At 45.3% G+C, this 70,358-nt stretch overlaps 5 protein-coding genes and 1 pseudogene across 6 annotated transcripts in view; 2 read left to right on the top strand and 4 right to left on the bottom strand.

Annotated features, from left to right (window-relative positions):
• EMB2411 (DNA replication helicase) overlaps nt 1-5,286 on the top strand; it is a 10,996-nt gene extending 5,710 nt beyond the window's left edge. The window contains exons 18-34 of one of the 2 annotated variants that reach the window (XM_048703159.2): nt 1-96; nt 168-398; nt 894-968; nt 1,061-1,182; nt 1,289-1,361; nt 1,449-1,553; nt 1,638-1,805; nt 1,958-2,027; nt 2,122-2,267; nt 2,459-2,536; nt 2,621-2,713; nt 2,838-2,975; nt 3,129-3,168; nt 3,247-3,320; nt 3,866-4,000; nt 4,357-4,476; nt 4,811-5,286. The exon at nt 1-96 is cut by the window's left edge and continues 39 nt beyond it. In XM_048703159.2, coding sequence (XP_048559116.2) covers nt 1-96; nt 168-398; nt 894-968; nt 1,061-1,182; nt 1,289-1,361; nt 1,449-1,553; nt 1,638-1,805; nt 1,958-2,027; nt 2,122-2,267; nt 2,459-2,536; nt 2,621-2,713; nt 2,838-2,975; nt 3,129-3,168; nt 3,247-3,320; nt 3,866-4,000; nt 4,357-4,476; nt 4,811-4,972 — 1,926 coding nt within the window. In that variant the 3' untranslated portion in view covers nt 4,973-5,286. Of the gene's footprint in view, nt 97-167; nt 399-893; nt 969-1,060; nt 1,183-1,288; nt 1,362-1,448; nt 1,554-1,637; nt 1,806-1,957; nt 2,028-2,115; nt 2,268-2,458; nt 2,537-2,620; nt 2,714-2,837; nt 2,976-3,128; nt 3,169-3,246; nt 3,321-3,865; nt 4,001-4,356; nt 4,477-4,810 lie in introns of both variants that reach the window. The other variant, XM_048703158.2, reaches the window with a different exon arrangement.
• A 13,258-nt stretch (nt 5,287-18,544) lies between these two features.
• Nucleotides 18,545-22,255, bottom strand: LOC147986665 (protein FAR1-RELATED SEQUENCE 5-like). The gene is made up of 6 exons (XM_087542106.1): nt 22,229-22,255; nt 21,294-21,441; nt 21,084-21,197; nt 20,917-20,979; nt 20,417-20,533; nt 18,545-20,151 (listed from the first exon to the last, which is right to left on the bottom strand). Exons 1-6 carry the CDS (start codon nt 22,253-22,255, stop codon nt 18,545-18,547), a joined length of 2,076 nt encoding a protein of 691 aa, XP_087398232.1.
• Nucleotides 22,256-22,668: 413 nt separating this feature from the next.
• LOC125537823 (nuclear poly(A) polymerase 4 pseudogene) lies at nt 22,669-24,450 on the top strand (annotated as a pseudogene).
• Nucleotides 24,451-27,680: 3,230 nt separating this feature from the next.
• Nucleotides 27,681-30,785, bottom strand: LOC125534037 (uncharacterized). The gene is made up of 5 exons (XM_048697345.2): nt 30,340-30,785; nt 30,151-30,235; nt 29,521-29,722; nt 28,284-28,355; nt 27,681-28,187 (listed from the first exon to the last, which is right to left on the bottom strand). The coding sequence occupies exons 1-5, from the start codon at nt 30,669-30,671 to the stop codon at nt 27,982-27,984; spliced, it is 897 nt and encodes a 298-aa protein (XP_048553302.2). The 5' UTR covers nt 30,672-30,785; the 3' UTR covers nt 27,681-27,981.
• An 11,015-nt stretch (nt 30,786-41,800) lies between these two features.
• On the bottom strand, nt 41,801-62,515 carry LOC125539655 (putative ABC transporter C family member 15). The gene is made up of 11 exons (XM_048703157.2): nt 62,360-62,515; nt 45,821-48,183; nt 45,534-45,620; nt 44,679-45,344; nt 44,396-44,560; nt 43,930-44,224; nt 43,612-43,826; nt 43,149-43,454; nt 42,630-42,693; nt 42,296-42,535; nt 41,801-42,202 (listed from the first exon to the last, which is right to left on the bottom strand). Exons 1-11 carry the CDS (start codon nt 62,466-62,468, stop codon nt 42,099-42,101), a joined length of 4,614 nt encoding a protein of 1,537 aa, XP_048559114.2. The 5' UTR covers nt 62,469-62,515; the 3' UTR covers nt 41,801-42,098.
• Nucleotides 62,516-66,986: 4,471 nt separating this feature from the next.
• Nucleotides 66,987-68,444, bottom strand: LOC125534036 (peroxidase 1-like). Its single transcript, XM_048697344.2, has 3 exons — nt 68,148-68,444; nt 67,885-68,073; nt 66,987-67,796 (listed from the first exon to the last, which is right to left on the bottom strand). The coding sequence occupies exons 1-3, from the start codon at nt 68,364-68,366 to the stop codon at nt 67,119-67,121; spliced, it is 1,086 nt and encodes a 361-aa protein (XP_048553301.1). The 5' UTR covers nt 68,367-68,444; the 3' UTR covers nt 66,987-67,118.
• Between the last annotated feature and the right edge of the window lie 1,914 nt (nt 68,445-70,358).

Raw genomic sequence — 70,358 nt, 5'->3', positions numbered from 1 at the left:
CTATTTGATAACCTGGTGAATCACTTATCAGTTGCCCATCATAACTTTCTTAAACATTGGGATAGATTGATTGATCTTGAAGCTAGAACTTCTCAGGTAATCTTTAGTTTCTCAAATGTGCTCCAAAACTTGTTTCCCCCCCTTAACTCAATTTATGAAAAATTCAGGTCAAGAAAAAGGAAATTTTACTTCCTCTTCATTACAATTCTGGGAGCAAGAGTTCTGCGCCATCCTTTTACGTCCTTGATATGAAAAATGAACACTCAGTAGATTCATCTGGAAAAAGCAAAAGATACATATATAATTTTGTGCGTGAGAAGATGCAGCCTGAAGCAGCTGGTCATTCAGAACCACAAGCTGAGAGCCTAGATTTCAACCTCAAATGTGGTGATTGTGTGGTAAGCCTTGTACACTTTCTGTATTCAGTAATATTGGTCACTTCAAGTTTAACATGCTCATGGCAACCTGTGCACAGCGCTATGCATACCATCATCTCAAATAATTTTTGTACCATATTTATGTTGACAAGGATTAAATACATGTATATGTTTGTAGAACAAGTTTAGCCAAAGAGCTGTAATCAATAGCAAATACGAATATGCGATACATGTTGGAAACTTATGTAGCTACTAGCTAGTGCAATCATATTAAATAGGTAACTGAAAAGATAAGGTGCTGGATTGGTGGTGTGTCAGGTTCAACTATCGTCTAATTTCATATACTTGAGCATAGCTATAGAGAGGTCATTTCTTGTTTGAAGTTGAACTGCAAAAATGTCTTACATTAATGTACAAAGGTAGTATCAGATTGATGCATGGACATTATAACCTTGTCGGTCGGTTTAATTTGTCCACACACTAAATTCTATCTCGTCTTCTGCTACTTTGCATTAGGTGCTTAGCACTCAATCTGGGAGGATAGCAGTTGCAAATGGATCTATAAGGGACATTAGCCGTTCCCATATAACGGTATTACCAGACCATCACAGACCTTATCTGTCCATTGTTTTTGGTTATATTGATTATAAATTTATAAGTATTTCAAATGGAATGTGTTGTAGGTCTCTTTGTCACGTCGTCTGAGACTTCCAGGTAGTAGCTCCTTGCTAGAGCAAGGAGACCTCCAACGCGAACTTTGGCGGATAGACAAGGATGAGTTTAGCTCTTCATTTGCAACCATGCGGTTGGCTCTTGTTTTTATTTGTTGTTCATGTTTATCACTTTGGATGGGTACTTAAAAAAGTTCTCTTTTCTTATCTAACTGGAGCTTGTATTTAAACTATTGCCAGATTCAACCTTGTCCAACTGTTTTCTCAGAAGCCGCAAAACACTAAACTACGGAAGTTGGTAGTTGATCTTGAGGTCTGTTTGGCACTAGCACTTTTATGTTATAGCATGTTTCCCATATTGTCTTTGTTGTCTGGAATTTCCTAACTCGGATGTTAATAGGCTCCCAGGTTTGATAGTGGAGGATTGTTCAGCCAAGACCCGGCATTATCATACATACAATCACTAACGAGTTTGAACAATGACCAACAGAGATCACTGCATAAAGTAAATCTTTGCTCTTTTAGTTCATGTTTCTTTTTGTGAATATTCAAGATTTCAATAGAAGACTAATGCAGATTTTGTTTTCAGATTCTAGCAGCAAAAGATTATGCTCTTATTCTAGGAATGCCTGGAACAGGCAAAACATATACAATGGTGCATGCTGTGAAGTCCTTATTGATGAGAGGAGAATCTATTTTGCTAACTTCATATACTAATTCAGCTATTGATAATTTGCTTATGAAGTTGAAGGCCGAGGTTTGTGTTCTGAAGCTTCATTAATGTAGCACCATTCGATTGTAAAACCCTCATTTGTTTCAGCGAGCAAACTTTTACATGCTGCCTCAAGTATTTGAGTTTAATGAAGCAAAACACGTACATGCTTTATTCTGATTATTGTCTTTCTGCAGGGTGTAGATTTTATTCGAATCGGGAGGCATGAAGCTGTACACCCTGATGTCAGAGCCAATTGCTTATCAAGTCAGAATATATCATTTGTCAGTGCACATGCATTTTAAATTTTTGAAGAAAACATGCTCTTATTTGTGTGTGTGTGTGTGTGGAACAGCAACAGAGGTACAGTCAGTAGATGCAATCAAAACAAGAATGGAGCAAGTGCAAGTTGTTGGAGTTACTTGTTTGGGAGTATACCATCCCTTACTAGCACATAAGAAGTTCGACACATGTATCATGGATGAAGCTGGACAAATCACATTACCGGTAGGCCCCAATTCAGGATTGCTTGGTAATTTAGTCTCCAAGGAAATACCATAAAAGGAAAAACCACAAAACGATGCTCATCTAACTTCGTAACTGTATATAGTAGCCGGTCAAGCTGATAAACCAGTATATTCTTGTAAAAATGATTACTGAAGAGGTTACATCCTTCTCACACACATCTTACTCGCTAGGTTTCACTGGGACCTCTGATGCTTGCAACGAAGTTTGTGCTAGTAGGAGATCATTATCAACTTCCTCCACTTGTTCAGGTTACTAATCCTTCAGTTTTCCTTTTTACATAATGCTTTTTTATGCCACTCCTTTCATTAACTCTAGCAATTTTGTACATACAGAGCTTTGAAGCTCGAGAGAGTGGGATGGGCATTAGCTTATTTTGGAGGTTGTCAGAGGCACATCCTCAAGCAATTTCAGCACTAAGGTGCCAGGTTAGTCGGTTTGAACTCCTGCTTTTTTCACTATTATCTCTTACTGCCAATGCCACATATTTTCTTTTTAGTTAAGATCTCCTTTGTTCCAGTAAACTCATGTTTGGAAACTACATTCCTGCAGTACCGAATGTCATCTGGTATTATGGAGCTCTCAAATTCATTGATTTATGGCAATAGGTTATGTTGTGGTTCGTTAGAAATCGCAAATGCGAAACTCAAGTTTTCTGGCAAACAACAGGCTCACTTCAAGTTCAAGGAGGTAACACTGCCTTCTGCTTGAAAATTTCAATTCTCAATATGGAAACATCTTGTTATTGAAAGCTTGGATTTGCTTACCTCGGTTTGTCACACTGCCATGTATCATCTTTCTCAACCTCCTTTTAATCGGTGTGCCCTATTCTTTTAATTGCAGATTTTGAATCCCGATAGGGCTGTTATCTTTGCGAACACAGGTTTTTTCAATAAATTCAACTAGTTACATCGTTGTGATACTCTGCCTTCAGTGCTAACTATGTGACCAATTCACACAGATCAAGTACCGGCACTTGAGGCCAAGGAACATAGAACCGTGAACAATCCTACAGAAGCATACATTGTTTCATGGGTATGTCCTGGTCTACGGCGATGGCCATGGGCCATATTTCATGCCTTTCTCTTGTGTTTTAGCAAGTAATCACTGACCTCTATAGCTACCAGTTGAGATGTTGCACATTTGCCATGTATTTGCTTTCAGTTGAGTGCCTGTGTGCGCATGGGCACAACATGTGTTGTGTCATTTTGAATATTTAGTAATACCCAATATCTTGGTCTTGCTTTAATTTATTGTTGTCTTGTCTATGTGCCGCACTGAGAATGAATACGTATGCTTGTATTTATCTAGTTAAGTACATTTTAAGCTAGGTGAATGATCAGATGCAACTGCTCTAGTCCACAAACTTGAACTTTATGCTTAGTGTTGCAAATGGCCCAATAGTCAAGTTCAACATATGAAGAACACCAATGCATTGGGTGAAATCTAACTGTTTTCATGTAACTGTTGGACATATGATGCACTTTGAGCAAGTTATCTTTGCTGCATATCCAGACTGCTGATACAAAGTCATTTTTATTCTCGCATTTTTTTAAAGTGAAAACTTGTCTTTTCTGTAGATAACGAAACAATTGCTAAAGAGAGGTGTAGCTCAAGACGAGATTGGTATAATAACCCCATATAATGCCCAAGTGAATCTCATTCGGCAGCAGGTTGATCCTTTGGTTGAGGTTCATACAATTGACAAATACCAGGTAAAAAAAAAATACTGTTTTGCACGAGCAAGTCATTGACTCCTGTATTCCTTCAGCCGTGATGATCTTTCAATAATCAATTTCATTATGGTGGCTGTGTTATGACTCTTATCTCTCTTTAGTTGTTTCTTATGTGTAACATTTTGAAGTAATCAGTTGCATGCTTACTCTTGGATTTAGTGCTCATGCTCAGTTTCTCACTGGGACAATAGAGCATTACCGTCATCCCGGAAAATGTTACAATTATTGCGTTACAATTGTTTTGTTTTTGCTGATTCATTGGTTTTGGTTGGGACTTTTCTGACAAATCATCAGTACTGTGGTCTTTTAGTGCTGAACAAATCTACTTTTTACAGGGGAGGGATAAAGATTGTATTATCGTATCATTTGTACGATCCAGTGGGAACTCAAGGGCTAGTGGTTCTTCTTTGCTTGGCGATTGGCACAGGATCAATGTTGTCTTGACACGTGCGAAGGTCAGTGGCAGTGAATGTACTCTACTTTCCCATTGGGATCATCATTCTCTTGTACTTAAGTGATTGTCATCGTCAACAATATTACCTGGACTATAATGATCTTGGATTACCATTCGAAGAAACATAATGATCTTGAATAGGCTTTTGTAGAAGTGGCACACCACACAACACAAAGAAAACATGTAGACACCCTGTTTTGACCTATTTAGATGGTTGCTTCTTGCAAAAAAGAGAATGTAACTGTCACCCTGCCGTGGTAAACCCAGCTATCATATTTATACAATTCCGTTTCCGCTATTGTATTTTTGAACTTGTTCTGGTGAACATAATGCAGAAGAAGCTCATCATGGTTGGGTCTGCTGGAACTCTTTCGACGATCCCATTGCTGAGGCTTCTCCTAGAGAAGGTAGCTGAGGGCGGCGGGCAATTAGACCTGACAAATAAGGATGTACAGTCTATTCCAGAGCTCCGGAATTCCCAATTGAATGTGCAATAGTAGGTCGTGCGGTAGATAAACTTTTGAGTTTTGAGGCCAAAGCCGTATATATGCTGTATATATTTGCTTTGGCGTGTAGAAGCCAGACCATGTCACTCTGGTTCCCGTGTAGAAGATGGTAGTAGCAGTAGTTTTTTGTGCATGTAACTGATAAAGTCGTCAAGCGCAGGATGTAAATTTTTAGCAGCAACCTGTCCATTGCGCATTTTGTGTATCCAACTGATGAAATACGTCCAAAGTTTTCTACTCTTCTGAAATGGTTATTCAATATAATTCGGTCTGAGCTGCCGAGCTTGGTGGATCTTGCCTACTTATATTTTAGAGTGAACTTTTTTGTTGCTGTCGCTGTCAACTGCTGAGAGCAAGCTGGGTGAGTCAATCGGCGCAGCAACCGTGTGACAACTAACATCGATAATCTTGTGACTGTCATCGGACCGTAGCTGTTACTAGGATAGCATAGTAACCTAGTAACTACACAAGGATTTTTCTTTTGAACTTGTGCCAAACTTTATTCAAATCAAATAATTGTTACATCACTAACAAGTTCAGCTAGGCTAATCTGTGGATGATCACCCTCCCAAGAAATTGCAGAATTAGAATCATAGGAACTCCTAGCAAGCTTGTGTGCCACCTTGTATCCTTCCCTTGGATAGTGAGGGCACAAGACTAAACCAATACTTCGAGCTAAATGAAAACACTCATTCAGAGTAGCAGAATAAGGACTCAGGATATCAACTTCCCCCTTGCATGCCTGGATAATCTTAAGACAATCAGATTCAAAGACCACATTTGAGCATCCCCACTGGTCCGTGCCATTCTTCAATGCCAAAGCTTCCGCTGCAGCGGCATCAAGCACATGCATAAAGAGAGTTGTTGATCCAGTAAGAGCCTCACCCTAGTGGTTTCGAAGAACCGCTGATGTGGCTCCGCTTCCATCTTCCATGAAGCATGCATCCACGTTCACTTTATAAAGATTTTGAGCAGGTTTAGACCATTTAACATCAGGTACACTGATCGCACTCCTAGAGCCAGCAAAATTGGCCGTTATCGCATGTATGGCGAGTGCTGTTTTGGAAGGAATGGCCACACCTTCGCCCTTCACAACTTCCCTTCTTCGCCACCAAATGTACCAAGCTCCAACCAAGATAGACTCTTGGAAGCCGAGATATTGCAGTGTGGTGGAATTACACCTTTGATCTCTGAGGATATTCTCAAGCATGACACTACCAGACCTGTCTGAAACAAGGGCTTGGGCAATCGTTTCCTGAAGATCCAAAGTTTTCCACACTTCTTTAGCTCGGACACATGTAAACATGAGGTGTCGCAAGTCTTCAGCTCCCCTCTTACAAACATGACCATGGATTCGTGGGATGAGCACCTCTGGATATTGTGAGCACATGCGGAGACGCCATGGTCAGATTTGCTACTGTGATGGTCGAGGTATTTTGACCTCAGTACTTGATAGAACTAACTACCGCAAACACGGAAAGTCTCATGTCACTCTCGGAAGTAAGAGGATGGCTAGGTATGCTCGGATCTCTTGACTGCATGCACTGGAGATGGAAGAACTGCCCAAAAACTCCACAACGACAATATCAGAGCCATGTTAAGAAGTCTACTATCATTTTTGAATCAGTTGCGTCATATGACCATTGGATTTGGCACACTTTATTTGGCATGACCACGTCTCACTATGACATCAATGTGCTGCAGCAGTCTCCATTGTTTGCTAGGTTGACTGGACAAGCTCCTCCGTGCAATTATACTGTCAATGTGCATGAGTACAACATGGGCTATTATCTGATTGACGGTATATATATATCCTCTATTGGCGACCTTCGTCGAAACCATCTCTAAGGCAATTGGTTAGAAAAGATATCACTTTGCCTAAAGACAAGAAGGAGCTAGAAAGGTTGTGGAGAGGGCATTTGAAGTGCTTCAAGCTATTTTGGAGTTGTTCGAGGACCTATAAAAATATGAGAGCCAGAGACCTTGTGGGAAGTGATGCTATGTTGTGTGATCATGCACAACATGACCATGGAGGATGAGGATGAAGATTCTGATGGAGATATGAAATTTGAAAACATGGATGATCCTATCCAACTTCCACATCAAAATCCGGTCACGTTTGAGGAGTTTGTCCAAACGCATTAACAAATTCGACATCGAGCAACTCATGAGCAGCTAAAGAAAGATTTGATTGAACATATGTGTGCGGTTAAAGAAGATAACTAGAACATATGTGTGAGCTGAATTCAAGTTTGATTTTATTTTAAAATTTTAGTTAGATTGTAATATTTAAATATCAACTACTCTCGCATTTCAATATTTTCACTCACCGTAGATTTTTTTGATACGGAAATGTTAACGCCCACACGTATGGGCGTTCACCATCCCGACCACACACAAGCATCTCCGTCGGCAACTTTGTGCACGAATCTTGGAACAAACCGGCCGGTTTTCTACGCCACGTAGGACGAGGCGCGTGTGCGGTGTGCGAGTCAGTTCGCCCGCACGTTGGTTGCCATCCCGCGGTCAGCGGTTGCCACTCGGAGGCGTGCGGTGGAACTGCTATGCACCCGCACGCCATGCTCCGATCGCGGTTGACGTCAAACACGTCGCACACCTCTGCCCCCTCTCCCTCACGGTTCCATTTACTCACCCGCACCGCAGTTACTGGCACAACCCACTCGCATTTCAAACCATTGGAGGAGAAGGCGAGGGGAGAAGGCGACGGCGGAGGCGGAAGAATCGACGGTGTTCGCGGCCGTCGGTGGGGCTCACCGGAACGGAGCGGCTTCGCCGGAGCGCCTGCGGGTTGAAGGTAATGCTCGCTACAACTCTCGCAATCCCTTCCTGCATTTTCCCCCCTTCCCTCCCTGTTCGATTCCTCGATCAAGATTCGTAGAGATTCAGGCGATTCGGCGATGCGTCGGCGTTCCTGCCGGCGCTGAAGTCGTCTGCTAGCCGTTTTTGGTGGCACTGGGCAATTTCGTCGCGGCCACGGCGGCGGCATCGTCGGTGTGGTTATGCCTGTTCGGAGGCACACACTAGTCTTGCCTATGGATTGGACAGGTGTCTCCCGGTTTGTTTGATGCGCATTGGTTCGAATTTGTGTTTGCAGTCAGTTCGTGGGAGAATTTTGAGGGTGAATTTGAAGTCGCGGTAGTTGCCATTGAACCCTAGATCTAGTTAGTTGGGTTTTGAAACTGTAGTATGAGGCGAACTTGATAGTTTCATTAACTATCATGATTGTGTGGCAACTAACTCCCTGAACAAATGTGATAGTTGCCACAAACGTGTTTCCCCTTGCGGCAACAAATTACTGAAATGACTGTGTTAGTTGCCACATATAAGCTTTCGCATGGGGCAACTATTTTTATTGAATGACTGTGATAGTTGCCACACACACGCTCTTCCATGTGGCAACTAAATTTGCTGAATTACTGTGATAGTAGCCACAAACATGCTTTTTCATTGTGGCATCTAATTTTTCTGAATGATTTGTGATAGTTACCACACTGCGATAGTTGCCAAAATCGGTAGTCAATGTAGTTTCAGGAGCCAACTGCACTGGACGACAACTAATGTGCACATCAAGTGTGCCTATTGCCACTTGGATAGTATATTCATGTGGCGAATAGAATGTGAACACACTGTCTGTTGCCATTCTGTAGATAAGACAGTGTGGCAAATTGGCTGCATAATGTGGCAACCAAATTTGCATATCAATTGTGTCAGATGCCATACATATGCTTTGCATGTGGCAAGTTTTTGGCTGACCACATCATGTCTGTTGCCATGCCGCAGTCAGTACAATATGGCAAATTCATTGTACTGTAGGCGCATTTTTTTGTTTTGCCACAACGACTTTGTGATATCTGATCACACTGTGGCAATTTTTCAGGTTCTTGAATTAGATGTGGTTTCATCGATTTGTTGTAGTATGTGTTGCATTTCAGCACGGCAATTTCACCCTAGCACATTTCTGCCGCTGAACAAGTGGCATTTGATTGGTGTATTTTTAGGACAGTGTGTGAGCTGCCACATCTTAGTTTTTCTGATGTGGAGGATTCTGCGACTTTCTATCGTACTATCTTGGGCTAACATGGCAACTTCAACATTTTTTGTTTTCAAGTGCATTTACCATATATACACTTTTTTACTTGATAATGCAACCAACGTGCTTACTTGCCACGTTTATGTTTCCGACAATCATAGGAGGGGTGCGTGTGTGTTCATGTTATTTTTCTGCATTCACTAGTTGACATTTTCTGTTAGGTGACAACTTCTTACCTCTTGCATTTACATTTCCACCATGACAATTTGGTCTGTTCCTATCTCAGCAGAATGGCTCGTGGCGATCATCAAAATGATGATGATGATTTCATGGATCCACCACAGCGTAATCGAGCAACTGGACGGAGAAAAGAGGGTGATGAGGTAAATGTTCACACATCCCCCATTCCTCCTGCTTTATGTTACTGGTTGACACCTCAAGCTTGCAGTCATCTGACACGAACTAAAATTTCATGACATTGCAAAACATGGCAACAACTGATCACTTTTTGCAAAAACATGGCAACAACTGATCACTTTTTGCAAAAACATGGCAACAACTGATCACTTTTTGTCTGTTTTTTGCAGAAGAAGAAACGTATTTGCAACAGAGCCTCCCAAGAACGACTGACTGCGTTGACTGACAAATTCACCGACAATCAGAAGGGGGCTGCTGCTGAGATGGGTATGCAGTCTATGATGGATGTCCGGTGCACGAACCTTGTCAACCCTGTATGCGACTGGCTTGGTGAGATCTACGACCCCGCCTCCAGGGAATTCGTGATTCCGGGACGTGGAAGACTACCGTTGAACGAGGAATCCGTGTTCTGCACTTTGGGTGTGCCTCGTGGACATATGAAAGTCCCGTACGAGGTCAACAATGAGATCGAGGAAGCGCTGTTCCCCCGTTTGTTTCCCGGGTCTGAATCCATGCCAAACACGTCTGCAATGGCAGATTCGCTGCAGGCCATGACGACGCATGGAGATGTTTTCAAGATGAAGCTACTCATGTACCTCATCTCAGCTGTTTTCGCGCCGACCACCTCTCTTCGCCCAAGCAACAAATGCTTCCCCATCCTGGTGAATAATCCATCTTTACTACTTTATTTTCCTTTGATCTTTTTGGCTCCGATGTCATGTGTAAAGCTAGTGACTGCCAGCGTTTTCCGATGTTTTTTTCCATTTGATTTCTGATGCGGCAACCTTTTTTTGTCCTAAAATTTTGTGTGGTGCAGGCGGATCTGGGAAATGTGAAGAACATGAATTGGTGTAAGTTTATTGCCGACTTCCTGCACGATGCATTCTCAAGCAAGATGTACTAAAAGGGTTGTCGACTGCATTTAATGGTATTTTTACCAGTTCTTTCCGTGAACACTGTTTTTTTAACACACTTTTATTCATGCATGGCAACCTGATCATAACAAGATGGCAACCTGATCATATCAAGATGGCAACTGCCATAATGACAATATGGCAACTGGCATAATGACAATATGGCAACTCCCATCATATTAGTATGGCAACTGTCATCATACTATGATGGCAACTGCCATCATAACAACATGGCAACTGCTATCACACTATGATGGCAATTAGCACATGTAGATGGCATCTTCTTCTTTTTCTTCTCTTCTTTCATGCACCTCAACTTGATTATCATGGGAACATATATTATCCTGTTTTCCTCCACACAGTACCCATGATGGCAACTGATATTTATTTCTTTTTAAAATTGTTTTGCATCAGCTCATGTACGTCGACTGTCTTGACCTGTCCACCGTGGATTTCACTGGGACAGGAGGCCCGCCGCCTGCGCACAAGTTTGCTGTTTCTGCATGGACTATCAACGCTGTCAAGGCTGTGCTTGCCGCAGACAAGGCTACTGACACCACATATGGAAAACTACAGGTTAGTTCTGATTTCTTTGCCCACACGGCATGCCTACAAATTGGCATGAGGCAACCGTCTGTGGGTCATAAGAGATGACCACCTTTGTTATCCATGGATGTCTGAGTACTGTATCCATGTCTCATTCCACATGGCAACTCTTTTCATTCGTGCTTAAACTTACATTCTCTCTCTTACGTCCTAGCTTTTTTTTTCTTTTTTTGTTCTTTCCAGCTGATGGCCAAGCATGCTATAGACTACAGCGTGTTTGGGGGGCCTCAAAACTTTGGAAAGTGGATGGATGTGCACTCAGCTCTGTCTTGCCCTGCCGAGGTAATCAAAAGATCTACATCTATGGTTTGCCGTGGAGTATTTTTTGATGTCGTGCAAGTGATTGCAATACGGGTGGTCATTGATGCTTCTTTGTTTCGTGCACAGGCGAGGGCACCTGTTGAGCATCTAATAGGGCAGTTTGCATCTGGAATGACCGGCTTGCTCGGGAAGTTGGTTGAGGGGTGGACGTCCCTCAGTGGCTCTGACAGCGACGCGGTTGCGAGGCAGTTCACTTCATTTGTCCCAGAACGTACACACCGGCCAACCGGTTGCCGTGGCCGGTATGACTACAACAGTTCCCAAGAGCTTGCTGACACACAAGATGAACTAGGTGGAGATGCTGGTCTCAGCAAGGATGACGACGATGTCATGGAGAATGTGCAAGAGGACATCGATGATGATGATCATGCTGAAGTTCGCGCAGGTGGTAACAAGGGCAAGGATGCAACAGATGTCCCCCAACTGGAGAAAGTCAAACAACACACAACTGCGAGAGGCGAGGGGGTTTTGCCATCAAAGAGGGGGAGGGCTCCAGAGGGTGTTGGGCAGGGTTCTGCTGGCAAGAGGTTTAGGACCGACCCCGTAGCTTCTAGGAAGAGGTTCGACTTTTATTTTAGTTTTTTGCTTTGTCTATTTTCTTCGAACAGACTCATCTTTTTTTTGCACTTGTTTTTGTCAAGCGCAGCAACGAGTTTGCTGTCTGACAATTGCCACCTTTTTTTCCTCCATCTCATACGTGCAGCGAGCCGACAGCTGGTGGACGAGCAATTACAAAGAAACAGGTGCCAACGCCAACCCGTGTTTCTGCTCGGTTGAACAAAGGCGCCCCCATTGCCGGTGACACCCCTTCCACCAGGTCATCTCCTCGCACGACGATGACCAACACCGGGGATCCTGTCGTGTTGCCAGACATGAGGAAGGCAGTCAAGAAGTAGGTTTTCTCATCCGCTTTCATTGATATAGCGCTATATTTTCTTGATTTTCCAATGCATCCGTTTAGCTTGTCACATTGTCTTTTGTCATCACCCCCCACGTGGCAACTGCTGTTCTCCAAATGATTTTCCTTCCTTTTTAAGTGTATGGCAACTCCTATTGTTTTTTACATGGCAACTGGAATCTAGGCCAAATGGTAACTTTAATGTACCTAATGGCAACTGCCATCTTTACCGTTGGCTTGTGAGCTCATCCCACACCTAGGTTTGAAATTGCATTCATGGCAGATTAAACATTTTTATCATTCTTCAATTTGGCTAACATGGCAACTGCTGCTGGATGGCAACTGCTAATTATGACACATGGCAACTCACGTTCCCCTTACATGGCAACTACCAGCTTTTCCACTTGTTTTTTATTTTTTTAAGATTTCTACCAAGGCAAACATATTTTTGTTCATTTTTTAATACCTTTTTCATGTGCTTTATTTTTTTTGCAGGGTGAAGAAGACTACTACGCGCGGGGCCAAGCATATCAGTAAGGACCCGCTTGAAAGCCTGCATTCAAAGTTGTCAACAGGGGGCAACTCAGATGTACATGAGGCACCAGGCGACAATACTGCTGCTGCATCGTTGACCGCTCCCACCAACTCTGATGCAAGTGGCCGACCATCTCCGCCGGCTGCAGATGTGCAGGCTAGAACAACAGGCATCCGTACATCGGGGAGTGACGAGTCGGTATCTGCCAGGACAGCTGAAATATTGCCAACTCTTCTGGCAATGAAGGATGCTGCTGTGAGCCATGCCACCCCATCAGCAAGCGTTGAAGTGGACGCTCCCGAGACGAACCTAAGCAAGGAAGATTCCCGCTCATCTGACACTGATTCCAAGCGCGTGCGTGGTGGCACTCCTGTGTCCACGACAGAAGCGGCTGAGGCGGCAGTTCACAAGGATATGCCATCTACAGGTGAGAGTCCTGGCACAACAGCTCCAGCTCCTGTCGGTGCAGATACTGCTAAGGCGGCTGTTTCGCGTGCTGGTCTTCCACCTAGGCGTCGTAGCCCCCGCAAGCAACCAACAGACATACCCAACGCACCGGCTGTAGCTAGGAGCAGGAGAGATGAGTCTGGTTATGTTCCTGCGTCCACACTGTTCCTGCCACCTGCCAAAAGCAATGTGATGGAGAAACCGGAAGACCGGAGCACAACTGATGCAGGTGTCAAGCCGGGCACGAGTGACGCAGGTGAAAAACCGGAGCAGACTGCGCCTTTACCCGCAGTGGAAATCCCCAGCATAAATCTGCGCACTTCCAGGCTCCCAGTCAATGTCGGTGTCCCCTACAGCCCAAACAAGAAGATTGTCATGAAAGCTGCGGCTGATACCGCTGACAACACGCCCCGCCCTGCAAATAAGGCCGATCATTCTGTAGCGGCCGATTCAGATATGTTTGTCGATCTTTCACCCTTGGATTCTACCCCGCAAGTCGTTCGTGGTCCGGCCAGTAGGAATGAGAGGCACCCAGTGGCCTTTACCCCACCGAGCTTCAGCCTTGGCATCAGTCAAGATCAACCGGTGGTGCAAGATCCTATGCCAGTTGCCTTTGCTTTCCCAGGAGGCATGCCCGCAATGATGGCGCAGCCAATGGTCGAGGGCAGGAAGGCTGTCAAGTTCGCAGAGCCGATTGTGCAAGGTACACTTGTCATGTCCTTATGATTTTTCTTGTATACATGTTTGTAGTTTGACTTTTGTCCCAATCATATATTTTGGGGGTTCTCACTTGTGATGGCAACTGACATGTGATGACATGGCAATTGGATTTGATGCACCATGTCACCTATATTTTTTTTGCTGCCATGCTGCATTTGACATTTGGGCAACCACGTGGCAACTGAAGTTGATTCAACATGGCAACTGTAGTTGCTGTCACATGGAAGATACAGTGCATTACACATGGCAACTGGATTTGCCACACCATGTCGCCTGCATTTTTTGTTTCCATGCTGCATTTTTTCATACGACAATCACATGGCAAGTGGAGTTGACACAACATGGCAAATGTAGTTGCTGTGACATGGCAACTACAGTCCAACTAGATGGCAACTACAGTGCAACTACATGGCAATTGTAGTTGCTATGACATGGCCATTGTAGTTGGACCACACATGGCAACTGCCCTACCTTTTCTACCTACATCTCACATCATGCACCCTATCTTCTCACAATCCATCTGTTTTTAATTTTCTAGGTATCCTAACCCACTTTTTTTATCATTGCAGCCACCCCTGAGGAGATTTCACCGTCACTTGACGAAGCTTACCGCATGATTGAGGAGGTAGCATTGCAGAGGAGGTCCTCACGAGGGCAAGGGCAATCAAGTTCCAACGTGCCTGTAGATACGGTATCTGCGGATACCATTAGGAGTGCCACTCCTGGTTCTGTGAGGCAGCAGAGGGTACTTCACCCACCTCCTGCGGAAGACTACGAGCCTGAATTCAGGGCCACTAAGGAACAGACCCAGCTGTACGATATCGTCAAGCGGTTTGGAAATGTGAGGGCCAGCAGCAAGCACATGAAGGAGCTGAAAGCGTAAATGACCACACCCCATAATCTCTCATTTTGCTTTGCTCCTTTTTTACCATTCATCTTCTTAGTACTTTCTATACACGGTCCGCTTACGTTTTTGTTCTTTCATATATTTTTTTACTTAGTAGGCATGATAATTCCATGTCGTATCGTTTTCATACAGCTTATGTTTGGACAGAACCAAAGTCATTCAATGCGGAGCAACGTACGTCGAGCTGGGTGATCTTGCCGAGTCCGTGAGGCCAAATGGTAAAATGTCAACGAATGTAGTTGCATGCGGGATCGACTACATCAACAATCACACCGATGTGTGTGCCGACAAGATAATCATGCATTACAGTGTGACCTGCAAAATATGGGATGGTGACTTCCACCAAAAAATCCCGAGGAAGAATTTTGCTCAACACGGTGAATTCAAGCTCACACTAAAAAAACATGTGAGTACTCCTTCCCTGTCTGCAATGTTTTTTCACATGGTGTGATTTTTTGCCATCATCTGCACTTGTGTTTATGTGGCAGATGTTTTCATGTGGCAACAGCTGCCGTGCACACTGACTTCTTGATTTTTGCATCCCGTGCAAACTATGTGGAAACTTGATAGTAAAATACACGGCACATTTTGTTCATACATGGACGGCAACTTTCTTTCAACTACCCCCACCCATAACCAAACATTCTACGTGATTCTAATTTTTTTGTCCCTCTGCTGTTCTTTATGTGAACTCTGCTTCTCATTTCTTCACTTTTAAATGCAGGTCATGTTCCCCATGTTCCAGGAGCTTGCACCACATGACCTATACGACAAGTGTGGTCACCACTATGCGATCTGTCTTGACTTGAAGAACCAATGTTTTGAGGTGCTTGATTCAATCCGTTCGGAAGCTGATGCAGACTTTACTACGCATGCCGAATTCTTCATTAACAACCTCAAAGAGACATGGAACCGTCACTACGAACATTCAAAGGTCCAGATCAGGCATTTCCCGACTGAGTATGTGGCGACTGCGAAGCAAGGGAACACGTAATTTCTTACTTCCTTCATGTGCCATTTACATCAATCCAACCCCTCTTTTGTTGTCACATCTGAATTGAAGTCTATCTTTGTTATGACTGTCCTTTTTGCGTGTTCACCTGACTCTTTTCCTCGTGCAGGATGGACTGTGGCTTTCGCGGTCCGGAGCACGCGAGTTCGTGGAGGAAGCTGTCAAGAAAGTCATCAAGAAGTACTAGTGATCACGTGGCGTTACACACCGGACGCATACCTTACATTCTGTTGCCGAGGAATGTAAAGTACTATCTCTTTGTTTCTCGTTGAAAACTATGTTTGTGTGCTATGTTATGACTGCAACCCCGCGTAGCCTAACTATGCAGTGGTGGTGTGTGAGCGACATTTGAATAGTTTCTGTAATATATGTGTGGACGTGAACCTATTTTAGGCGTTACAGCAGATATGTTTTTATGTTTATCATTATTATAATGGTTTCATCGTTTCTAGCACCGGTTTGCTGTTTCGAATGCGTCTACGATGTTTTAAAAAAGATGGCAAATGTAGTTCATCAGACATGGGTAGTGAAAGTCATCGTCATTTTTCATTTTGGCTGTTTTGCTTCTTCTTTTTCATCGCTAACTGCACCAGCTAGCATGGGTAGGTTGATCATGTAGCCACAACCTTTGCTGCGGTTTATGCACGTTACGCTTTTTCCAACTTGTTTCCCATACATTTGCACACAACACACTATGTGTCTCTAAACCGCATCGTATTGTCATGGAAATATATGCCATGCAGAGTCATTACAAATACCATGGCATATTTTTAGTACAGCTAACATGGCAGATACAGTACAAACAACATGGCAGATCCAGCATAATTAACATGGCAGATACAGTACAACTAACATGGCAGATCCAGTACAACTAAAATGGCAGATCCAATACAACTAGCATGGCATATTTAGTATAAAATAGCATGTCATATTTAGTATAAAATAGCATGGCATATTTAGTATAAAATAGCATGGCAGACCAACTACACATAACATGGCAGATTAACTACACATAACATGGCAGATTAAGTACCCATAACATGGCAACTGCATTTATCCATTCAATGAATTTTCCTTCCATTTCTGATGCCCCTCAAGAGTCATTCTCCCATTTTTTTAAAAAAAAATTCTCATCATCTAGGGTACAAAACAAAATGTCCACAAGGACCATGTCACATCGCCCCAATTTTTGCTCATGGATTGCCCGCCCCTTTCTTTGTTTTCTTGTATTTTGCTTGGATCTCCAATCCCGACTTGTACCTTATCTCTCTTGGACGACCCTTTGTGATAGAACGGGGTGGGTTCCTGACCTGGGTCTGTGTGCTTGCTGTTCCAGATCCTATCTCTGAGTTTTCAGATGATGGCCCCGTGGATGAAGGCACACTTGATGTGCGGGGGAACCGGTGTAAGGCTTCCTCAGCTTTCCTCTTCTTGATCTCATCAAGCTCTCTTTTCAGTGCCTTCCTGTGTTTTTCTGCGACTCTCACTGTCTCATCACTCTTGCACGCTTCATCAATTAGCTCAGCATAGTTCTTTGTTAGCACAACGTGCCTCACGGCTTCCATGGTTGACTCAGGTCTCTCGTCATGCACAGCCAGAACTACGTGTGTTGTCTGCGGCGCCAACGCGTCGCCAGCGTCCCAAGTCCATCGCCGCCTTATGAAATGGCGGGGCATCCGTGTTACATCGTTCATGTCCATTACTTTTAGTATGTGACAGCACATAATGCCGTCCCGTTCGAACTTGCAGCATTGGCAGTAGTACTCGCCTTCGCCTATCGAGGCTTTGACGAAGTAGTTCCTTCCTTTGTCCGGGTCTTCAGGTTCTAAATCTGACATGCCCAAAATAGAACACACCTTGAACTTATGTTCGTCCACCTGGAAAGCCATGAACATGCTGGCACGCTTTATTTCTTCCTGGAATCTGCAAGTTTTGTGTGTTTTCTGTTAAACTATCGTGCACTCTTTTCTTGTACCACCTTATGTTGTCATGGAAATAGAAATACATTTTGTTTGAAGATGGCAAACATATCTCATTGAACATGGCAAATATAGTACGTTGAACATGGCAAATGCAGTACACTAGACATGGCAAATGCAGTACACTAGACATGGCAACTGCAGTACACTAGACATGGCAACTGTAGTACATTTTCAACTGGACATCGTCATTTTTCCACACCAACATTCCCCAATGGAAGCACATTACATAAAACATGGCAACTGCCCTTTTATTTAAACATGGCATCTACAATTGAGTAAACATGTCAATTGCATTTCAACAAACATGGCAGATGCATTTTATTAAACATGGCAACTGCATTTCGGCATATGTGTCGCCAATATAACATTTTTTCCAGTTGACATTAGCATTTGCATGCCAACATGCCCCAATGGAAGCACAGTGCATTAAATGGCAACTGAACTTCATTCAACAAGGAAAATGCACCCGAGCAAGCATGGCAAAACAGAATTTTCATTGAACATGGCAACATGCAGCCGAGTAAGCATGGCAAACAGTATTTCATTAAACATGGCAACTGCACATCATGGCAACTGCATTGCACTCTATAAGGCACCTACTGACTTGGTGCTTTTTCTGCAAATAAGACTGTAACGCAACTGACTTACTTGTTAAAGATCTTGTTGGTGTATATCTTGCTCATTTGCCTCTTTATCGGTAAATACGTTAGCAATTTTGGCTGCTTTAGTGCCATGGTCTCTTCTTGCTGTAGCTCAGATCCCAGAATTTTTTTGTTGCAAAGCTGTGTACTGCTTGGCAAACTGTAGCAATGAGTTGCCAGGGCTGACGTACCGCTTCAAAACAGCATTGAACCCCTCGCTGCGCTGCGTAGTCTGCAGAAAGGGGAAGAAGCACTGCATGAAGTAGGCCGACACCCAGTACATTCGCTTCTCCCACAGGCTAATAAGAGTCTCGTTGTCTTGGACTTGATGTGTTTCAGTCATGGCCATCCAGCTCCTTTCAAACTCTTCCACCGTCAAGCTGTGGTCCACGAACAGCTCGAATGCCTTGTGCAGCTCTAGACGGTCAGCAAAGAACGGTCCTAGCGTCTCCTCAGCCTTCTTTATAATGTGCCACCTGCAGTGCCTGTGCACTGCCAACGAAAAGACCTCCTCTATGCCTGCACGCATGCTGAAATCTTGGTCTGTTATTATGTTCATCGGAGCAAGTCCATCCATGCACTCCAAGAAGGTCTTGAACAGCCAAACGTACCCATCCGTGTCTTCGTTCCGGACGAGCCCGCAGCTGAACTGCAATGACTGATTATGGTTATTTATTCCTATGAACGGAGCGCATGGCATCTTGTACATATTGGTGAGGTACGTCGCGTCGAATGAAATGCAATCTCGGAAATGTTTGTAGGCTCTCCTTGCAGCACCATCCACCCAATACATGTTCCTGACACGGTCCTCATCGTCCAACCTTATCCTGTAGAAGAAATCTGGATCTTCCTTCGCTTTTTCATCGAAGTAGGCCATTATGGCCTCTATGTCTGCCAACTTGCTCTCTCTACGGTACTTGGCCTGTAGGTTTGTGACGTCAGCTGATATGTACGACATGCTACTCAGAGTCCCCTTTTTGCTATGGATGAGAGATAGTATCTGTACCATTCTTAATGGACCGACGTTACAATCATGTAGCAGCTTTACGAATTGCCTTTCGACGGGGGTGAACCCTCTGTGGGCGGTCAGAAATTTTACCAGGTCGAACTTCTTTATGAGTTGGTGGTTGTGCTCGTCAAAATATTCATTGACCACCCACTGTGCTCCATCTACGTTTAGCTTACACCGGACAGGGCACTCAGTCTTGAGAATGATACCTCTCTTTCGTTCCGGAACGACAGGCGCAACAACTTTCCCCTTCTTGTTCCTCCGTGCCTTGTGGCACCTCATCTCACCTCTGCTGTACTCGTTAGTTTTCTTAATTTTCCTATGGTAGTCGGTGTTGACCGCAAATCCATGGAACTTTGCATATGTCTGGTAGTATTCCTTTGCTTGTTCAAACGATTCAAATCTCTGCCCAATGTACGATGGCTGAGGTACCACGATCTCTGATTGCCCACCATCTTCATCCCCTTGTGCGTCGTCGTCAGTTTCATCATTCACTTCAGTATCAGCGGCAGTTCCATCTACTTGAGTGTTGCCAGTGCTTGTGTTCAAAGGGGTGCTTGTCGGCATTGCTGGAATGATTGCCATTCCCGACTCTGACTCGAAATTGTTTGCGGCATGATTGTCTGCTGGCTGGTGGAACGCGTCTTCCGTGCGCTTAGAGCTCCCCGCCGTAGATGTCCCCGCGCCGCTGTTCAGTGTAGTTATAGGCCCTGTAATAGAAAAAACAGGTACGAGAGTAAGATTTTTGTTTGGATAACATGTGTATCGCAACGGATCACACCATCTTCGAGTGATTTGGCATGACATCATTTCAAACAGCAAGCCGTGAGTCTGCGCATGGACATGTATGGCAGCTGTAGCTGTCCAGTCATGGTAGCTACTGTTCAACAAACATGGCAACTATTTGTTTTGCCTACAAATAACTACAAATAACAAATGTAGCGCTGTTTTTTGTGGTTCAATTTTTTTCCTTACCTTGTTGTGCTGCATTTGACCATCTTGTGTGGTCTGTGACACCATAATGACGTGCTCCACCTGCAATTTGTGAAGCTTGCCACGAGACGTTTGCCGGGTTACCACCAGCGTAATAACCTGTAAGCATAGTAGTGGTTGGTCAATTCATGGCAAATGCAGTTTTGTGCTAGCACGGCAACTGCAGTTGCCCCTGATGTGGCAACTGCAGTTTTACTGGCATGGCAACTGTAGTTGCATCGGTATGGCAACCGTAGTTGTTCCTTCATGGCAACTACAGTTGCCATGGCATGGCAAATGTAGTTGCATTGGCATGGCAACTGCAGTTGTTCCTCCATGGCAACTGCAGGTGTCCAGGGATGGCAACAACAGTTGTCCAAGGATGAGAAGTGTAGTTTTTAATTCATGGCAACTGTAGATGTCCAGTCATGGCAATTGTAGTTGTCAACTATGCTCCTTCTGCTAATTGAGCATCCGCAACTTCACTTTTTTTATGGACTCACCTGTGTATGACGTCGATGGCAGGTACATGGGTGCTGCCTGATGCCACGTGCTGCATGAAGGCTCTGCATTTTCACCCGTGATAACTCGTGAGTCCTTTTTCCAGTTTTTTTGCATGTTCATTTTTCATGTCCACAGCAGTATGTGCTCTTTTTTCGTTTTGCATTACCTTGATTAGCCATACTAGCTAGTTGAAGTTGGCTGCCCGTACATTTGTCAGTGTTAGCGCCTTGTGACTGAACTTGCCACGGGGGCCCCCTATGAGTGTTTTGGTCATAAGAACCTGCGAAAAAATGACAGTGTATGACATAAGTAGAATGTCATCTTCATCGTTGCGAAGATGGCAACTGTTCTCTTCTTTTGTTATCACGCATCATACCTACGCCTGCATACTGTTCTAGTAGTGGCAGCAACGGCCCTGCAGAGATGAGTTGATTGTACTCTGATGCATTCCAAGGGGGCGTTTCTGGCCTTTGAGAAGCCCAAGCATCAACGCCATCTTCGTGATTCATTCTTTCCGTATCTCGCTTCTTTCCGATGTGTTCTCAATCACTAGATGAACAAGAAGGCATCAACAATCCACAAGAATTGTATTCTTCTGCTGCTTGCACATAGAAGATAGGGATGGCAAGCAACAGGTCAAAATAGGTGGCAGCTACTGACAACGAAAGGTGGCAACTGTCGTTATACACAAGTGGCAATTAATTTTTCCCACCCCCTTCATTCCAAAAATTGTCCTTCCTGCCCTTTTTAGGGATTCCTACTCATCCATTTCATACCCAACTACTTGCGTCAATTAAATTATGAACTTAAGTTAATCTCAAACGTAGTACATGGCAGATCTGGTGTATTCTGCCTGGCAACTGCGAATATACACTGAACCATGCAGTGTTCTACCCCTATAGCATGGACCCAGTACAAGATCGGGAGATTTTCAGCCTTAAGGATGAGAAGGATGAGATCGGGAGATTTCACCTGGTTTTAGATGATCGTCTCTGGAGGGCTGGGTTGGGGGGGCTGGGGTGGGGAGGGTTGGGGTGTGGTTTGCGGTGGGAGCGCCCTACGGATCTGCCCTGGTTGCCATGGCAACCAGAGATGGCCGGCGACGGAGGTCGGGGTTCGAGAGATGGGGGACGATGGCGGCAGACGAGAGAGGGGATGGATCGGAGGCCGGGAACGGCTGGGTCGTGCGGGCAGCGGGTCGTCTGGCCCGGACGGGGCAGTGCGGGCGGGGTTGCCACACACCGGACGTGCGGGCCGTGCTTTTGTGCGCGCGGACGTGGTCGTGCGGGCCGGTTCCCGTCCATGTCACACGAGGCGTGCGGGCGGGTTCCCGTCCATGCCTCACGTGTGGCACTTATTCGGACCCTTTTGATATGCTATTATTTTGAGTATGAGTCTGTCTAGGACACATCCAGATGTGACATAGTTATGTCACATCTAAGTTGATTTTCACTTTGTTTGTGGTCTATTTTTTTTGTTTTAATTTTTTGTTCTTGTTGCTTCATTATATATTTGTGGGAGGTTAGATGTGACATTCTTAAAAAATATCTAGATGTGAATTAGACAAACTGTTTGAATATACAAATATTGTGTTCATTTCGAGGGACATTTTAAGGGTCACGTCCTCGACTCAGCGCAGTTCCGAATACGAGTCTGAAATCCGAATTTGGTCCGGACCATACCTTCCACTTTTATTATAAATATATGAGAGCATGTCCTTCACTTTGCAGCACGAGAACAATCGCCCGATCATGACGTTGACGCCGATCTCGCTGGTTGGCCCGACGCCGGCCGACCACGAGAGCTCCAGCCGGTTAGAGAATCTTCTCCGTGAGGCCGGCCTGTACGAGACCTCCGATGAGCTGGCGGCCCGCGAGGAGGTGCTGGGCGATCTCCAAGCCATCGTCGACCGGTGGGTGAAGCGCGTCACCGCTCAGCGAGGGTTTCCCGACGGCATGGCTGAGCAGGCCACCGCCCTTCTGATTCCCTTCGGTTCGTACCGTCTCGGCGTTCACGGCCGCGGCTCCGACATCGACGCCCTCGTCGTCGGCCCCTCCTACATCGACCGCGACCGCGACTTCTTCGCCGTGCTTGGCGGCGTGCTGGCGGAGACGGAGGCCGTGACGGAGCTGCAGCCTGTGCCTCGCGCGCACGTGCCCGTCATCAAGATGAGCTTCCGCGGCGTGCAGGTGGACCTCCTCTACGCCGGCGTGTGCCTGCCCGTGGTGCCCAGGGACCTCGACCTGCGCGACCGCTCCGTTTTCCGCGGCATGGACCTGGCCTCCGCGCGCAGCCTCAACGGCGTGCGCGTCGCCGACGAGCTCCTGCGTCTCGTCCCGGACGCCGGCGCCTTCCGCACGACGCTGCGGTGCATCAAGCACTGGGCCAAGGCGCGGGGCGTCTACTCCAACGTGATGGGGTTCCTGGGCGGCGTGGGCTGGGCGATCCTGGTGGCGCGCGTGTGCCAGCGCTACCCCAACGCCGCGCCGAGCATGCTGGTGCCGCGCTTCTTCAAGATCTTCGCGCAGTGGAAGTGGCCCAACCCGGTGCTGCTGCGGGACATCGAGCACGACGACGGCGGCGAGCTCGCGCTCCGGCTGCCCGTCTGGGACCCGCGGCGGAACCCGCGCGACAAGAGCCACATCATGCCCGTCATCACGCCGGCCTACCCATGCATGAACTCGTGCTACAACGTCTCGCACCCCACCCTGCGGACCATCACGGAGCAGCTCCAGATCGGCAACGGCATCTGCCAGGAGATCCTCAAGGGCGGCGGCGCCGGCGGGTGGGACGCGCTGTTCCAGCCGTTCCAGTTCTTCAAGGCGTACAAGAGCTACCTGCAGGTGGACGTGAAGGTCGCCGGAGGGGAGGCCGACCTCCGGGAGTGGAAGGGGTGGGTGGAGTCGCGGCTGAGGCAGCTGGTGAACAGGGTCGAGATGGCCACGGCAGGCATGCTGCTCTGCCATCCCAACCCGAAAGCCTACGCCGCCAAACCCCATGATCTCCACTGCACGTCAACCTTCTTCGTGGGCTTGTCCAAGCCACAGCAGCAGCAGCAGCCCCAGGTGCCGTTCGACCTACGCGCGACGACGGAGGGGTTCAAGCAGGAGGTGTACACGTACGAGTTCTGGAGGCCCGGGATGGAGCTGGAGGTCTCGCACACCCGGAGGAGGGACCTGCCGTCCTACGTGCTCGAGCAGATCCTCCCGGCTGGGCATCTCAAGAGGAAGCGCGTCGCCGAGAACAACTCTTCTCCTCCGTTGTCGTCTGCTTCCGGCGAGGTCAAGAAGGTGGCGGCGGCCGGCGGAACCGGATCGGCGCCTGAGAGGAAGAGGCAATGCTGTCCCAGCAGCAACATCCTTCCCAGCGCTTCAGTACAGGGCGTTGTGTGAGAGCAGATGAGCATTCAGAGCAATCACAGGAACTAGCCAAGCTTCAGTAATCACAGGAGCTGATGCACATCTTGACCGGCATGATCAAGCCAAGGGAAGCCGAAGTCTTCAAGCATACCAGCATGTCAGGGAGATGGCATGATCCAGTGGGAGACAGAGAGAAGGGCAGACTCTGCGTCCGGCGGAACATCGTGTACAGAGTCAGATATGTGTAGCATAGCTTTGTCAGAGGAACAATTTTGTATGATATACTATGTACTCAAAACTGTTGGCAGCACTACCGAATATAAACATTGTATTGTCGATGTTTATGTTCCTGCTTAACTCCTTCATCGCAAGTCTTCGATGTTAAGTCAGAGCTCCTGCCATGGTTTCACTCTTCTGTAAATTTTATCATAATTATGCTACTATTGAATAAAACATAGAAATAAAGCATATCTTGGCAATGTGATATGTTCGAACAAATATACTAGGTACGGTAGATTTTGGGTAGTAGTAGTTTGGAGTTCAATCTTATGTAGGAGTATTCTTCTTCCTCAACAACTAAATTGTCATCCACTCCTTCGGCACCAATCTTTTTTTTTTAGAAACGATTTGGTACCAATCTTCAAGGTGCAAAGATCAACCTATATATTAAAAGCATGAACGTAACAACCTATCAACAGACTGAATGGAACATAAAAGAAAACGGGGACTTCACGGTTGAGAGACCGCACTAGCCCCCTTGTTCTTCTTGTGTCTGCAATTTCTCCAATAACATCCTTCCCCGAAGGTATTCAAAATTATGAACAGGGTCCCTTTCAGGTGTATGTAGATGAAACTTAATTAAATCACATTAAAAATGACCTTATCCCTGTTTCTTCCCATTTCCATGTTTTTTTTCCTTTGTCACTTGTTGATTTTGTGTTGTTGATGTGTTGTTGTTGTCTAAGTTATCCACCGAGCGTTCCGCCAAAATTGGTAGGATCTTTTGATCTGCATCTTTCTCTGGGGTTGTACCTAGGTTGGGCTTTTCTTCTTTTTGTTGTTGGGTTATGCTGTATCCACAAGTGACAAAAAGAATCCAAACGAAGAATCTAGGCTTTTTAAACCAATTCCAAAATCTAGATTTTCTTATCTTTAAAATATTCATTCTGCATTAAAAAATGTACTATGTGCGTTTTACATATGTTCAACATTTATTCGGACTGTTAATAGTATATTTAAACAACATGTATCCAAAAATGTTCGGTTTGTATATGAAAGATGTTTAACACATGTTAAAAACTCAACACATATTTTAGAAAAGGATAAAAAGGAAAAAAAGATACATAAAAAGGAAAGCCGATGAAATTCAATAGAGAAAAACAAATAATAGAAAAAGGAAAAATAATCACGTAGAACCTTTCAAAACCGGCCAAAACTAGGTGGAAGGTTTCGTGAACCAGTCCTCAGGATCGACCCACTTTCAACGATCTCTGTAGACGAGCATGATTTCATCTCGCAGTAATCGATGCATAACATCGGGGGTTGCTGTCGTCTAAGTTACTTGAGCATCCAACAAATTGGGATGGGCCTTTTGATCTGCAATGTTTTCTAGGACTCTATCTAGGTTGAGCTTTTTCTTATTTTGCTTGTTAGGTTGTAACGTATATACAAGTGACGAAAAGAACCGAGGACAAAAAGTCTAGTTTTTAAACCAGATCCAAAGTCTAGATTTATTTATTTATTGCACATGTGGTGTTTTTTTCAGGGAAAGCCTTCAAATGAAACCCCAGCTTGCAGTCGCGTTGTACCCCTTACAATTTCGTGATATGCATGTTGTGATAAAAAATGCAAGCGCCGCCACAGCTGTATGTGCCGTTGTGCCCCTTTCATTACCATTAGTGTGGTATGTGCACCATGCCATGCGCAATTGCAGGCAGATTATTACAAGTGGAGTTGCATGTTGAGGGGTGGACATGCAACTGGCCCATGCTCTTTTCTTTTTTAAAGAACCATAGAGAAACAAGACATTCCCTCCACAGGTCCAGCTTAGAATGTTGTAGCCCTTGAGATTGCATGGGATGTGTGTAGTTGCATATCTAGTGATGAACATACAACTGACGGACACCCCTCTTACCACTTGTAGTAGCGTGTGTGAGCAGTGAAGTCACTACTGCAATCAAGGACATATATTATGTTGCATGAGCTTTAGCTTTTTTAGCAACTCATGAGCTTTAGCTGATGTTTTTTTTAACACAGCACAGACGTAGACTCTCATACATATGCATATACACTCACCTCAATGAAGGCACGGACACCCTATCCCTATGAGCACCTTCGAGAGACTGAGCCGACACATCATCTTGAGATTGACGAAGTCGCCACATACGCATTCATAGTCGACTGAAACGTCTCCTCCCCTGAACGCACATCGCCGAAAGCCCTGAAATAAATCTAGGAAAATTTGAGCACCAATGTCAAGTCTAGAACTTGAACTTTATTGTGTGGGGATACTACTGTCCTCCTAACCATCTAACCACAGGTTGGTTCACCTTTAGCTGAGATGTTGTTTGGGAGCTATCTTGTTTTCTCATCAAATCCGCCCTTCACCAAAATGAAAAAAATAACCTGCATGAAAGCTTTCTATATTGCAAACAAGAAATATGGTTTAGAGTCTAAGTTTTTTTCCACGACAACACTTTCATGGAGTGGGGGGGGGGGGGGGGGACACGTGGTTCCTTTCGAGGCAAGGTCAAAAGAGGGTTCGACTCCTTCGTAATTGCAACCACGTGGCACCTATGGAAGCAAATGAACGCAAGAGTGTTAAATAGGAATGGCCAAGTTAGATCGGACGCGAGCCTAGTGCAACAAATTTTTTAGGAGATCAAACTTTGGAAGTTGGCGGGAGTAGGTGTCAAGGGATTAGCTAGATTTGTGAGAGAGTGGGCTTTTTACTTTTCGCGGAGTCGGAGGTCCCGTGTAGACGTTCGTCGTCTTGCACGGTCTTTTGTAATCAATATTTCTCTCTTCTATAAAAATAGTACACCTTTGAGTACTCTCGAAAAAAAGTCTAAGTTTTAATCAAATTCCTTTCCGCCTAATCTATCTGGAGAGATAATCCACAAAAATCAAATATGATACAGAAGTATTCGCAATTCCAATAATGGTGAACAAATTAATAAAAAAAGGAAAATGGAATGGTCATGCAATATTTTGATTGAAGATCCAGTTTGGCCTATCCTGAAATATTTCTTCCGATCTCCCAATCACATGGAAAATATTTATTTCGGAATCCAAAGCTATCTATAGGCATGTCAATTTTATTCTCATCCCAATATCAGCGGGATGACATTTAGCTTTCTTGCATTTTAGGTCAACTGTGGACCAGGTTAAATGCTAATTGGAGATAGTACATTGCTATTGTTTAATACAGTACAATTATTTAAATAATCAATTCAGAGGCGACAACCACTCGCAGCCCTACCACAAATCAGCCGCAGCATCCAAACGATGTACACTCCAGCACAAAAATTAGAGAAATACAATGGTCCATACTTATACAAGTTTATTTACACTAGCAATGATGACCAGGCACTATAAATTACATAGGTCATTCGAAAAAGCATACCACCGACAAAATCTAACTAAAGTATCACACAACAACTCTGTTTCTTATCAGAGTGACTGAGGTGAAGCAGGGCTCGCTGCTCAGTAGTAGGAGCAGTAACGCTTCACAAAGCTCCCTTGGTGATGGCCAAAACGGAATCCTCCTCGGAAGGGATGCAGCACATCGGCGTCAAGATAGCACATTTCACATACCCTCTCCACCTTGCTGTCTTCACATCCACATTTCCTCGTCAGACCAGCATGTGGGACATGGAATCGACGGTAGCATGTCTTGCAAACACAGTCCGCTGAAAACGCAGGCCAAACAACAAAGAAAGAGACGATGTAAGAGAGCGATTGGACAGTGCAACTTGATCTGTATATGCATTCAGAGAGAGACATACATTCACCATTACGCCGGGTGCCCCGTCCAAGAGGGATGCCAAGGAAAACGTAGGCTTCAGTAACTGGTTCATCTGAAAATACCATTAAGGAAAATACCATCAATTATCCCTTTCGTAAAATATGTGCATCGTGCCTCTAAGCATGATATAATGCCCAATTCTATGTGCAAAGAGTACACATATAAGGTTAGGCAAAGATGAATAAACAGGCAAGGGAACATCTAAATTACTGGAAACAGTTCAAGAGGGAAGACACACGGTAAACAAAGTTTGATCATTCCCTCTGCTGCTCAACTGATAATGAAATAAGCAATGCAAGATAAGTATGAGACTACAGACTTGAGAACGTAGAATTGCTATAGGAGCTGGAGTGATCAGTCATTAAGTAGGCAATCCAGACTGAAATGACTTAACGAGGTAGAAGAGGGAACCAAAGTGCTATGAATCCTGGTTGGCTGAGGCAAGTAAGGAGACTTAAACTTTCAGTAGGAAGGGTAATACAAAGATCATTTGAATCAAGGAAGAGAATAATATATAGTCTGTTCATTTTTTCACATTGTTGCTTTGAAATATTCAGGTAATTAGTGTGAAGGTCTAAGAGGTAATCTAAGGAAGATGGACCAGATTACAGAAGACAAATATGGAGAACAAAAGGGAGAAACAGAGGAATTTATATTGCTATTATCTGTACTGTCTTATTGCCAAAACAAACCAGATAAATGCATAGAATACATTGGAAGGGGAAACACAGAAGCATGTGTATAGTATTTACAGTAAAATTAGCTGCACAGATAAACTTCTCAAACCATTATAGGCGCACAAAGATTGAAATGAAGTAGAATATATATTTCTGGTAGAAGAATGAGCACATGATGCAATATTTTGAAACAACTGACACACAGAAAATTATGGTCAAAACCAGAAAATAGCAACAACAAAAAAACATAACTACTCACCCTCGTAAAAGCATGGGCCACTCATTCTTACTTCACAATTGAATCATGAACCTCACAAATTTACAAAGTCAAAGGCAATCTAAAGAAATTTCAAACAATTGGTTTCCAGAGGGCTTCCTTTGTAGAGTGGTACATTAATTGTGTCTATTAAGGTGAAATGCTGGGCACTAGCAATAGACCTCTCCAGATGATGAAAACCCAATGGTTCTTTAAAGTACATATGGTGCATGCCATGGCAACAGAGAGGTAAGGGTGCATCAAGCTTGCAAGTAGATACCAACCTAGGGGGATGCATGTGAGAACTTCATCGTCATCACCTCTATCAATGAGCTCAAAAAAGAAGAGAGTTCGCGGAGCAGGCAGGAAGGAGAAGCAGCCAGAGCGCTTCCGACGAGCCACAAAGTTACCATGAGTCCAAAAACCGTAATTGTCAAGCTTGCCGCGTCTGGTCACCTTACCAGGAGCAGGTTCGTACTCATCGCCCTAATCAGCCAAAACAGACCAAAGAAGCATCAATGACTGACTTCACTTAATTACTACAACCTTCTATACGCACATTTATTATAATTATCGCTGCGCGAAATCCGTTAGAAAATGTAATGATATAAAAGTAATTTTCATGACAAACCACCAGGATGTACGATGCAAGGTGCTTAGGCAGTGCTAGTAAGAATAAACCGATTTTTGCTTAAGCACCAGTGCTTTTTCATATTGCAGAGGCGCTTATACAAATAAGTGCCGGTGGTTAAGAAAAAAAGGGTTCCTTTTCATAAGCACCTTGCATTGTTAGGCCGAATATAATTTCCAACTTCCAAGTGTCAGCTTTCTATGCATTACTGATCAATGTTTTCTAAGGTTTGTCAGAAGCTAATTGCAAGTAAACTTTGATCGAGTGAGGAAGAACGTATCACCGGATGGGTGGAGTTGTACAGCTCAAGGCATTGCAGCACGGTCTCGTGATTCAGAGCTTTAATCTCCGACCGTGACATCTTAGGCCTAGCATACATACAACATATAGCAAATATTGAGACGGACGGGGTGGGGGCACGCAGATCAATGAATCGATCGAATCGGAAAAGGAGGGGCCGTCGACTAATTACCTGAAGTCGGGGGGAGGATGGAGAGGAGGCGAACGGAGCAGCAGCCGCAGCCAGTTGCACGCGCGGCGGCGGCCAAGCGCCGCCCTCCTTGACTTTGCTTTCTCATCCTCATCAGCCAGACCAGGCAGCACGAAAGGCCTAGCCATTGGTTTGGGTTCAAGGAGGCGACGAGAGTCCTCCGATGCGGCAGCGGCGGCACTGTAGTTGGTCTTGGTCGCCATGTCGTCGGATTCCTCAGACCGCGCGTCCTTGGCCTTCTTAGCACGCGCACCTGCCTCGTAGCACCCAGGCGGCGCTGGTCCGACTCCGACGAGGTGTCGAGTCTCCTCCATCGCCGCGGCCACTGCGGCTACGAGCCGATCCAGTCACAGTCACGGTTGGGGAGGGGGTCAGCTCCGATTGCTTCTTCCCTAAATCGCCCCGAGCCCCCGACTCTGTCCCTCTATTTCTCCCGGCCATGGGACAAATGTTTTTCCTAGGAAAAAGGTTATTTGCCGAACGTTCTCTGGGGTGGGATCCCAGCGAACGCCCCCAGAGCCGTCTGATCTTGATCCGACGGTGCCAGTTTTTGCCAAAAACTCCCTGCAAATTAAACAAACTGTTATGGCAGTTTTATAAAACGACAATGCTAAAATCCTGTCGACTGGTGGTTTGCTACAGATCCGCACGACCCGCGAGTCGTTGGATCTGGATCGCATGATTACGATTTTTAACGGAAACTAACTGCTCCTCCCCGAAATCATGCTAATTATAACCTGCCCGCCCGCACTTTCCTTTTTTTTCGCAGGTGTTAATAACTATCCAAAAATAGAGCAGGTTGGGCAAGAAAAACTGCCCCCAGAGCCGTCTGATCTTGATCCGACGGTGCCAGTTTTTGCCAAAAACTCCCTGCAAATTAAACAAACTGTTATGGCAGTTTTATAAAACGACAATGCTAAAATCCTGTCGGCTGGTGGTTTGCTACAGATCCGCACGACCCGCGAGTCGTTGGATCTGGATCGCATGATTATGATTTTTAACGGAAACTAACTGCTCCTCCCCGAAATCATGCTAATTATAACCTGCCCGCCCGCACTTTCCTTTTTTTTCGCAGGCGTTAATAACTATCCAAAAATAGAGCAGGTTGGGCAAGAAAAATTGCATGCGGGGGGCTTGAACTCAGAACTTGTAACATGTAGGTAAGGATGACCTTAATCCACTAACCACTCCACATTGTGTATGTACGTGTTAAGTTTGATAAAGCTAAACTATTTCATCATGATATTTAGTACCGCATCTCCTATTAAACATACATTTCCCCTTTTTAATTCCATGAGTTTTCTCTAGTTTATCTTTGTTGTTCCACTTTATGATGGAAATAGGTATCTCCGCCAACACCTGGATGATGGTGTGGATGATTTTGATGATGTGATCAACGATTCTTCTAAAGAATATTCAGTCCGAAAGGTAGGAGATGTTGATGAAGAGAAGGTGGTAGGTCGTCTCTGAAAGCCGATAATTTTTGGGCCACAAACGTGATAATTTACGTACAAACACCGTGATAATTTTAGCCCGAGGCGAAAAAAGCTGTTGAAATATACCAACCGGTAATCTCTATGTAAATAGCCTGGTAATTTATGCACCCGCGGGCCTGATAACTTACATGCAAACATGATGATAACTTCTAAACTAGAAAAAGTTGATGAAATATACCCCAGTAATTCCTTTGTGAATATCATGATTTACACACCGCAAATATGATACCTTTTCCCTGGGGGGGGGGGAGGAGGAGTTTTGACGAGATATAACCTTGATAACTTCTCTGTAAATATGATGATAGTTCACGCATCACTGCCCTAATAACTTACGTACAAACATCGCGGTAAGTTTTGATCGGGGTGAGGGGGGTGTTGAAAACACACAACCCGGTAACTTTCAAGTAAATAGCATGATAATATACACACCACATATCCGATAACTTAATTACAAACTCTGTGATAACTTATGGCTCGGGAGGAAAAGTATTTGAAAACATAACAGGTAAGTTCTGTATAAAGAACATGGTAAAGTATGCACAACAAAGTTGATAACTCACATACAAACACCATGGTAACTTTTTTGACCCCAAAAAATCTTCATCGAACACCGTGATTGATGAAATATCCCCTGGTAACTTTTTATATGAATAACATGGTAATTCAAACATCGCATACCAGATAACTTATGTACCTCAGTACTTACAACTTTGGCATGGGGGAACGGGTTGATGAAATATCCCCTCGGCAACTTTTGTGCAATAGCATGGTAACTCACACACCGCAGACCTGATAACTTATGTGCCTCGGTCCCGATAACTTTAGCGAGGGGCTTGTTTAAAAACATCCCCCTGATAACCTTCGCGTAAATAGTTTGATACCCTACGCATCGTATACGTGATAACTCACGCACAGACACCGCGGTAACTTTAACCTCAGCTAATAAGAAGGTTTTAGAAACCAGGTTATAACCCAGTAATATCTGTGTAAACAACATGGTAATATATGTAGCACATGTGTGATTACTTACGTAGCCTAGTCGTGGTAACTTCTGATCTGAGAAAAAAAGTTGTCGGAACATATCAACATGGTATCTAGTCTCAAAGCTCTCGCCGTGATAGATTTTTTATGTGAAAACGATTTTTCGATCGGACTAACTGTTTGATTTACAAAACATTTTGAAGTTTTGAAATAGAGGGGGGGGGGGGATATAAGATCACATCATCTTTTCTGTCCTCTAATTCATTTGCACGTGGGGAAAAGGTTAAAGGACCATTTTTATGCCCCGATAATTTCTATATAAACAAGATGGTAACTTAGTTATCACATATGTGATAACTTACTCAGCCTGGGCCTGGTAACTTTTGACCCCCAAAAAAATCATCGAAACATATCAACATGGGATCTAGTTTCAAAGGTCTCATCGTCACGAATCTTTTATGTGAAAACGGTTTTTCAATCGAAGCGACGGTTAGAGCTACAAAACATTTTGAATTCTGAATTTAAATGAAATAATTGCTGACATCAGCTATTTCATTTCACATGCATGCATGCATACTCTAATCATCAGAATATAATTGCTTCCTTTGTTTACTCATGCATTGCGCGTTGAATACTGATGCATGTGCATGTGAATAAGAATAGCAGTAGTTGTGCGGATCTGTTGCTAGCGACCAGTCGACTGGTCGTTAGCACAGTCATTTATAAAATGCCACCCCAGCAACACAAACTATCATTCGGAGAGTTCGCGCTTGCCATCCCTGCTGGCGAAAGTTCATCGGGATTGATGTCCGGGCCCTGCTACGCGTCGGTTGGCGGATCTTTTTAATAGATCCGCCGCCCCGCGAGCCGTCCGATTATACAAGGCAAGCCATCCATTTTTCTTCCCTGATTCCTGCAACAATGCTCTTGTTGCAAAACATCTTCTTTAAATTTCTGTAACAAGTGTTATGTTACAAAAATTTCTTCTTAGCTAATTTTCTGCAACAGTCCTCTGTTGCAAAAATTTCTCTTCTCTAATTTTCTGCAATAGGACCTTTATTGCAAAAACTTCTCTTCTCTAATTTCCTGCAACAAGACCCCTGTTGCAAAACTTCTTCTCCTCTATTTTTCTGTAACATGACCTTTGTTGCAAAACCTCCATTGCAAATAGTGTTGGGGAACGTAGTAATTTCAAAAAATTCCTACGCACACGCAAGATCATGATGATGCATAGCAACGAGAGGGGAGAGTGTGATCTACGTACCCTTGTATACCGACAGCGGAAGCGTTAGCACAACGCGGTTGATGTAGTCGTACGTCTTCAGGCCCGACCAATCAAGCACCGAAACTACGACACCTCCGAGTTCTAGCACACGTTCAGCTCGATGACGATCCCCGGACTCCGATCCAGCAAAGTGTCGGGGAAGAGTTCCGGCAGCACGACGGCGTGGTGACGATCTTGATGTACTACCGTCGCAGGGCTTCGCCTAAGCACCGCTACAATATTATCGAGGATTATGGTGGAAGGGGGCACCGCACACGGCTAAGAATATGTTAGCCGCCATATATGCTAGTCGCTTGCCCCAGCTCCACATATTACCTTGCCTTACCTATAAGCTTAAATAGTCTTGATCGCGAGGGTGCGAGATTGCTGAGTCCCCGTGACTCACAGTTTACTTCCAAACCAGATGCAGGGACCGATGACACCGTTCCAGACGATGCGCTTGAGCTCAAGTGGGAGTTCGACGAAGACTCTTGACGTCACGTGGATCAACTTGTGTGTCTAGGGGTGCCCCCTGCCCCGTATATAAAGGAGCAGGGGGAGGTGCGGCCGGCCAGGAGGATGGCGCGCCAGGAGGAGTCCTACTCCCACCGGGAGTAGGATTCCTCCCCCTTTCCTAGTTGGAATAGGATTCGGGAGGGGGAAAGAGGAGAGAGAGAAAGAAGGGGGGGCGCCGCCCCCCTCTCCTTGTCCTATTCGGACTAGGGGGGAGGGGCGCGCGGCCCAGCCCTGGCCACCTCTCCTCTCTTCCATTAAAGCCCACTAAGGCCCATATACCTCCCGGGGGGGGTTCCGATAACCTCCCGGTACTCCGGTAAAATCCCGATTTCACCCGGAACACTTCCGATATCCAAATATAGGCTTCCAATATATCAATCTTTATGTCTCGACCATTTCGAGACTCCTGTCATGTCCGTGATCACATCCGGGACTCCGAACAAACTTTGGTACATCAAAATGCATAAACTCATAATATAATTGTCATCAAAACCTTAAGCGTGCGGACCCTACGGGTTCGAGAACAATGTAGACATGACCGAGACACGTCTCCGGTCAATAGCCAATAGCGGAACCTGGATGCTCATATTGGCTCCCACATATTCTACGAAGATCTTTATCGGTCAGACCGCATAACAACATACGTTGTTCCCTTTGTCATCGGTATGTTACTTGCCCGAGATTCGATCGTCGGTATCTCAATACCTAGTTCAATCTCGTTACCGGCAAGTCTTTTTACTCGTTTCGTAATATATCATCTTGCAACTAACTCATTAGTTGTAATGCTTGCAAGGCTTATGTGATGTGCATTACCGAGAGGGCCCAGAGATACCTCTCCGACAATCGGAGTGACAAATCCTGATCTCGAAATACGCCAACCCAACATGTACCTTTGGAGACACCTGTAGAGCTCCTTTATAATCACCCAGTTACGTTGTGACGTTTGGTAGCACACAAAGTGTTCCTCCCGCAAACGGAAGTTGCATAATCTCATAGTCATAGGAACATGTATAAGTTATGAAGAAAGCAATAGCAACATACTAAACGATCGGGTGCTAAGCTAATGGAATGGGTCATGTCAATCACATCATTCTCCTAATGATGTGATCCCATTAATCAAATGACAACACATGTCTATGGTTAGGAAACATAACCATCTTCGATTAACGAGCTAGTCAAGTAGAGGCATACTAGCTAGTGACGTTTGGTTTGTCTATGTATTCACATAAGTATTATGTTTCCGGATAATACAATTCTAGCATGAATAATAAACATTTATCATGATATAAGGAAATAAAATAATAACATTATTATTGCCTCTAGGGCATATTTCCTTCAAATAGGACCCAGCATCTCCAGCCTCTTCTATTTATTCCTGCAACAAGGCTGTGTCGTCCTCGTCGCCCTCCCTCGTGGTCGGTCTGCAACAGGCCGTTTGTTGCGGTATACCTTTTCGAAACAAGTGTCCAGTTGCAAGAACTGGAGTACGGAGCGCGCATGGTGAGATGAGATCCAAAAAGCGGGATGAAGGAGAGAAGCGGCCTGGTGGCCCATCAAGACGCGTGTAAGAGTAGAACGTGACTGATGCGAGAGGAAAGATCAGCCGGTTGACAACTAGTTTTTTCCCTTTTTTAATACATGTCTAGATTAAATAGAGAGAAAAACAACATACGGGGTACATCCAGATACGAGACAACTGCCCACTTTTGTAGAGAACACCCTAACTAAAACAGAAAAGGCAAAAACAACTCTAGGATATTTTCCGCTACTCCAATTTGTTGCCGTCGAAGCCTGAAGGGGGATGAAGAGCAGGAAGGGGGACGATGTGTCGCCTGTGTAGAACGATAGTAGGCCCAAAGCGATGGCATCGATGGCTTGGAATGAGAGAGAGAGAAAGAGAGAGAGAGAGAGAGAGAGAGAGAATGGATGAAGATGTCTTTGGAGAAGGAGAAAGAGAAGGGCGAGATAGGGTGGAGAAGTAGCAGTTTGGCTGGTGGAGGGAGGGGGCCGCCAATGGGAGAGCTCCTCGGAGAAGTCAGGCGGAGGTGCGGAGCGAGATGGATAAGACTGAGATGGCAATGGGTACCTGTTACCCGACCATCGACGGATAATTACCCTATTATTATGGGATGGGTTTTGGTCATTGATACGCTGCACACGTATCAATAATATTCTCTTGTTCGTACTGCATTTATATCATAATTGTGCAGCTTTGACATATTTTTTATCAATTAATCCAGTGTTAGTTGTTTTTTTTTCATATCTTTTGACTTTTTATAAGAAAGCATCGCTTTCGGGGCAAAATAATTTGAAAAAAAAGCATTAAACTTTCTAATCAGGATGAAGCCAGGGGCCAGAGCCTAGCCGGGAGGCCACCTGTAGGCTCCATGTGGGCCTCGCACGTGGGGCAGGGCTAGCCGTGGTAAGGGGCATGAGCTCCACAAGAGCCGCCTCCACCTCCTTTCGTTCCATGTGTGACGCCCCCGTTTGTGATCGTGCATGATGTGTGTACGCTTACAAACGGGAGGCATCACGCCCTGCCTTTATATTCTCTGAAAACCCCAGAAATATTTATCAAGGATTTTTTGTCGTTACCACCTCTGGTTCCGCGAATACCCAATCTGGAGGCATGTTCATGTACTTTGTCGGAAGGGGGAATCCATTGTCGGAGTTTTCTTCATCATCTTTGTTGTCACCATGACCACGCGTGAGTAGTCCTTGCACTATGAATCCATAATGGTAGCTAGATGCTACTTTCTCTCCCTTGTTTTACAATACAAAGATCACATGAGTCGTCCCACATGATTGTGATCCATCTGGTGTAATTAATGGTGTGTTTGTTGCGGTGTGATGGATAATCACTTTTATGATCTTTTGATTTATCTGGTTTCTTTATTACATGATCTATATACATATTTGTGTTATCCCTCTATTAGTTTTGCATTGCAATGTTTAAATGAATGGTCTTCAATAGATAGTTTTATTTATTTGGGTTTAACCTTGCAATGTTTTGTCAGAAAGAGAAAAGGTTGTGTTACTGACTTACTGTCACTATGGAATAAGGATAAAAGAGATAGTTGCATAGTTGTCTGGGTAATGAGCTGGAGGTAAAGATAATATACTATCTACATTAGACATATTGCTTAATTCAATGCTTTTTTTTACTTAATACTTTGGGATGCATGTTCGATAACGATTTTGGGGTGGAGTATTAGTTATAGATACAGTTGGATCACGACCTATAGATATACAATCATAATGACTATATGCAATCATGTCATGTATAATCATGATTATAAAAACTACAATGCAATCGATACGCAAATGTAATTTGTTCGCCACACACATGTAATTTGTAAACAAATGTCACTAGTGAAATTAAATCAATTCTTTTTTTTCACAACATGAAGTTTATTTAGTTTACTCGTAATTATGAATCCCATCAAGACTATACATTAATACTTGCAAATAGCAAGGCTAGTGAAAGTGAAAACCTCACTGGTTTCGTTGGGGACCAATACAAGTTATGTAATTGTGAGTAGGTCATAGTTTTAAAAATTGGACCAATGATCAAACCGGTTGAAGCAATCGGCTCGGGTTTTTACATGTCGGACCGCATGTTCACTTGTTGATTTTTTGGGTCACGTAAACACATGTCAAATAAGCTAAGTTTCTGACATTTGACAAAAACTCGATGGATGTAAGCTGGTTATTATGCCAAAGTGGTGACCTCGGCTTGTTTCCTTGCCAACCAGAGTTCAATCCCCATAAACACACATTACTTCTGATCATTCGATGTGGTTCAAGCATTCCTATTGGTTCGATAAACATGAACGTCATCCATTTGAGTAAACCTCTGCACTTTGGGGGCAAACAACTTCCTAACTAAGAGGAAGGCTAACCCTAAAAACCTAAATCCTTGAAGCCCCAACCTCCGTTACTAGTTTCCTACAAAGCTCTCTCTCTCTCTCTCTCTCTCTCTCTCTCTCTCAACGCTAACCCTACCCTCCACACGAACGCTCTGCCTTCACTGGACAAGTCCGCCTCCGTTGCCGCTAGCTATTCTTCTAGTGCCCGGACCGGTGACCATCCCTTCTCTGATAATGTGGAACACATATGTCAGAAGCTCCAAAAATTGAATGTGTTGCACGAGCAGCGAGCACCACACTTGTGCTAGTGCAGCTTGTGGGACGGGACAGGGATCCCCGCAAGAATAAATTACTCAATAGGTAGCGGGGACACGGACGAGAATGAGCAGCGGACATAGATGAGTTTCATAGGGACGAGGATGACATGGCAATAACCGATCGGTTTCTGCCTGTTGCCATCTTAAGATGAGACGATGGAGACGAATGGGTGAAGGAAAGCGATTCAGTATGGATAACAGACGAGAAAGAGGGGATGACGCGGTTATTTTACATGTGGGCCCCATGACACAGGGGGTTATCACGACTGATCGATGCCAGCTCCAGATCGGCCGCCTGATTCCAAACTTTTACCATATGATATGCCACTGGATTTGAAAGCTTTGATAGAAAATTATCCTACCCACTTTCACCTTTAGCCGAGCCTCTGCCGAGTACATCCACATTCCAGGTTTTGACATGATCTTCTAGGACTATAGCTCAGATTTTATCGAGCGGTGACTATAGCTCAGCTAGCTACAACATAGGGTCGCCTCAATGGGAGCCCGTAGTGGGTCAGCCCAGTAGAGAGTCGTTGGGATGATTCATTCCCTTGTCTAGTTACTTTCTTCTATTTTCTCTCTCTAAAAAAGTTACTTTGTTCTATTCGTTTTTCTCCTTTTTATTATTTTTAAAAATATTCTAAGTACACATATTTCAAAAGTTAGTTTACTTAAATTTTAAAAATCGTCCACCTCACATTTTAAACATGTTTATGTAGTATAAAATTTTGGTTGGCACATTTTCTGGAAAATATTTGTAGCATTTAAAAAATGTTCATGATTTTTTATAAATGTTCACAGATTTTAAAAATATGACTATTACATTTTTATGAAATTTATATAATGTTTGCATGCTTAAAATAACGTTTTCCACAATTTTACAAAAATGTTCATGACATTTAAAAATTGTTCCTACCGTTTTATAAAAATGTTCTTAATATATAATAAAAGTTTGTACCATTTAAAAAAATGCTGCAACACCTAACAAAATGTTTGCATGTTTTACAAAAATATTCATGAAATTCTTGAAAAATGTTCACAAGTGTGTTTCATGTGTTTTAAAAAAATGTTCAATGTGCATTTTGCAAAATGTTCAACATGTATGTGAAATACGTTTATGTAAATTGGTCAACGTGTATTTGAAAAAGTCGTTATGTGTTTGAAAAATGGAAAAAATGAAAAGGGGGGAAAAGACAACAAAAATGAAGAAAACAGGAAGAAACCAATAAACCCAAAGAAAAACTGAAAATAAAAAGGGCATTGCTACGCGGCCGTTGGCGGATGTTTTGAAAAGATCCGCCGCCTTGCGGGCCGTCCGATTGTATAACGTGAGCCACCTATTACTTTTTTCTATTTTCCTGCAACAAGACACTTGTTGCAAACTCATTCTTGCAACAAGACCCTTGTTGCGAAATTTTTTTCCTGCAACAAGACCCTTGTTGCAAACCTCATTCTTGCAACAAGACCCATGTTGCGAAATTTGTTCTCTTTTTTCCTGCAACAAGACCCTTGTTGCAAACCTCATTTTTGTAACGAAACCCTTGTTGTGAAATTTGTTCTCTTTTTTCCTGCAACAAGACCCTTGTTGCAAACCTCTTTCCTACGAAAAGTCCCCTCTTGCAAAATTGCCTCTTCTCTGTAGTCCTGCAACAAGACCCATGTTGCAATTTCTTCTGCAAGAAAGATGTTGCCAAGAACGTCACCGCATTGTAGACGCCATTGCAACAACGTCGTTGTCGCAGGAACTATTGTTGCTCGTGGTACCGACGTTTGCGGCTGACCTTGAGGAGGCATCAACCATGGCCATCCATGCCGGTGCTCCTCCAGGATGGCGGTGATGTGCCTCGCAGAGGAAAAAGAGAAAGGAGCGGGGAGGAGAAGAGAAGGGGCGTGGGTGGAGGAGCAACGACTTTTGGATTGATGCGTATTCATGGAAGTGATCTGGAGGTAGGAGACGAGGTTGGGAAAGAAGATGTGAATGGATACGTCCATTGGAGATAAAAAGGAAAAGGAGAGCGGTGGTGCAGGCCCACGTGGGCACGTGGCGCACAGGGAAGGCAGTGGATGGATGCTCGAAATCCGTCGGTGGAGGAGAGTAAATTGCTATGGGGCGTTCTACTCGTCTGCCGGCTGACTGCCAGCCGTTAGATTTACCGTATCAAGCGGTTGAACGCGCCTCCACTACTGCAACACATGTCTTGTTGTGGAATTATTTCTGCAACACATGTCTTGTTGCAGAATTTTTTTGCAACTAAGGTTTTATTGTAACACTTTTTGCAGCTGAAGTTTGGTTGCAGAAAAATTCACAAGAACAGTTTTGTTGCAAAATGTAGACCCGTCGTACAACATCACAACACCGCGTATGTTTCAGAAGCATCACTCCTATTGCAGAACCGAGTTCAACAAAGGATCGTATGCGGCGCCTGACTTGGATGCGTGTCACGCAGGGGAGGTGGCGGATGCGGCCGCCGTGATCCGCCGGGTGATGATAAGCGTTTCCCAAATAAAAAACAAAAGAATATAGAGAAACACAGAAAAAAAAACTCAGAAGGTTCTAAAACCGGTCTGAACTTCCAGAACTGTTTGTTGGGCCGATTTTATAGCTATTGCATACCGACCGGTGGGGTTCGAACGTTTAGCTTTGCCGAACCGTGGACTGAACGAGAAAACAAGCCGTACCACCAAGCACCACGGTCCACGACGCCGGCGGCACACCGCCACCGCTCGAAATCCCAGCAAGGTAGCGAGTGCCCCAAATCAGCGGCTTCGGTGTGATGCTTGCGCTCAGATCGGGTATACTCTCGTCAGACCATGCCCAACTCCTTGTGCAGGACTCGGCTCACTATCTGCTCGACGGAATGCCTGGCTGGATACGCCGCATGTAAGTACCCCGCCGCGAACTCTGTCCAGTTACTTCTTTAACTGACAATCGATTACGCGGGACTCCTCTGCTAGTCTGCTGCGACAACGTTCTCTCGAGGAAATTTAAGAGCTCACGCGGGATCGCTTACACACTCTTATTTTTCTCACATCAGAGAGCAGCTTACATAGTGCTAGACTGCTTAGTGTACTAGTACTAGTACATTGCACGACTTAATAATTTTTCCGAATCGCCTGAATAATCTAGCTAGCCCCATCCCATTGTAAATTCCATCGTCTCTTTCTAGGTGGGTTCTGCGCGCGCTTGTCATCTGAAGAAAGTCCGTGTGGTGTGTGTGTGGCCTTTCTACTAAGTTCTGCAGAGCGCCTAGTTGGCATTATGTCGGATTCGCCAGCCGTTCAATTGTTTGTGGTGCTGTCAAAACCCCTTGGATCTCTGTGAGTACTCCTTTATGAGCCTCAAAAATTCAGAGTTTTTGTCCTCCAGTAATCTTGATGGCGTGTCGTATTCTATAATTCTTCCTGCTCAGCACAAAAGAGTACAGATTTTAGCGATGCGGCGCTAGGTCCTAAAATGTGGATAAATATTTTTTGTTAGTCAATGGTGCGGCTTACCTTCGCCGAAGACAAGAATAAGATCACTGTCGATAACTGTGTGAATTCTATGTGCTACTGTCAGCACCGTGCAGTCCCCAAACTCCTCACGGAGTGTTTGCTGGATAATTGCATCCGTAGATGAGTCAACTGAAGCAGTTGCCTCGTCGAGGACAAGGACATTGCTTCGCTTCAGTAGAACCCTTCCCAGGCAAAACAACTGCCTCTGTCCGACACTCCAGTTTTCCCCATTTCCGACAACTGCAGGAGAAATCTCATTTGATCATCTCAATGGAGATATACACACTCTGTTAGACAGTCTAGCATATGCGTGCTGTTGTACACAAAAACAAACCTGTTGAGTCCAGCTTCTTTGGGCTTTGACGAACTATGTCACCAAGCTGGCATTTGTCCAATGTCTGGCCAAAATAAATGTATACATCTGGTCAGTAGAGGAAGTACAGTGTTCCATTCTTTTAATCATTACATTTTTACAATATCTCCTGTTCTTTTATTCATTATATATATAGATATATCTGAAGAAGGATTTGATCAGGTTGCAATCTGTATGAAACATTACATCATCTTCGGTATTTGCAATAGTAAAAATGACCATCCAAATATTTTTCCTAGGATACTCTGTCAGCAATTTTGACCTTTCATAGATTAGCATAATCATGAGATCATATTTTATCAGCATAAACTGTTAGCAATATTTTCGTTGAAAAAGGTACAATTATCCAGAACTATCTGTTTTGTAACATGGACTATTGGCAATAAAGAACAATAATATGAGGTGTTAGGCTCCCTTTTGCTGCACATTATATATAATTTACTCTCTTATCATTAGAACATGTATAATTGAATTATTTACCTCCCATACATGTTGATCAGAATATTCATTTAGTGGATCAAGATTTCCTCTCACTGTGCCCTCAAACATGGTTGGATCCTGTGGGATGATGCTAAGTCTGCCTCGTAAATCATGCAACCCGATTTTGCTGAGATCAACATTATCAATTTCAATTGTCCCTTGTCTCGGTTCAACAATCCGGAAAAGCGCTTGAATCAAAGTTGACTTTCCACTGCCAGTACGTCCAACAATCCCCACCTTCTTCCGTCCTGGAATTGTACATGATATATTTCTTAAAACAGAGGGGAGATGCTCTGCATATCGAACCTGTAAAAGCAAATAGTCGCATTAGTGGCTTCATTTGAGCATGCACATATTTTATGAGAAAATTGAAAAATAAAAGAGATTACATTTCATTATTCAAAAGTAAGAGCTTTCCTTTTGTGTTACTATAAGTGATAACTCGCAGTAACATCATGCATACCTCCAAGTTTCTTATATTTATAGTACCATCCTTTGGCCAGCTGTTTGGGGGGCGGTGATCATCTACTATTAGAGGAGCCTCACTAGGGATCCTTGAGTACTGCATTATTCTTTCAACTGAAATCATTTTATTCTCTGTGTTGCAAATGTTCCAGGTTACAGATGACAACTGCCCGTTGAGGTTCAACGCATAAGTCACTGCAAGTCCCGCAATGCCTGTGCATACAATTATGCCAGTTTCACAGCCACCAAAAAATAGTGATCAGAGTATAGACTACAAAAATGAATCAACTATAACTTGTCTGCATGAAAAACTTACTTGGATTTATAAATCCTTCGGGAAGACTCACCAACAGAGTCAAAGAAAAGGCAAAGACAAAGTTAGATAGCATGTTTAGCCTGAAGCAAAGCCACTCCACAGCCGAGACGTTATGGAACCATGGTTGTAAGTGGTTGTTAACAAGACTGATGTTTGCTTTGCTGAAGCGGTCTTTCCGTCCATATGCTCTAATACTTGCCGCTCCTGTAAGTGATTCCGCAGAATGGTGGAGTATTGGAGCCCTTTGAATTTGTTGCAGACGAGCCAGCTCTCTTGCTGTTGGTATGTAGTACCGCTGCATGTCATAGGGAGAATATTGGATTCAGTGCTTTGTGAAAAATCATCAAGGAGGAAATATGCACTAATGGCTTCCTGGAAAACAACGCGTACGGAAATAACTTGATGCATACATTGTACTCGGACGAGTTAAATCTAGTGCAAAAATATCACTGCAAGGAGCTCTTACTTGAAACACATAACAGATTGCTGTCACTGGAATAAAGATGACAAAAACCGGCCACGCAACCTGTGACATAACGCCAATGGTCCCCAGAATTTGTATAAAAGAAAACGCGCACCAACCTAGGCTGTCTGCCATTTTCAGATCTAAGACACTTTGGTCATTGGAGACCTGTTACAAAGTACAGTACACAATTATTAATTTCAAGGAGACAGTGCAAATTTTTTTTTTGAGGGAAATAGCAGGACTAGCCAGTGCAAAATGATGTGAGGAGTAATCGAACACCAACCCTGTTTAGGATCCTGCCAGTGGGTGTGGAATCAAAGAAGGACATTGGAGCACGGAGGATGCAATGGAGCATATTCTTGAAGAACTTCTCCGCTGTTAGCAGGCCAACAAGCGAAACAAGCATAGACCGACCAAAAACACATAGTGCACTTCCTATAGATAGCACTATGTATACGAAGAAAAGAAGGCCTAATCCAACCCTTGGGGTGGTTGCAGACGTTGGAGGACACGCCCATGCCATCCAATAGTTGCTTGCGACCTGGAATATTTGGAAGAATGACTGTGCTGCTACTATTATCGGTGCTAATGCGCCACCATGAACAGCCGTCAGGTATGCCCAGTAGATCGTCTTGCCAATCCCTCCCTTTTCTCGTTCCTCATCTTGTGTTAGCCTTCCTTTTTCATTGATACCTTGTGAGACATCGTGTGCAGACTCTTGCTTAATTATACCCTCAACTTGATCATCAATGTGGTTTTCTCTCTCAAACTCATCATCACTATCTGCTAACTTTTGGCTCTCTGTTGACAAAATTCTGCTGGAACTCTCGGCATTTATGACAGACTCAGTTGCCTGGCTATGGGCTCCGACTATGGCTTCAAATCCTATGTTCTGTTGAAGGAGATCATCAAATGTTCCTTTCTGCACAATCTTCCCATTCTGCATCACCTATTATTTTGTACCCCTTTGGTTATTTTGCATATCTTAGCAATGCTAACGTATACTCCCTCCGTCCCAAAATAAATGTCTCAACTTTAGTACAACTTTGTACTAAAGTTAGTACAAAGTTGAGACACTTATTTTGGGACGGAGGGAGTATGCATTATTTGCGGGCGAAAACTTTTTTTTTGCACTTACTAGTATAAGATCTGCGGCTGGAAGAAATTCAACTTGATGTGTCACATACAATATTGTTTTGTCTTTAAGCATCCCCATGAGGCAATCCTGCAGAATAATATAGTAGTTCATTCTATTAGCATTCATGCAGACTGATGCCTCTAAACCGTTGAAGAATAAGCAAAACTGGTGATATTTATCCTGTTTAAATCATATGCGACTAAATTTTGGAAATAAATTGTCAAGTTAACAGCATACGAACATAGATAAACACATTTTATGGGTTTATGGACACTGAATAAACAAACCTTGAAAAGTTGTCCTCCAGTGTGAGCATCTACTGCACTGAAAGGATCATCAAAGAGGTATATATCTGCATCCTCGTACACTGACCTTGCAATCTGAATCCTCTGCTTCTGTCCACCACTCATGTTAATTCCTCTTTCTCCAATCTCCGTCAAATCGCCATTTGCAAATAGCTCAAGATCTTTTGTCAATGCACAAGCTTGTATTACCTTTTGGTACTTTTCCCTGTCATATGGGTTTCCAAACAGAATGTTGTCTCTGATGTTCCCAGATAGGATCCAGGCAGTCTGAGGAACATATGCTCTGCTCCCACTGACCCTCACAGTCCCAGCTAGCTTAGGCATCTCCCCAAGTATGCATGATAATAGACTGGATTTCCCAGAGCCAACTACTCCACAGATTGCTACTTTCATCCCTCTCTTTACTTTTAAATTTACATCTGTTATAGTTGGAGATGTGGTCTCAGGTTCCCAGCTGAATGCTCCATGATCAATCTCCACGTCAAAGTCTGTGTCACTCCTTGGTACTTCTGTAATTGCGTCGTCTTTCAATTCTTCTTCCTGGAGGTATTGTGCTACTCGATCAGCTGAAACTTTCCCCTGAGCAAACACCGAAAGTAAATCAGGGAGTGTGAAGATTGGATCTTGTAGCATCCGGAACGTTGCAAGAGCAGACAAAACAGTACCAGCTGTTAGAGGAATCCCCATCAATATACATGTACCGAATGTTATGGAGGATATGAATGCAGGGGACCCCCAAAATATGAATGTTGTTACAGCTGACAACCTTACAGATTTCCACAACCAATTGTGCTCCTCCCTTCGTAAAGCTTCTAGCTTTTGAAGGTACTCTGTATCCCATGCTTGAAGTTTCAGTATTTTCATGCTTCTAAGCACTTCCGTTGTTGCCTTCATTCTGTTGTCTTTAGCAGCCATGATCTCTGATTGCAACCTTTTCTGCAGTCTGGTCAGAGGAATATTGCAAGTCATTATTGCGAGTGTTGCTGCTAAACCAGCCCATGCTCCAGCACCTAGGTTTAGATGGAGAACATAGACTGCTAGAGAAAGCTGTATGGGTAACATCCAAATGTAGTTTGTGTACCACATAACTTCGGTTATCCTTTGTATATCTACACTCATGTAGTTTATGATCTCTCCACTGGAATGCTTCTGCCTTGCGCCGCAGGATAACCGGAGCCCCTTTTGGTAGATGTGAGATATCAAAGCAGCTCGTAGCCGCATCCCGAGCCTTTGAGCTCCAAAAATCCACTGCCTCTCTGCTATTGTCTCCACAACTTTGGCACCTAAAAATGCAACAGCAAGAAGATAACCTTTTTGCAGTCCATTTTTCCTCTCCCCCCCAAGGAATTTCACCAAGTCATTAATCAGTGATGGTCCAACATAGGATGCACATGCACACAGAATTGCAAATACTGCATTGAGTGTTGCTTTTCTTCTAATAAATAGGAACATTGCTCTATAGATTGATAAAGTACTTAAACCATGCCTGTGTTCAACATCTGCTAGGATCCTTTTAAATGAATCAGAGAGTAAATCCGCATAGTCCCTTTCATCAATATCTGGCACATCATTCTTATCTAGAGGTTTCTTATATCCGATAACAAATAGAGGAGTCATCCAGGAGAATGTGACAAGGTTCAGAACGCTTGCTTTGCCATACAGACTTGTTCTTTTGGTTTCTGTCTGCTGTCCTGCAGATGGACTCAATAGTGGCTCTGTTATGCTGCTGTTTATTAAGGTGATTCCTGTTTTTCCTCTGACAGAAATTGCAAACAGATAAGTGCAGATAACAAGTGTGAACAGGTCCATCAATTCCGCAAACCCCATGTATCCATGATCTGATAAGCTGAATCTGAGATCAAATATCACACTGATTATTGATTGCAGAAAGCTAAGTACCAACCATGCCCGAATAATGAGCGGATGCTTTGCAGATTTTGTCTTCTGTAGACTGAATACTGCTAGTGACAATAATATCCAGGAGAGCACCTGTATGCCTTCACCCAGAACAAAAGGTGGGTACTTGCAACCACTTATTCTTCCTTGTAACTGCAAAAAGAATATCCTCAGGACATGAGTGGCTAATATAAGCAGACAACAGACTTTGCTTGCTTGATATGAGAGACCCAGCTTTATGTCTGCATTGTTTTGTTCCTGATTAGAATGCTTATTGCTTTCAGGAGTTGCAGTCTTCAATCTCTGCCTGCAGCATCTGATTCGCTTGAACAGAAACTGAGCCATGATACTCGTGATAAATACCAGCTGTATATATACAAAAGTGCTCGTCCAGAAACAAGGTGAATATATTTCTGGCCATTCTTGCATGTGTTGCGATATAATGGAATCTGCAAGGTTGCATAGCAAATTTGTGTGTCAAGAATCAACAGCAGAATCGGTTATCCAATTTTTATTATGAATAGTAGCTACATCTACGTCATCAACGCTCGAGAAAACAGAAAACAACATGTTTTTTCTTTATGAAAATGGAATTTCCTGAATAAGACATTAGTCGACTTTTGGAAAAATTGGAGTTTATATATGTACATTCTCCAAGCTAGTTCTACCAGCAATGGCAACCCGAGGCTAAAAACACAAGTCATGTTGGTAGGAACTTATGGCTCTGTCTCTCCACCTCAGAAACTTGCAAAAAAGTATTAAGTTTTGGCTGACAGAATGTATTCCATATCATCCTAAGTTTTGACTTCAGTGACTGAGCAACGATCCATGTGGTAAATGCATAGAGGTGGTGCTGATGTTACATCATTTCCACTGCAGTGTTTCAGATTACCGTTAAGAGTGTGCTAATTCCCAGCAAGCACCACTACAACAAATGACACACCACTTGGGTTGCCCGAACTCAAGCCATGAATGGCAAAGAGGTAGAACAGAAGCAAGGCGCCAAGCAAAGCGGCAAGTTGATAGGTAAATGCCAAGTGTTTGAAAGCGTGGGAGAGCTGAGACGGCCGCTCCCACCCCGCTCCCGCTCCCCCGCTAGGGTTTCCCACCGCCGCCACCGCCGTGCCGGCCGCCCGGCTCCTTCCCGCCGCCGCCAGCCGCCCGGCGCAGGCCTCCCCTCCCCCTCCCCTCCCCCATCCCCTCCTCCCCATCCCACCGCCTCCGCCGTCTCCCCAGGAGGCGGCCGGGGCGGCGCACGCTCACCTCCCTCTCGTCCGTCCTCCTCCGCCCTTTCCCCCCGCCGCCGCCAGCAGTCGCCCCCGGGTCCGGCCGGGTGGTGTCGGCGGCGGCGGGTCGTCCCTTACCCGCGCGCTCTCCTCCTTCCCAGGGTGAGGGGAGGCGGCGGTGGTGCTCGGCTGGTGGCGGCCCGGCGTCCTGGTGGCGGAGGCCGGCGGCGCTCGCCGCGGTGGTGCCGCCTCTTGGCGGCGGGGCGCTCCGGTGGTGCTGGATAGCCGGTGGCGCATCCCGGCCCAGATCTGGGCCCGTAGGGCCCCATCTGGGTCCTTGCGGGTCGGCTCCGGCGCGACCGCGACGCTCTCCGTATGGAGAGGGTGGGGAGCTGTGACGCCCGGGTAGTTAAGCTACAGTGATCCTCTGCTAATGGTGCCACGTCACCTCGTTTATAGTTGCTAATCTCGAGTTAGTTCGAAACCGATTCAAATTCAAATTCAAAAATAGGCAAACAATAAAAGTTTTCAAATATTAAAACTAAAATGTTCGGAGTGAACCAAATATTGCATAGATAATTATGGTGGAGAAACCACACTTTTATAAAATGTTTAAATACTCTTAAATGAATAAAAGAGTAGCAAAAACAATTATTTTAATGCTTTAAAAATAATAAACATTTTCAAAACTAAATTGTTATAAGTATTAAACTATTTTGGCAGTGGCATAATTTGTAAAATCCTATTTAGGTGCCACTTTGGTAATTTACTAAAACTAAAATAAAAGGAAACTAAAAAAACAGAAAAAACAAAACTAACAAAAAAGGGGAAATAGAAGAACCCCCCCCCCCACTGTGCCACGGCCCAGCTGGCCTCTGGACCCACTAGGCCGGTCCAGTCGGCCCAGCCGCCGCCCGACCTAACCCTAGACGACCGACGCCCCCACTCCCCTCGTTCCCCACTCCCTCCTCTCGTTTCCCCGCACACCTTCCTCTGCTTCCTCGATCTGGATCGGGGGCAACGACCCCGACCCCGATCCCGCATCGCCCCGCTCGTCCCTCGACACCGCCGCTCGCCCTGCACCCGCCCGATGCCGTCCGTCGTCGCCCGGAGCCCGCGTCGACCGCGCCAAGCCGCCTCCTCGCCGGAGATGGACGGATCCCGGAGGCCCCGTCGCGGATCCGGCCTCCCCTCGCCTTGCTCCACCACTCGTCCCCGTCGACCTCCCCGACCTCCACCGAGCCCGTTGCCCCATCCCTACTCCGCCCCGTGAGCTTCCCCCTCTCCACCCCTGCCTTCCACGCGCACGCTGCCGCGCACCGCGACTCCCGCCCGCTGCCATCGACCGCAGCGCTGCTGCCGCTGCCCCCCCCCCACGGCCTCGCCCCGGCGCGCGCCTCCTTCCCTGCTGCTGCAGCTGCTTGCCCGCGCCGTCGCCTGGGCCGTGCCGCCACCGCCACCGCCGCGCCGCGCGTGCCCTGCAGCGCCCCCCCGCCATCGTTGTTGCTTCGCTGCGCCGACCGCCCCCTCCTCGCCGGCCCCGCTGCTCGCCCGCCTGCGCCGCCGTGCGCCTCCAGCAGCCCCCGTGCTAAGCCCGCCGCCCTGACCTCTGGCCTCGCCCCGCCGCTCCCTGCGGGCGAGCGCTCGCACAGGCGCCCGTAGCGCCCGCTAACCCGCAACGGCCCCTAGGGCCAATGACACATGGGGCCCAGCCCTAGAACGTTTAATAAAAAAAAGATTAAAAAAAACTAAATAAAAATAAAAACATTAATTAATTAATTAATCCTAATTAGATTAGCCTAATTAACTAGTTTCACCTAATTAACTTTGATTAATTAACTAACAGTGAAATGACATGCGGGACCCACACGTCAGTTGACCCAGTCAACGCCCTGTTGACTGCTGGCGTCATGCTGACGTCATGATGACGTCAGCATGCACTATTCTGGATAATGTTGTTTTAAAATAATTAATTAAATTCCAGGAATTAGTAAAATCTTTAGAAAATCATATCTTTTAATCCGTAACTCGAATTAAATTATTTTCAACATGAAAGTTGCTCAGAACGACGAGACGAATCCGAATACGTAGCCCGTTCGCCCACCACGCATCCCTAGCATAGCGAACACGCAACTTTCCCCCTTCGTTTCATCTGTCCGAAAACGCGAAACACCGAGGATACTTTCCCGGATGTTTCCCCCCTTCACCGGTATCACCTCATACCGCGATAGGGCACCCCTAGCACCGATACTTGTCATGTCATGCATCGCTATGCATCTGTTTGCTTAAATATTTATTGTTTCTCCCCCCTCTTCTCTCGCTAGACACCGAGACCGACGCCGCTGCTACCCAGTACGACTACGGTGTTGACGACCCCTCTCTCTTGCCAGAGCAACCAAGCAAGCCCCCCCTTTGATCACCGGATATCGCCTACTCTCCTCTATACTGCTTGCATTAGAGTAGTGTAGCATGTTACTGCTTTCCGTTATTCCCACCCTGATGCATAGCCTATCCTTGCTACTACTGTTGTTACCATTACCTGCTATCCTACTGCTTAGTATAGGATGCTAGTGTTCCATTAGTGTCCCTACGCTCTTGTCCGTCTACCATGCTATACTACTGGGCCGTGATCACTTCGGGAGGTGATCACGGGGCTTATACTATATACTTTACACAGTTACATTACCTGTGGTACTGTTCGGAGATGGGGGCTGAAGGGGCAGGTGGCTCCATCCCGGTAGAGGTGGGCCTGGGTTCCCGACGGCCCCCGACTGTTACTTTGAGGCGGAGCGACAGGGCAGGTTGAGACCACCTAGGAGAGAGGTGGGCCTGGCCCTAGTCGGTGTTCGCGGATACTTAACACGTTAAACGAGATCTTGGTATTTGATCTGAGTCTGGCTACTGGCCTATACGCACTAACCATCTACGCGGGGAAAGTTATGGGCACTCGACGTCGTGGTATCAGCCGAAGCACTTCATGACGCCAGCGACTGAGCGGCGCGCGCTGGGTTGGACCGCGTAACGTGACTTCCTTTGAAATGGAGGTTGCTAGGTCTGCTCTCCGGCCGCGTACGCAACGTGCAGGTGTGCTATGGGCGATGGGCCCAGACCCCTGTGCGCTTAGGTTTAGACCGGCGTGCTGGCCTCTCTGTTGTGCCTAGGTGGGGTTGCGACGTGTTGATCTTCCGCGGCCGGGCATGACCCAGAAAAGTGTGTCCGGCCAAATGGGATCGAGCGTGTTGGGTTATGTGGTGCACCCCTGCAGGGAAGTTAATCTATTCGAATAGCCGTGATCTTCGGTAACAGGACGACTTGGAGTTGTACCTTGACCTTATGACAACTAGAACCGGATACTTAATAAAACACACCCTTCCAAGTGCCAGATACAACCGGTGATCGCTCTCTCACAGGGCGACGAGGGGAGGATCATCGGTTAGGGTTATGCTATGCGATGCTACTTGGAGGACTTCAGTCTACTCTCTTCTACATGCTGCAAGATGGAGGTGGCCAGAAGCGTAGTCTTCGACAGGATTAGCTATCCCTCTCTTATTCTGGCTTTCTGCAGTTCAGTCCACCGATATGGCCCTTTACACATTTACCCATGCATATGTAGTGTAGCTCCTTGCTTGCGAGTACTTTGGATGAGTACTCACGGTTGCTTTCTCCTTCCTTTCCCTCTATCCCTTCTACCTGGTTGTCGCAACCAGATGTTGGAGACCAGGAGCTAGACGCCACCGTCGACGACGACTCCTACTACACCGGAGGTGCCTACTACTACGTGCTGCCCGCTGACGACGACCAGGAGTAGTTTAGGAGGATCCCAGGCAGGAGGCCTGCGCCTCTTTCGATCTGTATCCCAGTTTGTGCTAGCCTTCTTAAGGCAAACTTGTTTAAGTTATGTCTGTACTCAGATATTTTTGCTTCCGCTGACCCGTCTATGATCGAGCTCTTGTATTCGAGCCCTCGAGGCCCCTGGCTTGTAATATGATGCTTGTATGACTTATTTTATTTGTAGAGTTGTGTTGTGATATCTTCCCGTGAGTCCCTGATCTTGATCGTACACGTTTGCGTGTATGATTAGTGTACGATTGAATCGGGGGCGTCACAAGTTGGTATCAGAGCCGACTGCCTGTAGGAATCCCCCTTCCACGCTCCTTGGCCGAAGTTGAGTCTAGACATTACAAAAACTTTTACTAACATGGCTGTGCGGCCCATGGGCCCACGTCGCCATTGGGTGGTATTAGGATCTTTTATTCCTCGTCTATACTCTGGGACTCTGATCTCTCTTCTATTCGGGTTAAATGATTTTGCTAAAATCTAACTTTAGGTTCTCGAAAATACTTCCTCTCGAAGAGCCCCATTCAGGCCAGATGATCGCCTGCTGCACCAGAAGATTTCGTAGTTACTCTCTGCTACTCTTCCGAGACTTGTGCCCATCGCCTTTGCAAATTCCCTACCACTGTTATATCATTATGGATAACTACATCCACTTGCCCTTTCAAATCCCATTGATCTTGTTATTACAAGATACACCGAAAATTCTCTGTATTGTTCCGAGAATATTTTGTGCCTACTGACTTGCAGTTCCTTGCCACCTGAATACCCCTACGGATAATATCTCGCCCTTATCGAGTATCTACTCATCCCTAGTTGTTCATGTGTTTCACAATGGTCATCGAAATACTATTCGATCCTCCAAAAAAATCCTTAGTAGCTTATTGCTCTGCAATACTTGTCTGCTTGCATGATGGGTGCTTTCCATATGTCTGGCAATATTCGTTAGTATCCTTAGGCACCGTCATTTTGATCCCTTTGATTCAACATGAGTGCGAATGCACGCAATCATCAGTTGATCCTTTTAAATTATCTTTCCGGCTCAGACGTCATTTTGAACGTGGGCTGGTTCTCAACAAATCCGATTGCCGTCGATTGTACCCCTAAGGCTATTCAACTTATCCATCCCTAATCAGAACATTGCTTCTGATCCCTTGATTTGAAAATCATAATTCCTTTGCACTTGAGCTCTGGATTAGTCAGTTGTTTCCATAATCCAATGCCTTTGCATTCTTTCTTCTTCTGGTAGAGTACCGATACTCACATCAGCTCCATTGTGTATCGTCAGATCCATTGTTTGATTTCATCCGACATCGTCCTTAATGTTCAATAACCTTGTGAGCCTTTCCACAGGTATATAATGCCTTTGGTAAACTGTATCCTCTGCCTTGTCATCCATGATCTACTTTTGAGCTTGTGTTATTTACTCCTGAAGTTTGTGATATATGTTCCTAAGATACCCGATGGTTTGAACTAATGCCTTCCCTAATCTGTGCAAACCCGGAAGATTTCACGGGTCATACTTATCTGGTATTGCACCAGGTAAAACTTTCAACAACTAATGTCATTTTCAAAATACAAGGGGTGCATGAAAGGTTATGCGTTGAACAAGTGGGAGTCGACCTTGAACCCTGTGTTCATGCCCATGGACGCGATGTATATCTGATCATGGAAGCTTCTCTTAAAATAATTATCCCCTTGTTACAAGATCATCTTGTATCCTTGGATGTGGTTTCGACCAAAATTTCTTCCTTTGATCCATTTCTTGGACAAGTTAAAGTACTTGTCTTCTGCAGTTCATTATACCTGTCCAATCCTTATTCTGATCTACCTTCGAGTATTACCCTCTGGTGTCTCGAGAATAACACGGAACTACATAACTTCTTATGAGTTCTTCATCAACTATTATTCTCGTCGATTCCATTTTTCCAACGGGTTCTGAGTTGTTAGAACCCCTCAAGGACACCGATAAGTGAATCAATTCCGCACTCCGACTCAATAAGTTAATCTCCGTTGCTTATGAGTTTAATAATCCTTCAAGTCACTCCTAGCCTGATCGGCTATATCATTACCATGTTAAATTTTAACTGTGCTACCCGGTCCTTCTTCCCGTAGCACAATTATTTGTCAATGAGCTAAGCTTACGTCGATTTTCCTCATCATATCATTTTGCCTTGAACAACAAGCTTGATTTCGAGTTGTGCCGTACCCATGGTTCCAATAACCTTTCGCTTCATCATTCCTTTGAATTGATGTTGTCGCTGGTTGATTACATCTTCATGAAACCTCTCCACAAAAGTGTCGTGATCATCATCAACATTCTGAGTGTTTCCAGGATATCAATTGAATTCTTGATGAGAAATAGCATCCTTTGCCCTCGATGATTTGGGTTATCATCGACAACATTATTGCATTCCCTCCAACACAAAACTTGTTCCTGATTTGTGTTGTACCTTGAGTTCCTTGCTATCCGACTTATGATATGTTCTACCGCGGAGTATTACCATATTTAATGTCAAGAAGGTTGTGAGGATTGCTCCACCTCTTAAGAATTCTTGCTATAATGATACTTCTCACCATCACCATTCTTTCTTGGTCCTCGTGTTGATTCCAACCGGGGTACCCACAAGTGAACGGTGGGGTATGGATTCTGCACTTCTAGCAACCCTATTGCTTTGAAGTTAATGATCAAAATTTCATTCTTAGACTATCGGTTGCTGAACCACCGTTCTAACATTGATCATGCTACATAACCCCATAATTCGGGTGCACCTTTCAACAAATGTTTAATTGTGTATGTTTTCCTCAAGCATACCTCCTTATGTCATCTGATCTGAGAAATGTTATCTCCTTATTCACATAGTTGCGGAAATCCATCCTTTTGGAAATCTCGAGGAATTGACGCTGAGTCCATCAGCCACCTCCTCGTCCTCTCATTGGTTAAATGATGAACTCTTGTTTTGGAACTCGCTTCCATAGTTCATTTCCAAGGATCTTACATTATCATCTAGTCAATGTGTGTTACACCTTTTCTTCTCAGGCACCCTAAGTCTGAGGTATCCTAACACTGACCAGATCTGAATCTCGGTCAGATATGATGGTTGGAATATATTTCCAAGGGTAATAACAATGTTCTTTTATGACCCGGTAAGGTGACGTCTTGCCCAGTACACCTGGACGGAGGACCTATTGTTAATGTTTCCTTTTTAACAAGGTTATCCATTCTTCCCTGAGGAAATTGTAAGACTTATTCTACAAGTTATTCCTGATGGATCCTTTGTGTTTCCAAAGTCTGATCTTCACCTGATGACCATGTCAATGCTATCTCGAAGCATGTCAATGGTACTCCGATTTTCAACAGGAACATTTGAAGCACGATGCTAAATTTTATTTATCATTTATCCTAACACCGTTGTATGGGTAATATCATGATATTCCTCCCCCCTTACCTAAAAGATTTTCTACTTTATATCCTGTCTTGGATATCATCCTCTGCTTGACTTTGGGGAGGATATACCCCTGATATATGTGTTTAAACACATTTTCCTTTCCATTGTTCTGATTAATTTGATAATCATATTATCCTTTCCATTGTTTGGTTTAACCTTTCTTGAGGTTTATATGATCTAAGCAGTAATATTTTCCTGCTTACGAAAACACCTCGGTGTACCACCTTATCAGTCAGACCCTGTTACTATTGTTGATGACATTTCGGTGGCCACCGATGGACGGGAACCTTGCCTATTGGCCCGCCTCGTTCAACGAGCAAGAAAATGGTTCTCTTCGTCCCTCGCCCTTGGTACCAACGTTGTTGCCGACATAGCTGACATGGTACTCCCTGACATGCCTTGCTATCATGACCGTGCAAGATGTCACTGCTCCTATTAAAAAAAAGAACCACATGGTGGGCCCATAACCCACAGTTTCACAGGATCGAAACCTGACTCTCCTATACACCCTGTTGCCAAAGTTATTCCTAGAGCTTGACTTCGTATGTAATTTGTGAGCCACCTTCCTAGTGATCAATTCTGGTATCGGACACAATACTTATTCCCGTTGCTCTGAACCCCATTCACACTCTGTTTCAGGCAATGAACGATTGCCTATCCGCTTGAAACTTCTTATTGCACCGTCTTACTTTGCTCTCGATGTGTTTCATTTGTTCAACTCGAGAGATACTCATATGTTCATACTTGGGAAACACATCCTATCGTTGTAGAGCTGCCCCTTACCTATTCGTAAGTACGATGGAGATCCCGAAGAAAGGATGACAAATTGATCATGGTGACTTGAAGCAGTGAAATGAAGACATCAACGAAAGGGATCAACCTCTTCGAAAGGGCAGCCAAGACCGAGAAGACTCGTTAGGTTTTTCGCTACCAACACCTTCGCCCCTTACTCCACCGCTTAAATCTCGGGACGAGATTTCTTGTAGTGGAGGAGAATTGTGACGCCCGGGTAATTAAGCTACAGTGATCCTCTGCTAATGGTGCCACGTCACCTCATTTATAGTTGCTAATCTCGAGTTAGTTCGAAACCGATTCAAATTCAAATTCAAAAATAGGCAAACAATAAAAGTTTTCAAATATTAAAACTAAAATGTTCGGAGTGAACCAAATATTGCATAGATAATTATGGTGGAGAAACCACACTTTTATAAAATGTTTAAATACTCTTAAATGAATAAAAGAGTAGCAAAAACAATTATTTTAATGCTTTAAAAATAATAAACATTTTCAAAACTAAATTGTTATAAGTATTAAACTATTGTGGCAGTGGCATAATTTGTAAAATCCTATTTAGGTGCCACTTTGGTAATTTACTAAAACTAAAATAAAAGGAAACTAAAAAAACAAAAAACAAAACTAACAAAAAAGGGGAAATAGAAGAACCCCCCCCCACTGGGCCAACGCCCAGCTGGCCTCTGGACCCACTAGGCCGGTCCAGTCGGCCCAGCCGCCGCCCGACCTAACCCTAGACGACCGACGCCCCCACTCCCCTCGTTCCCCACTCCCTCCTCTCGTTTCCCCGCACGCCTCCCTCTGCTTCCTCGATCTGGATCGGGGGCAACGACCCCGACCCCGATCCCGCATCGCCCCGCTCGTCCCTCGACACCGCCGCTCGCCTTGCACCCGCCCGATGCCGTCCGTCGTCGCCCGGAGCCCGCGTCGACCGCGCCAAGCCGCCTCCTCGCCGGAGATGGACGGATCCCGGAGGCCCCGTCGCGGATCCGGCCTCCCCTCGCCTTGCTCCGCCACTCGTCCCCGTCGACCTCCCCGACCTCCACCGAGCCCGTTGCCCCGTCCCTACTCCGCCCCGTGAGCTTCCCCCTCTCCTCCCCTGTCTTCCACGCGCACGCTGCCGCGCACCGCGACTCCCGCCCGCTGCCATCGACCGCAGCGCTGCTGCCGCTGCCCCCCCACGGCCTCGCCCCGGCGCGCGCCTCCTCCCCTGCTGCTGTAGCTGCTTGCCCGCGCCGTCGCCTGGGCCGTGCCGCCACCGCCACCGCCGCGCCGCGCCGCGCGTGCCCTGCAGCGCCCCCCCGCCATCGTTGTTGCTTCGCTGCGCCGACCGCCCCCTCCTCGCCGGCCCCGCTGCTTGCCCGCCTGCGCCGCCGCGCGCCTCCAGCAGCCCCCGTGCTAAGCCCGCCGCCCTGACCTTTGGCCTCGCCCCGCCGCTTCCTGCGGGCGAGCGCTCGCACAGGCGCCCGTAGCGCCCGCTAACCCGCAACGGCCCCCAGGGCCAATGACACATGGGGCCCAGCCCCAGAACGTTTAATAAAAAAAAGATTAAAAAAACTAAATAAAAATAAAAACATTAATTAATTAATTAATTAACTTAATTAATCCTAATTAGATTAGCCTAATTAACTAGTTTCACCTAATTAACTTTGATTAATTAACTAACAGTGAATGACATGCGGAACCCACACGTCAGTTGACCCAGTCAACGCCCTGTTGACTGCTGGTGTCATGCTGACGTCAGCATGCACTATTCTGGATAATGTTGTTTTAAAATAATTAATTAAATTCCAGAAATTAGTAAAATCTTTAGAAAATCATATCTTTTAATCCGTAACTCGGATTAAATTATTTTCAACATGAAAGTTGCTCAGAACGACGAGACGAATCCGAATACGCAGCCCGTTCGCATGCCACGCATCCCTAGCATAGCGAACACGCAACTTTCCCCCTCCGTTTCATCTGTCCGAAAACGCGAAACACCGGGGATACTTTCCCGGATGTTTCCCCCCTTCACCGGTATCACCTCATACCGCGATAGGGCACCCCTAGCACCGATACTTGTCATGTCATGCATCGCTATGCATCTGTTTGCTTAAATATTTATTGTTTCTCCCCCCTCTTCTCTCGCTAGACACCGAGACCGACGCCGCTGCTACCTAGTACGACTACGGTGTTGACGACCCCTCTCTCTTGCTAGAGCAACCAGGCAAGCCCCCCCTTTGATCACCAGATATCGCCTACTCTCCTCTATACTGCTTGCATTAGAGTAGTGTAGCATGTTACTGCTTTCCGTTATTCCCATCCTGATGCATAGCCTATCCTTGCTACTACTGTTGTTACCATTACCTGCTATCCTACTGCTTAGTATAGGATGCTAGTGTTCCATTAGTGGCCCTACACTCTTGTCCGTCTGCCAAGCTATACTACTGGGCCGTGATCACTTCGGGAGGTGATCACGGGGCTTATACTATATACTTTACACAGTTACATTACCTGTGATACTGTTCGGAGATGGGGGCTGAAGGGGCAGGTGGCTCCATCCTGGTAGAGGTGGGCCTGGGTTCCCGACAGCCCCCGACTGTTACTTTGAGGCGGAGCGACAGGGCAGGTTGAGACCACCTAGGAGAGAGGTGGGCCTGGCCCTGGTCGGTGTTCGCGGATACTTAACACGTTAAACGAGATCTTGGTATTTGATCTGAGTCTGGCTACTGGCCTATACGCACTAACCATCTACGCGGGGAAAGTTATGGGCACTCGACGTCGAGGTATCAGCCGAAGCACTTCGTGACGCCAGCGACTGAGCGGCGCGCGCCGGGTTGGACCGCGTAACTTGACTTCCTTTGAAATGGAGGTTGCTAGGTCTGCTCTCCGGCCGTGTATGCAACGTGGAGGTGTGCTATGGGCGATGGGCCCAGACCCCTGTGCGCTATAGGTTTAGACCGGCGTGCTGGCCTCTCTGTTGTGCCTAGGTGGGGTTGCGACATGTTGATCTTCCGCGGCCGGGCATGACCCAGAAAAGTGTGTCCGGCCAAATGGGATCGAGCGTGTTGGGTTATGTGGTGCACCCCTGCAGGGAAGTTAATCTATTCGAATAGCCGTGATCTTCGGTAACAGGACGACTTGGAGTTGTACCTTGACCTTATGACAACTAGAACCGGATACTTAATAAAACACACCCTTCCAAGTGCCAGATACAACCGGTGATCGCTCTCTCACAGGGCGACGAGGGGAGGATCATCGGTTAGGGTTATGCTATGCGATGCTACTTGGAGGACTTCAGTCTACTCTCTTCTACATGCTGCAAGATGGAGGTGGCCAGAAGCGTAGTCTTCGACAGGATTAGCTATCCCCCTCTTATTCTGGCTTTCTGCAGTTCAGTCCATCGATATGGCCCTTTACACATTTACCCATGCATATGTAGTGTAGCTCCTTGCTTGCGAGTACTTTGGATGAGTACTCACAGTTGCTTTCTCCTTCCTTTCCCTCTATCCCTTCTACCTGGTTGTCGCAACCAGATGTTGGAGACCAGGAGCCAGACGCCACCGTCGACGACGACTCCTACTACACCGGAGGTGCCTACTACTACGTGCTGCCCGCTGACGACGACCAGGAGTAGTTTAGGAGGATCCCAGGCAGGAGGCCTGCGCCTCTTTCGATCTGTATCCCAGTTTGTGCTAGCCTTCTTAAGGCAAACTTGTTTAACTTATGTCTGTACTCAGATATTGTTGCTTCCGCTGACTCGTCTATGATCGAGCTCTTGTATTCGAGCCCTCGAGGACCCTGGCTTGTAATATGATGCTTGTATGACTTATTTTATTTGTAGAGTTGTGTTGTGATATCTTCCCGTGAGTCCCTGATCTTGATCGTACACGTTTGCGTGTATGATTAGTGTACGATTGAATCGGGGGCGTCACAGGAGCGGCTTGGACTGGGGCAGCGGCGTCGACGGCGTGCCAGCTGCTGCGTGGAGGCGGGAGCTGTCCGGGCCTGTGGGGCCACGGGCCCGGTAGGCTCCTGCTTTGGCGCCTGGTCGACTACCGTCATGGACGGTGGAGGTGGGGCCCTCCCGTATGCTGACGGTGCTGCTGCCCTAGTCCCGGCTCCTCTTCTTCGTTGTGCAGTCCATCTTCGCGGTGCCGTGGTGAGACAGCGCGGGAAGCTTCGTGTCCGTGTTGGCGCAGGGTGGTGGTCGGTTTGGTGGCGAGCTCTGGAGTGCCTGAGGTGGAGGATGGGATCGGGAGAAATCTCTGTTGGCTTGGCCGACACTGACGCGGTGGCGCCTAAGGGTGCCCTCGGACCTTCCTAGAGGGCATCGGGGCTACCCTTCCTCTCTCCTCGCCGTGTACCGGGGGAAACCCTTAGCAGCAGCATCACCATCGTCGTGTCCCTTCTTGGAGGTGTTGATTGGTACCGGCGCTTCGGAGTCTCGGAGCTTGGTGGGCGATCTCCGGTGGACGCAGCGGTCGCGAGGCTTCGTCATTTTTGTCGATCCACCGTTATCGGCATTTGTTTCTTTTCTTTTTCTCTTTCTTTCTTTTGGGCGTGCTTGTGCTGTTTCCGCCCCAGCACCTATCGTTGGCTGTATCGGATGGTTGCTTTGGAATACAAAGCGGGGGGAAACCCTTTTTCTCAAATGCCAAGTGTTTTGACACTTTGATTGTGTTGGTAGCTTGGTGCATATGGAAGCATAGTAATTGATGTGTTTTTGAGGGGGTTATTTTACACTCTTTCCTCTTCTTAATTGAATGACACATTTGAGAAAGAAAAAACATACATACATTCTCCTAGTGTTCCCCGTATTGACATATTCCTTATTTCTTAAAGATTGAATGACTAATACTTGAAGGGAAAAAGTCTAGAAAAGATATACTAGCCCTTGTTTTTTTTTTTTGACAGCAAGCCCTTGGTTTCTTTTAGACAGTTGTATGCATAGGAGTGTTTGTTAGTCAGAGTGATATTATATTTTTGCAGAAAGGATGCTAGGATGAAAACGGAAAGCTGATCATTGCACATGATCTGACTGTCATCGGCCCAGTTTGCTAAATTTTCTTCATGACCATGTTTGAAACCATAAGTAAATTTATAAAACTATTTCTTGGTCACTGAAAATTAATCTTGAACTTTGTGACTATTACTTCAGTTAGTTAGTTATACAAAAGGACAAAACCATCGAGGCTAACTAACTAAATTTACAGGTCATGGGCTACAAATGCTGCCATGTTTGTATGCACATTCTTGTGCGGTTTCTGCTCCATGTCGGAATACAAAAAGAAAACCAAGCAGACCCTTATTAACAGGACCTGAAATTTGTCAAGACTTACTCGGCGAATCATGGAGCAAGCCCGCCGTGTGGGCGAGGAACATCTCCTGCACCCTCTGGGGAAGAAGAAGAAGAAGAGGCGAGTGCAGCTGGCTCTTCCCTCCCTCCATGGCGCGGTGAGGCCAAATGCGAGTGAGAGACAGAGTTGAGGGGTGGTGATCGACGGTGAGATATATATCGGAGGTGGAGCGACCCGAGGACCCGATGGTGACGGGCACTTGGGCAGGCAAGGTTAGAGAGTGCAACAACAACAAAAATGCTGAGCAGAGAATTCAAAATGAATCAACGAGGCGACAAACTGACAGAGAATTGCATATCAAATTAAGGCAGCTGATCCAAGCACATGACGTTGGACGCCACCTAACCTAACGTGGATGAATGACGCACGAGGCCTTGGCCGTGATCAGGTCAGATTAAAACTAAGCGAGCGAGAGCCAGGTGGGGCAAGAAGATACTCCCTCCGACCCATAATATAAGAGCGTTTTTGACATTATGGCGACGGCGCAAGTGAAGTCTAGTCTCCTCAATGATTACACAATAATGCTTCCATTTTCTATTGGAGAAGGGCGTTTGCGTTGTACGTATAATACGTAAGGACGAACGTGGTACCTTGGTTGCTACTCCATCAACTCTTCATGGTCAGTCAATGCATGCTCTTTTTTCTGCAGTTTATGGCTGTTCTATAAGCATTGTCGTTTTCTCTTGACCTCTACTTGCTGGGAATCAATGATTGGCCAGACTTGCTTTTGGGGAAAATTGTTGGCTAGATGTCCAAGTCGAGATTGCAGTGCTGGACTGCCTTAATATTAAACCCTATCTGCCGCATTTTGCAGCAGATTGCCGCTGTATCGCGCAGGATACAGATCGATCAAACTGCGTTGAGCCGGCCCATTTTGATAGATATAAGACATGCTACAGCCTACAGAACTCGTTCAGGGAACCTTCTGGAATGCGGCATTTTTTTAGCAAACTGGAATGCAGCAAAAAGGAGCTCCCCTGCAAGGGCGCGCCTATCTCTCGCTTGAAGCGAGGCAGTAGGGCGTCCCGCTTCAGGCAACCGCCCAATTGGCCCTGCCCAGCACAGAAACAGGCATTCATCGCTTTTTTCTTCCTCTTTTCACATTTTTGTATTCGTTTTTTGTTTTATTTTTTTTACTTTTACTTGATTTTCAAAATATTATGAATATGTCCACTATAAAAATCATTTTATATACAGTATTTGAAAAACCATGCATTAAAAAATGTTAAATATTTGTAGAAAACAAATGTTTCTGATGTATACAAAAAATGTACAATGTGTATGGAAAAAGTTGAAAATAAAAACACAAGTTTTCAAACAAATTGAAAAATGTTAATCATGCATTAAAAATGTTAAATATGTATAGAATTTTATTTCCCGATGTATACGAAAAATTACAATATGTAAAAAGGTAGACATCAAAAGATTTTCAAAAATATTAATCATGTATTTGTGCATTGTTAAATGTGTACATAAGAAAATTCTGATCTATACAAAAAAATGTACAATGTGTATGGAAAAGGTAGACATAAAAAATATGTGTTTTATAAAATTTTAATCATGTACCTATCAAATGGTAAACATGTATGTATATAGAATACTTCTGATGTATACAGAAAATTTACAATGTTTATGAAGAAAATAGACATAAAAATATATGTTTAAAAAATTTAATCATGTACTTTCAAAATGCTAAATTGTATATAAAAATGTTCCTAGTGTATTAAAAATTGTACAACGTGTATGAAAAAAGAAGACATACAAAATATAAGTTGCCAAAAATGCTAAACCTGTATTTGAAAAATGTTAAACGTATATACAAAAAATGTTCCTAGTGTATACGTACAAAGAAAAAGAAGAAAACCAATAAAAACCAAAAAAGGAGCACAAATAAACAAAAAAAACAGAGGAAAATGAAGAAAGAAAAGCAAAAAGAATCAGTAAAAACAAAAATGAAGAAAGAAAGAAAGAAAAAACCTGTAAAACTGTAAAATAAACAATGAAAACCAATGAAGAAAAAAGATAAAAACCAAAAGCAAAAAAGAAAAGGAAAAAAGGAAAAGGACCGGACATTACCTATTTCATTGCAATGATGCCCTAGAGTCAGAAGTTAGTGCGGTGCTAGGAGGACTATCAATGAGTATGCAACAGTCATTCCAATTGTGAGTCAGTCTGACAGCTCGTGTGTCGTTGCGACTCTATCAGATGATTCATTGGACCGCCGCCTATGGGCATCTTATGTTAGAGATCAAGAAACTTATGGAGTTGCGTGGATTTATTCCAATTGTGAGTCAGTCTGACAGTTCGTGTGTCGTTGCGGCTTTATTAGATAATTCATTGGACTTGCATGGATTTATTTCAATTGTGAGTCAGTCTGACAGCTCGTGTGTCATTGCGACTTTATCAGATGATTTATTGGATCGCTCCGCCTATGGACATCTTATGTTAGAGATCAAGAAACTTATGGAGTTGCATGGATTTATTGCACAGAAAGTCAAGCGTCATCATCTTGCTAATATTTGTCGTTCTGATGGTAGCACGGCTTGTGGGTCGCGCCGTGTGTGGCTGAAGATGTATTAGGGTATGTACAATGGTGGCATATAGTTACATATGCCTCATAACAAAAAGTAATTTGAAGCACCTACATTTTTTTTTCTTCCCAATGCAAGCTTTACTTTTTACTCCAATTCTATTATCGAGGAATAAAACACACGCTCTTCCCAAGAATAAAACAGAACGTACAGTGGCTAGCATTCAGGCGAATCCTATTGTGAGTCATTCCAATTGTGAGTTAGTCTGACAGCTCGTGTGTCGTTGCGACTCTATCAGATGATTCATTGGACCGCCGCCTATGGGCATCTTATGTTAGAGATCAAGAAACTTATGGAGTTGCGTGGATTTATTCCAATTGTGAGTCAGTCTGACAGTTCGTGTGTCGTTGCGGCTTTATTAGATAATTCATTGGACTTGCATGGATTTATTCCAATTGTGAGTCAGTCTGACAGCTCGTGTGTCGTTGCGACTTTATCAGATGATTTATTGGATCGCTCCGCCTATGGACATCTTATGTTAGAGATCAAGAAACTTATGGAGTTGCATGGATTTATTGCACAGAAAGTCAAGCGTCATCATCTTGCTAATATTTGTCATTCTGATGGTAGCACGGCTTGTGGGTGGCGCCGTGTGTGGCTGAAGATGTATTAGGGTATGTACAATGGTGGCATATAGTTACATATGCCTCATAACAAAAAGTAATTTGAAGCACCTACATTTTTTTTCTTCCCAATGCAAGCTTTACTTTTTACTCCAATTCTATTATCGAGGAATAAAACACACGCTCTTTCCAAGAATAAAACAGAACGTACAGTGGCTAGCATTCAGGCGAATCCTATTGTGAGTCATTCCAATTGTGAGTCAGTCTGACAGCTCGTGTGTCGTTGCGACTCTATCAGATGATTCATTGGACCGCCGCCTATGGGCATCTTATGTTAGAGATTAAGAAACTTATGGAGTTGCGTGGATTTATTCCAATTGTGAGTCAGTCTGACAGTTCGTGTGTCGTTGCGGCTTTATTAGATAATTCATTGGACTTGCATGAATTTATTCCAATTGTAAGTCAGTCTGACAGCTCGTGTGTCGTTGCGACTTTATCAGATGATTTATTGGATCGCTCCGCCTATGGACATCTTATGTTAGAGATCAAGAAACTTATGGAGTTGCATGGATTTATTGCACAGAAAGTCAAGCGTCATCATCTTGCTAATATTTGTCATTCTGATGGTAGCACGGCTTGTGGGTCGCGCCGTGTGTAGCCGAAGATGTATTAGGGTATGTACAATGGTGACATATAGTTACATATGCCTCATAACAAAAAGTAATTTGAAGCACCTATATTTTTTTTTCTTCCCAATGCAAGCTTTACTTTTTACTCCAATTCTATTATCGAGGAATAAAACACACGCTCTTCCCAAGAATAAAACATTCTTCCCAATGCAAGCTTTACTTTTTACTCCAATTCTATTATCGAGGAATAAAACACACGCTCTTCCCAAGAATAAAACAGAACGTACAGTGGCTAGCATTCAGGCGAATCCTATTTGGGGGAGTCGAACTCGGATCCCAGCCCCCTAAGATAGCAGTTGGAACCACTACGCCAGCCTCCTTGAATTGTACAAATTGCGTTTTTCTTTCTTTAATTATTACTTTCATTGTTTTTTTTCAAAGCTCACTGTTTAGGCCCCACACCTTTTTAATTTTTTTTCTTTTTTCTTATTTCTTGTTCTTTTTCTTTGTTTTTCCTTTTTTCTTCCTAAACACGCGGAGTATTTTTCAAATGTTTTGAACTTGTTTTCAAACTCGATGATCTTTTTCTAATTTGATGAACATTTTTTCAAAATCAGCGAACTTTTCTTAAATTTGGTGATTTTTTTTCAAATCCAGTGAACTATTTTATCAAATTCGATGAGTTTTTTCAAATTCGGTGAACTATTATTTCAAATTTGATGAACTTTTTAAATTTTTTCCCAAATTCGGTGAATTTTTTTAATGCTACTTGGCAACATTTTTTCGATAAAAGAAATATATTAATATCACGAAAATACCAATTACATCCAGTCTCTGCACCAATAAAATGTCCGAAAACATCAAGAATGCACTACTTGGCAACATATATACTTACCACCGCGAATGAACGGAGACAAAAACAACCCCAAATCAAATAGTACTTCACACAAGTTGCTGGCTAGAGCACAAGCGCCAGAGTAACGATGGAGACGAAACAGCTCGCGAGTAGCACGGCGTGCGCGCTCATGGCGGCAGGCGCCAAGGAGGAGGCCGACGGCGGGTTGACGGCGGAGCACTGCCTCCTTATCTCGCCCTTGTGGTGCGACAGCACGCCGATCTTGCTCATGTTGACGAAGGACGCGGCGAAATCGGCGAAGAACTCGTCGGGCGCGGTGGCATTGGCCTGGCGCATCACATAGGCCCTGGTGTCCCCGTCGAGGAGCAGCGCGGCGTCGGTGGAGAGGAGGCCCCTGCTCGCCGCGACGTCCCCGTAGTACCCGAGGTCGAACGTGGCGCCGCTGCCAGGGTCGAGGTCGACCAGGGTAGCGAGGTCGCCGGCCTTGCACTGCCCGCGGAGCGTCGCCGTGTAGTTGGCGTCAAGCGTGGGGTCGGAGGCGCTGCTGTTGGCGGTGAAGTTGTAGAGGCGAGGGGAGAAGGCGGAGCAGTGAGCCTTGCCGATGGTGTGCGCGCCGGAGAGCACGGCGAGGTCCTTGGCGGTGAGGTTGAACCTGGCGAAGAGCGCGATGAGGTCGGTGATGTTGGCGCCCGGCTTGGGGGTGTTGGGGGCGACGTCGGCGGCGGACGACCTGTTCCCGTCCTGCCGCCCCGTCGGCATCGGGATGTACGGCCCCTTGGTCTAGCAGATACAGATGATTAAGATCAATGCAATGCAAGGTCGATGATGCAACCGATACTGAAGGAAGTAGGTGGGTGAGACGACGTACGATCCGCACGGAGTCGCGCGCGGCGAGGGCGAGGACGTCGGCGCAGGAGACGACGCCGGGGCAGGCGGCCTCGAGCTTAGCCTTGATGGAGTCGACGACGTCGTAGCCGCGGAGACCCTTGTTGAGCGGCGAGTCCTTCTCCGCCGTGTTGTTGGCCGTGGAGTCGAGAAGAATCGACCCCTCGCACCCCTGCGCGCAGTGAATTCGTTCACCATTGTGAACTTGACTTGCCTAGCTGGGTTTATAGTGTGAGGTTTACTTACTCCGAGCAAGCAGTCGACGGAGAAGAGCCTGAGCAGGGAGCCGGCGAGGCCGGGCGACTTGGCGAGGACGGCGGTCATCTCCTTGAACACGATGTCCTCCGCCTGCGGGCACGTCTTGTTGTACGCCCCGAGCTGCGTGTGGGCCTCCGTCGAGCCACACAGGGCAAGGAGCGTCGCCGCCACAGCGACGACCGCTAGAGCTGCTGACCTCGGCGCCATGTCTGGCTTATGATCGTTAGCTTGAGTATATATGCAGTACACCACACACGCTACCTATATGTATATAGGCTTCTGAAATAATGTCAATACGTCTCGACCCATTTCAATTTCAAGTACTCCTTGCGCTTGTGTACTTGCACGCAGTGTGTACTACGTACTACGTACTGCTCTGTACTGCGAGATAGGAGAATGTCAACGGCTATCTAGTTGACATGTATAGTTACAGATTATCATAAGTGGAGATAACGTTGTTTACTCCATTTCTAGCAGCTGAAAGCGCCATTTCAACTAATTAATACTGCATAATGGAGCTCAACTGATCAAATCCATTTCCAATGTTGGCTCTCCCCACTCTCATTCTTGTTTGTCCAGCCTCTTGGTTAGAACTATGTGGCGGTGGCAATGCCCCTTAGTAGGAATAATGAATCCCACGCTCAATCCCCATTCCGATGGTGCATCTAGTGTCGTCGAACGGTGTGTGGAGGTGTGTCTTCATCGTATCTCACGGAAGTCGTTCGGTGCTGGTCTTCGGCGGGTCTATTTGGATCTAGCCTTTGTTCGTCTTTGTTTGAGTGCTTACATATTTGATCCTTCCGATCTACAAACGCTTTTCATCGGCGATGGTCGTTGCTTTGGTGCGCTTGTCCTGTGGGGTCTTAACCCGATGACTCACCGACTGTCTACTACAATAAGGTTGATCGGCCTTAGTGAGGGAGGGGTAATGCTGGCAACATGCCTTCAACTCGTTCCAATGGTTGTAGTCGTCGCCGGATGATCCATTGACCTGGATATAATTTTTTTTACCTATTGTGTTTTATATATTGTCATAATTGATTATGAATAGATTAATAAAAACATGTGCTAGAGTTGAGTTCTTGTCCGTTTGCATGGGCCTTTACGACAATTCCGACGGTAGTCATCAAATTGACGGAAACACCGCGGACAATGAGTCTAGCACAACCCATCCAACCGTGGGCATTAAATGTTTGGCTCAGTTCAAACGTTCAAACACAAACACCGACAAAATTCATGCTAAAGAAATGAAATTTGTAAAAATTTAATATATTTACCATCAAACGGACAAAATTTAACAAGTTCAAACTAATTTAAATCTAAACTAAACGAGGTACTGATGACCTCTTAGGCATGGTCGCCTTGGCCACAGGGACCTCCGTTCATTTACGTGCAGTCGCGTGAGCCGCCATCCTCGCTGTTCTTGCAGTCGTGATTGTTGTCGTCTTTCTGGTGGAGGAAGGCCCGTCGGGCGTCAAAGCAACCCTCTGCGGCCGCCGCAACATGCTTGCGGCACAGCCGCTTGGCTGCCTCCGCCTCGCGGCGATGGTTGGCCGTGGACTCTGCCTTGCACCATCTACCTTTGCCTTGGAGCCAGGAGAAGCGTTCGGACTCAGCCAGCCCCACTTGGTGGAGCGAATTGCTGAATCGGCGTTGGCGGCCAGCGGAGGTTTGTCGTGCTCCTAGAATGATCCAAGGCCCATTTCTCTGTGAGTACCTGGCCGGTGCGAAGTCCGACTTCGCGAGTGACGCCTGGCGCGCTGCGTTGCGCCACTCCCGGAGGTCCACCTCCACGAGACATTTGTTGGCCACAAAGAAGGAACTTGTGTAGTAGTGCAGGCACAGGGGGCGTCTTGGAGGACCTTGGGAAGGAGGGCGCCTCCTTCTTCGCGACGACCGGGCACCACTCGTTGCCCAACTGCCAACACAGCAGGATGGCTACGCCTGCTCCTTGTCACGTCGTCCGACCTGAACATTGTTATTGTGTGGCAGAGATCGATGGATCATGTTTATCAACTCTGAACGGGCATGATCAGTGGATTAATGGCAGAAGTGGGATTGACATTAGCCCCAATCTATTCTCTTTTATCAGGGCCTCAGGGGTGTTCGTTCGATTTCTTTCTTCTTCACTTCTTTGTTTGTTCGTTCTTTTATATATTTTACTTACTCCATTTTCCTTATATTTTCAAATATTCAAAA

This window comes from Triticum urartu, chromosome 2A, assembly GCF_056163025.1.
Source record: "Triticum urartu cultivar PI428250 chromosome 2A, HENAU_Tu73, whole genome shotgun sequence".
NCBI classification, from domain to species: domain Eukaryota; kingdom Viridiplantae; phylum Streptophyta; class Magnoliopsida; order Poales; family Poaceae; genus Triticum; species Triticum urartu.
This window is presented reverse-complemented; position numbering and strand designations above follow the sequence as displayed.

Bases quoted from the DNA above. Each gene is read 5' to 3' on its own strand.
- LOC147986665 (XM_087542106.1), bottom strand. From the start codon at position 22,255: ATGGACGGGAACCCGCCCGCACGCCTC. The intron at 20,980-21,083 runs GTAATGCAAAAC...GTGAAAATGCAG, and splicing joins AGCTAGTATGGCTAATCAAG to AGCCTTCATGCAGCACGTGG. The intron at 20,152-20,416 runs GTAAGGAAAAAA...TTTCTATTACAG, and splicing joins GTCAAATGCAGCACAACAAG to GGCCTATAACTACACTGAAC.
- LOC125534037 (XM_048697345.2), bottom strand. From the start codon at position 30,671: ATGGAGGAGACTCGACACCTCGTCGGAGTCGGACCAGCGCCGCCTGGG. The intron at 30,236-30,339 runs GTAATTAGTCGA...TATGTATGCTAG, and splicing joins CATCCTCCCCCCGACTTCAG to GCCTAAGATGTCACGGTCGG. The intron at 28,356-29,520 runs GTTGGTATCTAC...TGGTATTTTCAG, and splicing joins TCTCACATGCATCCCCCTAG to ATGAACCAGTTACTGAAGCC.
- LOC125539655 (XM_048703157.2), bottom strand. From the start codon at position 62,468: ATGGAGGGAGGGAAGAGCCAGCTGCACTCGCCTCTTCTTCTTCTTCTT. The intron at 45,345-45,533 runs GTAAGTGCAAAA...ACAAAATAATAG, and splicing joins CAGCCGCAGATCTTATACTA to GTGATGCAGAATGGGAAGAT. The intron at 42,694-43,148 runs GTAAATAATTCA...TATTTTGGCCAG, and splicing joins CTGATCAACATGTATGGGAG to ACATTGGACAAATGCCAGCT.
- LOC125534036 (XM_048697344.2), bottom strand. From the start codon at position 68,366: ATGGCGCCGAGGTCAGCAGCTCTAGCGGTCGTCGCTGTGGCGGCGACG. The intron at 68,074-68,147 runs GTAAGTAAACCT...CACTGCGCGCAG, and splicing joins CCGTCGACTGCTTGCTCGGA to GGGTGCGAGGGGTCGATTCT. The intron at 67,797-67,884 runs GTACGTCGTCTC...TGTATCTGCTAG, and splicing joins CGCGCGACTCCGTGCGGATC to ACCAAGGGGCCGTACATCCC.